The sequence below is a fragment of the Pempheris klunzingeri genome, chromosome 5 (genome assembly GCF_042242105.1).
Source record: "Pempheris klunzingeri isolate RE-2024b chromosome 5, fPemKlu1.hap1, whole genome shotgun sequence".
NCBI lineage: Eukaryota > Metazoa > Chordata > Actinopteri > Acropomatiformes > Pempheridae > Pempheris > Pempheris klunzingeri.
In genome coordinates this window covers 24,312,042-24,384,130 of record NC_092016.1, presented here as the reverse complement: position 1 = coordinate 24,384,130, position 72,089 = coordinate 24,312,042, and the positions used below count along the sequence as shown (strand labels likewise).

The 72,089-nt window shown below is 42.2% G+C and overlaps 3 protein-coding genes across 3 annotated transcripts in view; all 3 read right to left on the bottom strand.

The window, feature by feature from the left end:
- LOC139201851 (C-signal) overlaps positions 1–2,134 on the bottom strand; it is a 4,200-nt gene extending 2,066 nt beyond the window's left edge. Inside the window, exons 1-3 of the mRNA XM_070831282.1 lie at positions 1,964–2,134; positions 1,678–1,729; positions 1,073–1,260 (exon numbers count right to left, since the gene is read on the bottom strand). Of these exons, the coding sequence (XP_070687383.1) occupies positions 1,073–1,260; positions 1,678–1,729; positions 1,964–2,116 (393 nt within the window). The 5' untranslated portion in view covers positions 2,117–2,134. The remainder of the gene's footprint in view (positions 1–1,072; positions 1,261–1,677; positions 1,730–1,963) is intronic.
- Positions 2,135–12,729: 10,595 nt separating this feature from the next.
- calb2a (calbindin 2a) lies at positions 12,730–28,922 on the bottom strand. Its single transcript, XM_070831198.1, has 11 exons — positions 28,829–28,922; positions 24,531–24,607; positions 24,354–24,443; positions 23,190–23,270; positions 20,908–20,964; positions 18,667–18,744; positions 16,173–16,228; positions 16,000–16,039; positions 15,780–15,833; positions 13,206–13,277; positions 12,730–12,846 (listed from the first exon to the last, which is right to left on the bottom strand). The coding sequence occupies exons 1-11, from the start codon at positions 28,920–28,922 to the stop codon at positions 12,730–12,732; spliced, it is 816 nt and encodes a 271-aa protein (XP_070687299.1).
- A 2,766-nt stretch (positions 28,923–31,688) lies between these two features.
- On the bottom strand, positions 31,689–39,979 carry pnp6 (purine nucleoside phosphorylase 6). The gene is made up of 6 exons (XM_070831278.1): positions 39,845–39,979; positions 37,192–37,355; positions 37,004–37,107; positions 34,628–34,803; positions 34,334–34,524; positions 31,689–34,149 (listed from the first exon to the last, which is right to left on the bottom strand). Exons 1-6 carry the CDS (start codon positions 39,877–39,879, stop codon positions 33,953–33,955), a joined length of 867 nt encoding a protein of 288 aa, XP_070687379.1. The 5' UTR covers positions 39,880–39,979; the 3' UTR covers positions 31,689–33,952.
- Between the last annotated feature and the right edge of the window lie 32,110 nt (positions 39,980–72,089).

Below are 72,089 nucleotides of genomic sequence, written 5' to 3'. Positions count from 1 at the left end.
ATGCAGTTCAACAGCGAGCAAACGTCAACCTCCAGAATGGTCTTACATTGAATCAACACCTCTCTGAAACGGTTTCCACAAACACTGAACATTATTACCTCTGTGAGGGACTGCAGGACTGTCATATTAGACCGCATTAGTTTTAGCTTGGTGTACCTAATAAACTGGCCACTGAGTGTATAAGTATCTCATTACAGGTTTGCCTTCATATTGCATTAACTAGTCATTTTGACATTAATGATCTTTTAGCAGATGCAGCATCTTCTCATTACTCCAGAGACTCTCTTTAATTTCTTATATCACTAAACTCTGCATTATGCCGTCAGGCCCTTACAGTATTACTGAATATACTATATGAGTAGTATTTATTTTGTTTTGATGTGTTTGCCTTTAACTTGAATTTGAAAATCAATGGTGATATCTTCAAATTGCTTCCTTCGTCTAACTGAAAACCCAAAAGCCAAAGACAGTTACTGTCCTGCTATAGGGGACAAGAAAGAAGGAAAGTCCACAAATGTGAGAGGCTTCAAACATCAAGTGGCTAAAATGATCAATGGATTATCAAAACTTAATTAACAGTTATTAAACTAATTAACTAATTCTTTTACCTCTAATGTAAAATGTGTGTGAAGCACGTTTCAAAGTCTCAGCCCACAGAAAGCAGTGCAGGTTTCTGCTTCACGTGATTCACTGCTGATTCTCTCCACCTTTACACAATTACAGGCTGCAGGGTGGCCTTGTACTGTAGTTAGAGACTGTCCTTCAGTTGGAGCAAACTGTGTGTCAGCAAGCACCTGCCCTGCTGACATGTTCTTGATCAGTGGCAGAATTTTTACCAGCACAGAGAGCTGCTCTGTAGTCCGCCCTGTACTGAGGCCACCTGAAATCAGACTTTTAATTAATATTTATGAAATGCAGTCTGCCCTGGGGACAAGAGTTACTTTTGTCCATCAAGGTCATTCTTTTGTTTTAGTTTGCAGCTTTCTGGAAATTAACCACTGAAGGGTCCTGCTCCTGTCGACTGAAGAAAACAGAAGTTTGGCTTCAGTAAACAGTAAACAGTAAACATTACCTTAGTGACCATTAGAGGAGCCACGGCATTAGTGTGGAAGTTTTCTATCATTTTCTCTGCGGTAACGGTATGAAAGTCGGCCACCACATTGATCCCTGCGTTGTTGATCAGGCAGTTCAGACCCTCTTCTTGTACCAGTTGACCCACCGCTTCCACAGACTTCTCTATGCTCCCCTGGTCCAACACATCTGGTAGAGAGACACGACAGCACAGTGACTCACAGAAAACGAACAATAATTAATGAGAATGGTTGAAAGTAGAAGCTGAACGTGATCAGGAGGAGCGTGAATTAATAAATAAACCATGTTATGTTTTCAGTGGAACTATTAATATCTCCAGTGTGTACAGGATGCATGCTATTTGAATGTGTTTGGGCTAATGTGGTGTAGTGGTCAGCAGGTGGCTGTGCTGCATGACTGTAGGTTGGTAAAAACAGATCAGTGCTTGTTTGCTGGTTAATGCGTGAAATCAAAATGATCCATTCATACACATCTACAACATCCAGCGCCTACTGATGTGTGGGATTTGGTGTTTATTTACATGTATAAAAAAATCCTATTATGCTAATTTTTATGAGCTGTAACAATAAAGACCACTGTTCTCACCCAAAGTGATTATGTGGATTTGTGGATGTTTCTCTGCCAGTTCCTGAAGTTTCTGTAGATGAAAAAAACCCACATCGTGTCATTGTTCATTGACAAACACGCACTGAGGTAAACATGGCGCCTCTGGGTGTTTAACTTCATGTCATTACTTGAAGCAGGCAGGTCGGTGCTCTGTGTGAGAGGCACTGCAGGTGGTGAGGCTACAGCACAGTTAGCTTACAGGAGCTAGCAGCGGGTGTTAGTGTTGAGGGGTGAGGGTGAGGGTGAGGGTGAGGGGGGGTGTTACCTGAGCCGTCGAGCAGTCTCGGGTCGTGGCGATAATCTTTCCGGGTGAGAAGCCTCCGCTCGCGAGGGTGTGGACTACCTGCAGGCCGAGCCCCCGGTTGGCTCCCGTCACCAGCACCGAGCCGCAGCTTTTGAAAGTCATGGCGCCGCTCATCGCTAATGTCTCCTGTGTCAGACGGCGGGTGAGCCTCTTATCCACATATGTCCCGTGACAGCGCTTTGCTGAGTCTGCAGCTGTGGCGCGACTCCTCCGGCAGGTGGGGGGGCCGCTCCACCTGACCGAAAGGAACCGGAGCCCGCTCACCGGGAAGGTGGCGGTTCAATGGAGGACAAGCTTTGGCGACGGAGGCTGGAAACAGGTGGGAAACTGAAATAGATGCTATGAAATATTAAAGAGACAGTTAGGTGGCAGGAACTGGACTAAACCCGCCACACAAAGCGGTGGAAAAGCTGAGAATTGAAGAGAAGCACGGAGGTGTCCCGGACGTTTCTGGCTCCACACCGCTACTTTCATATTGCCCACAATTCATTGCGCACAAAGTACCTCACACATACTGTTTAAAAGAAGGCTATGACCTCACACAGGTGGGAGAGGGGGAGAACCAGGGCTTACTGACAATATCTGGCCAGATCATAAAACGATATTCACATTTTTTACGTATGTTGTGACATTTGCAAAGCAAAACTGTTCTTAAAGGTCCCATATTTTACAAAATCCACTTTGCAATGTGTTTTCTGACACGAATATGAATACAGACTGCTAAACTCTGAAAAAAATATCATCCTCTCTCTGTGTCTCCTTCTCCATCTTCCGGTAAATGTGTGTGTAAACACGCTGTTTGGATTTTGCTCCCTTTATGATGTCATAAGCTGTTGATCATGTGACCCCCTACTGACTGTCCATGCCCACTGAAAACCTCCTGAATCCATCTTGCTCTCCATCGTTTTTTCTCCCTCCCTAACAGCAGCTCCAGGTAACATGGAGACGAAGGTGAGAGCAAAGCAGCAGATTGTTCTGATCTTCTAAAACAGTATTCAGACAGAGGCTGGAAACAGCTGCTGCAGCCACATCTGTACAAGGAAATAATCTGTTTAATTAAACCCTGTAAACCTGCCCTGGTAGGACCTGTGTATATACATTATATACACATTATACAGTATGTACATTTCATTTCAGCTTGGATATATCAAAATTTTTCGTGAAGGGCGTTATGGGGAGTTGTCTCCAGTTTCATAGTTTGTGCTTATGATTTTCACAAAGTAGAGTAACATGACATGACACAAACAACTGTGTGCCAGCTTAGTTAGCTCTTACAGTATACTCTCAGTTTTATTTAACATCCGTTTAGACATCCTTTTTTCCTATTTATTATATTACTTGTCAAAATGAAAGGGACACTTTCCAAGAAACAAGTGTTGACAATATTAAAGAATTATTCTCCTGATCCATTTGATGTTTCTGATTAGATAGTCTGGCTTTCATGAATACTAATTTTGTGAAGGAGAGAGGGGATCCACTGTTTGCTTTTGCATTCAGTTGGTTTTCAAATATTGAAGCTAAGATGGCGGTGCAGAGATAAGGGTGACAGCACAGCTGATGGAGCTTAGGCAGTCACAGCACACAGATGGTTTCTCTGGCAGCCTCCTGAATCCAGATTTTCTTAAAGCTCCTGGTGTTTGGGAGCAGCAGATACCCCCGGCCTGCTTCAGGTCAGCTAATTTGGAATTTGGCTTCTGTGCCTCCATTTTACAGACACATTACTTTGGCACAGAGAACACAGTGCAAATGATGAGTTGGTACGGGTACAATGTGTGGAGCAGAGCTGTGCTCCTGGAGCTGGTGGGTGTTAACTGGCTCTCCTATGCACACACAACAGTGAGGTATTGTCTCCACAGAACATTCAGTAATCAGTTAATGGCTTAGATTGCAGTTGCTCTGTCCAGTACGCAGTGCAGAGGGACAGTAGACACACTGAATTTGATGTTTCCATTTTGCCATTTCTGCTGCCACTTTAAACATTTGCCCTACTCAACAAAATCCCATTTTGAATACCAGAATATACGGCCCATGTCCACAGCCCATTTACAGTAGTGTTACTTTAAACAGCTGCCTCGGGCTGTATTGACTCTATGACTGACTATAAATTGATGATGAAGTTAATGAGCTCCAAACACTGAAAAATGAAAAACTGAGGACAGCTGTAACATTCCTGAGCTGAGGATATTTACTGAGTTGTGTCGCAGTTACCGTTCTAACTCCACTGCACATGGTGGAACATGACAGGGAAGAAGACAAAGTGACATTTCTAGCAAACGCAGTGGATTTGAATCCCTGCTGACATGTGAAACAGTCAGATAACCTGCCAGTGCTGTTTGTATTCAGGACCATCACGGTTGTCTTTTTCAGTTTGGTGTAAGGCTCTTCATGTTTGCTTTAATATGTAGTAAACAGTCTTAACTGATTGCATAATGCTGAAGAGGAAGATTAAAGGGCACAGTGGAAGTAGTAATATTGTACAATTTAATAGGCAATTTAATCAACCTTAGCTTTTCCTGGTGGCTGTCTGTCACACCTTTTTGTACCAAAAGTCTGGGAAACTTTACTGTCCATAGCAAAGTGATGGAAATTAGTTTTTGACCTGGCTCACAGAGGTGTACATGGAATAAAAACATACATGAAGCAAAAATATGTGCTCTTCTGCTTGAACGATAACCAAGCAAAATGAGCAGATTGAAGATGTAACATTACACACACACACACACACACACTGAGGCTATGTAGCGTTCAACCAAAATTAAACACAGGTCAAGTCACTCAAGGATCGTAATCGGAAAATGGCAGTATTGATCATTTTATACTACTTCCTTTCCCTGTATCTCTTAAGGATCCTCTTTCACATCTTCTTCCTATATTGGCTTGGTGGTATGGAATAAACAATAATGGGCCGTTGGGACTCTGTCCAGAGCCCTATGAAAGGATAAAGCATTATAAAATTCATTGATATTCATGTCAACCAAGGGAAAGGGTATTAGGTTCTGCAACCACTTACATGTTTTAGATTTCCAATTCAGTGACCTCAAACTTGAGCGCCCTAGCGTATGTGGGCAAGCTAATATGACTCTGGATCACTGTCAACATTAAGTATATATTATTATTATCATTAGTTTAATGTCATAAGAAAGGCTCATCATTAAAAAATGCTGTAAATTCAGGAAGAATGAGACGCTGAAAAGAACCCCCTGCCAGTGAAGCATGGCGGTGGCTCAGTGATCTGCAGGGAGCTGCTTTGCTTCTTCTGGCACTGGAAACCTGCAACATTTGGAGGGCAAGATGGATTCAATCAAGTTTGGGCTTCACTGGACCTTCACACAGGACTATGATCCCAAGCATACCTCAAAGTCCACCAAGGCCTGGCTTCAGAAAAAGTCCTGGAAGATACTAGAGTGGTTGTCACAGTTGTTTGACTTGAATCCCACAGAAAATCTCTGGTGGGATTTGAAGAAGGTGGTTGCAGCACACAAACCCAAGAATATTAGAGAGCTGGAGGCTGTTGGCCATAAGATTGTCAGAACCTGGTGTCTGGCTATGCATCATGTTTGCAGCAGGTCATAACAGCAGAAGGGTGCTCTCCTTAGTACTAAAGGTGCTTGTCAAGAAGGGGTTGAGTCATTTTGAGGCTGCAGTAGTCATTAAAAGTGGCATTTTGTGTTGAATTTGGAGAACGCACCTGCACCATTAGTTGTGTTGAGCTATTTAGATTGTTCTTGTGGGAGGTGTGTATTGAACACAGCTGAACGTTTGTAGATTTTGCCAAAACACCTAATTTGCAATGGGGGTTGAATAATTTTTTATTGTATTTTTGGAGAAAAATATATTAAATGACACCGTGAAAGCAATATGACAATGTGATCGGGGTCCCTTGTATGAACTTGGAGAGAACCTGCAGCTCTCCTCAGCTTAAAGAAGCTTTATTTAGGTTTAAACCGCTACCGCTTGATTTCACTCTTTCACTCGGAGTTAACGACGAGCTAGTGAACAAGTAGAACATTTAGCAGCTTAAGAGCCTGATGTTTCCCTCACGAGTTGGTGGAGACCAAAAACAAAGGTAAAACAGAATGAATATTAGACTTACATTTGACAGGAGGCCAGAGACACAACTCCGAATAAATGCTGTTTTTCTGTATCTGCTTGCTAACACAAGTGAAACGGCGATGATATGTTGTGCTTACAGCTTTGCTCAAGTGGCTAAAAAAGTAATTGCAGATTTAAAGCTACAAAAACATAGCATAGCTTATCTTAGGTTTGCACGAAGAATAAAGTCATAACCCACCAAAACCATAGCTTATCACCTTTGCACTTCAGTTTTCGTATGGATAAAGCAACAAGATATAACAACATATAGCATGTTGATTAGTGAGCTTTAGGTGGCTGATTTTTTATACATATACATTTGAACAGAATCACGCTTGCTGTACCCCAGCATTATACAGTCTTATGCTAAGATAAGCATCTCCTATAGCTACAGTTGCATTAAAAAAAAAACAGATATGAGTTATACTGATCTTCTCTTCTCTAATTCCCAGAGAGAACGTGAAAAAATGTATTTCCTAAAATGTAAAGCATGTTCCTTTAGCAGTTTGCATCTGACACATCTATAAAAAAAGCTAACTGTGAGGTGCATCTACATGTAAATGTGTGCATGTATTGCACCATGACTATGCCCCATGCTTGTGAATGTGCGTGCACATGCCCATGTTCAGTGTGTGCACATGCCAAGTTGTGTGGGATACACAAGAATCTAGGTTGGAACATCCATTTTCAATCACTTATTTAATTCACATGAGCTATATTTAAAGAGATCATAAATAAAATACCAGGGTTCCTTTCATCAATGAATAAATCATGGCCGTTATCCTCTTATATTCATATTCTCTTCTCTCCTTTTCTCCTGCACATCAGCTGCCTCCAGTCTTCATCACATTGCTTTATCACACTGGGCTAACTGTATGATTAAGTGTGTTTACATGCATATCAGTATCATTTGGTATTTCTGTCTACTCAGCTTTTCACTTATTGAGTTTGCTCAAGTAAATACTGTTTACAATAAAGTGCTCGCCCCAAATCATGTGGAACTCTGAACACGGTTTAAGATTCAATACTGTTTAATGTTCTGTGAAAAAGAACAGGACAGAAAATAGTGCAAATGAGTAAGAACCATATTAGGAGGAAAAAAAAAATCACTGTCACACACTGCTGATGGAGAAGGCCCTCCATTTCAAGAATTCATGTTCTGTCTGTGCCCTAAATGTAGTTCCCCAAATTAAAAATGCACTATTTTCTGGCTTCTGGCCATCAAGTTGAACAGTTAGCACCCAGTTTCTAGTAATACATGATCACAAGTTGTAAACCGTTCTGGCTACTGGAATAACGTGAATATCAAAAATGGGTGGCAAACAGCTGTTGGTGATTTTGAATTTGTGCCCTTTGGTGCTATTGTCATGTTGTTATCTTATAAAGCTAGGCAACATTCCAAGTCTATTGAACGTTCATGTGCAAATTTGGTGCCCTTACTGTTGATTTCAAGACAGACAGACATATTACAACATATCACAACATGATACCAGCAAATGTAGAGTGCAGACTTCTCAACATTTGTCAAAACATCTTACTCAAAACTAGAAATTTCAACCTGCTGGGGGCACCAAGGGAAACGTCTGGGGGATCAGTAGTCAGTGGGGTTCATCCTCTGGAAACCATGCATGCCTGTACAAAATTTCATGGCAATCCATCCAATAGTTGGTGGGATATTTCAGCCTGGATCACATTGGTGGACCAACCAACTAACATTGTCACGTCATTGTAAAGTCAAGGCACTATTGTGGCTAAAAATATGTGGAAAGTAAGAGGATGAGATGCAAAATGCAACATAATGCACTGCTCAAAAAAATAAAGGGAACACTTAATCATCACAGAATAACACCAGTGACACTCTTTCATTATACAGTTTTAGCACTATTCGCCTCTACTTGACTTGACTCGACTCGGTTTCTGTCATTTTCCATTACAATTGAGTACCACCTTAACGTGGGTGGGGTCGTCGTAGCAAAGCGGCCCGAAACTTCAGTGACGTCATTTGTATGCGACACAAACATAATACAACTAAGGACATCGAGGCGATGGTATACCTGATGCTCGGTCTTTTTGTCAGACTCAAGGTTCAAAGAATCGTTGGACCATGGTGTTGGTTTGTGTGTAGCCATTTACCTCGTTATATAATAAAAACGCACGGTCACTGTTGCCAGGGTTTTAAAAATGGCGGGTTTGATTCTTGTGAACGAGTTGCTATCATGACTCATCCAGTGACGTCACTCCCTGGCCAATCAGTGGCTAGTGTCCTTTTCACTACTGGCCTACAGCCCATTCAGGTTGCTCAGGGAGTCCAGCTCCACCAGGATGGCACATCCATTCGTGCCATGGCAAGAAGGTTTGCTGTGTCTCCCAGCACAGTCTCAAGAGCATGGAGGAGATACCAGGAGACGGGCCGTTACACGAGGACAGCTGGACAGAGCCATAGAAGGGCATCAACCCAGCAGCAGGACCGGTATCTGCTCCTTTGTGGGAGGGGGAACAGGAGGAGCGCTGCTAGAGCCCTACTAAATGACCTCCAGCAGGCTACAGGTGTGCATGTTTCTGACCAAACTGTCAGACACAGACTCCATGAGGGTGGCATGAGGGCCTGACTCCCTCTAGTGGGACCTGTGCTCACAGCCCAGCACTGTGCAGCTTGATTGACATTCGCCAGAGAACACCAGAATTGGCAGGTCCGCCATTGACGCACTGCTCTCCTCACAGATGAGAGCAGGTTCAACCTGAGCACATGTGACAGACGTAAAAGAGTCTGGAGACGCCGTGGTGAACGTTATGCTGCCAGTGATGGTCTGGGCAGGCACATCCTTTGGTGCTAGTCAACGGTACCCTGACTGCTGTTAGGTACCGGGATGAAGGCATTGATACCATTGACTGGCCCTCATGTTCCCCAGACCTGAATCCAATTGAGAACCTCTTGGACGTTATGTATCGGTGCATCAGACATCTCCAAGTAGCACCACAGACTGTCCAAGAGCTCACTGATGCGCTGATCCGGGACTGGGAGGAAATCCTCCAGGACACCATCTGGTGTCTTATCAGGAACATGCCCTGACGATGTCGAGAGTACATAGTGGCACGTGGGGGCCGTACACACTACTGAGTCTGAGTTGAACTTGAATATTTAGTTAATCGAGATCCGATATGTGATTTAAGTTTTCCCATAATTTTTTGGAGCAGTGTATTTCGTAATTCGTTCCCTTTTTCTCTTGATATTGCATTGGCTATAATTATTGATCTTTTTGCCTATTGTCAGTATACCATGTTGTATATGCAACACATTATAAAACAGTGAGCAGCATAGCAAACCATTACCAGTAGTCAAATCTTACATAAAAAACACATTTTTGATTTACTTTTTTGTCAAATAAGTATGTTTTTGTTATTAGAATGTGTAGTTTTTTTGTAATTTTGAGCAGATTTATCGCTAAGGAACAAAGTACATCCTGCATCTGTTTGAGAACAGTCGGATTTTAAATGTAAAATCTGCTCCCAGATGGTAGCAGAAGGCACTGCTTAGTGAGACTGTGTTCAGGGATTGTAGATGCGTCTTGCCTTCTGCGGTGTCTTTAGTTCAGACTCTTCTTGCAGTCTCATGCAGGTTACCACTCGCAGTTGAAGGTCTGCCTATAAGTTTGGAGCAAGTGAGAATTCTTAAAAGTGATCTCCAGCGGTAAGAGAGTACCTTAAGTGGTAAGTGTTCCTTTCCCTGCTGAGGGAGAAGATGCAGAACATATAGACAGTATTGTTGGAGAATCCAGTGTGGCACTGAGGTATCTACAGTTGTGCAATCTTTCAAAGATTGCATCTTCAGCAAAATGTTTAATTAGATGTGCCTCCTCTCCGAAATCTATCAGCTGCCTTTTACTTGTAAAGATGTGGAGTTGTAAGAAATGATTCCCACGCCGATGCACCCGTTCCCTGAAGCATTTTTTCAAAGCACTCTCCCCTGTTACAAAATCTGACGACAACAGCTGAGTCATCTCTATGCTTCACTACAAAACAGTAATTAAAGATCTCACATCGTCCAGAAGATTAGTGCATGGTAGTGCCTAGTTGTTTGAAGGGGAGAAATGTGCCACTGCTTGCTTTCCTCAGGGATGCGGGGACACACCTGTAGTTTGAAGACATTCTCATAAAGCAGCTGCAGGTGTGTGTGGGGACGACATGCTGAGGGAGAGGATATGCACCGGGCACTGAAATAACTGTGTGCAGATTTACGGATGTGTGACAAAACATTGTGTCATGTAATGCATAAGAAAATGTAACAATTCTTAGAGCATTCAAGTGAGCGACTCCTAAATCTGCTATATATGAATTGTGCTTTAAAGTAAGTCATAAAATGCACCTTTACTCAATTAAATGCAATCAGGAGTTATGTGGCTTACCTGCTCCTATGACCATTAGCTTCATGCTAGCTAATGATAGCAAACACAAAAGATATATTTCTGTGTAAATGACATTATTTGCTGACTTTTCTCTACTTTTGTTACATTTAAGCAGCATCTTAGCAGTCAACATTTTGCTCTAAATGTTACTGGTGTCCACTGTGTTCAGCAAAAGTTACACCATCTCACTTTGAACAGCATTAACAGACTTCTCATCAGCTAATTTCTTCTTGCAATTTTATTGATATGAACATTTTTCTTGTACAGCTGAATGTCATATGAAGATTTTAATGCTTCTGATTAATTGATGTGGATTTGCAAAGGCTCCACAGCAAGACTGCGTGCTCGCTGTATTATTCAGATGGCTTTAAAAGCATGTCAACTCAATTACAGTGGTTTTTCGAGAAATATCATGTCCTGTCCCACTATCTCAGGAGTAACATCTCAGCTCAGGGGCAGGGAAAACCTCACACCTTAGATTGTGCTAGAAAAGATGGAGGCTTCTGGTGCGCTGCTGGACTTTCAAGACAAAATTGTTTGGCTGTCAGTTTAGATCATTGCTGAGGTTATGTTTTGTAGTTATATTTATTGCAGGCATTATGCCATAGACCATGCATTGCTGTTTCTATTGATATTTAAAGCTTCTGTGACACACAATGGTTTTCCTTTTGGGGGATGTCAAATCACATTATCTCCCCTTTAGACTTTGTTTTTTTCATTTATGAGTTTCAAAAATGAGGCCTCGGTTTCCCAAGTGTTTCATGATTTGCATTTTAATGTTATTTGAATGCATTTGGGCCTATCAGACTTTTAAACATGATGCTCTTTAATTAAATCCACTTCCCAAGGAGCAACTGGACGACAGGGTATAAACTGCGAATCCACCAGAAACTGGTTTCAAATTGATGTTGACTGGAAGTTTGCGTTGTATTTTATGCAGCAGGTTAGATTTACTTCCACAAGTCAATGAGAGGGAATGTTTTGTTATGCTGCCTCATTTCATTCACAAGAGGGCAGGCAATGCCTCGCACTGCAGACTCAGCAGCATCGCTCTGCTTGTCTCTTCAGTTGTTTTCATTATGCAACTGGGAGAAAGACATCATGCTGCAAATAAAGCTGTCCGAGTCGTAACGGCCATTATTTCTATCATCTTCTTGATGCTAGTGCTCACTAAGCAATACATTGTCAGGGAAAGTTGTATTTGCTGGCGTTAAATTGCTCAACGCAGTTAGCCAACATCATCATCAGGGTCCAGTGTTCTTCTAAACTTACTTTACTACACCTTTAAATTGTACACCGTCTTGTTCTTGTTGTGGTTGCATCCACTGTTTATCCTTTTTATGCCTATGCCAGGGTATTGAAGGCGAGGGAGCAGTTCAAAGCTGGGATGCCTTGATAATATAAACAGGTTGGTCCAGCACAGCAGCCAGTAACCAGGAAATGTAATTTGAGAGAGTGACACAGCACTGCACGGCTTTGAAGTAGAAATATTCAGACTGTAATGCACAAGTAGTGTAGGAGGTAATCTTTTCCATCAAGGCACGACCATCACTGGCAGTTACTCTTTAACAAAATCATGTTCATACAATGTCAAAACTGATTTTTTTCTTAAGACATTTTATTCATACTTTCAATTGACAGTATCAGCCAAAAACAAACATTGAAAATGAAAATCATATCATGGCAATGGAACAAGAGGCATTCAGGACAAACAAAGGTGGAGAAATCAAAATCAGTTCCATCACAGTCTATAAATTAGATTCAAACACAGCTGTCTGCAGTTTTGTTCGACTATATACTGTATCTAATGCAAAGTTGAAAGAGCGAGGGAATGGAGGTCAAGGTTCAGGGGTTATCAACGGGTTTCTGTGGAATAACGGGTTTGGGCTTTTGGTCAGGAGGTGCAAGTCAGGCACAGCATTGGACGGGAAGGTTGGCAGGGATGGTTAGAGAGCTGGGGGGGAGGGCTGAGAGGGTGAAAAGCAGGTCTGGCAGGTCGTGGTTGGGGCAGACAGGTCAGATTGCAGAAAATAAGGGCTATCATTCATTCTGAGGTTGTATCTTTAGGGGAGTTTGAGGAAATGATGGCGGAGGAGGGAGGGATGGGGGGTGGGTGGGTCTGGCACATGCACCTGGTATATGTTCCAGCTCTGGAAGTGGGTGTGGTCTCGGGAGAACAGGGCGGGGCAGGCAGAAAAAAAATGACGATATACAACACGAGAGGAGGAAGAGTCACACAATCGGCTCCCTGCAGAGGACAATTTCCAGCTCGCCGCGGTAGAGCTTCCCTCCGTCGGACAGGCTCATGATGCTCTGCTTGTAGCCCGTCAGGTTCTTCACGTCCACCTCCTGAACAGCAGAGAGGGAGTCAGTAAGGCTGAGAAGAGGCCAACCGGTTACATTAATCAAGAACAAAAAAATGATCTGATTTGTGAGCTGGCCATGAGAGCCAAGCTAAAGGGCCTTAAATATGCACTTGTTACTCTTCATATACTATATAATGCTAAAAGACTGGGATCGCTTAACGTTCCAGCCATAAACGTTAAGCACGAACCATACAGATTGTAGATGTGTTAAGCTAGTTAGTCCTAGTATTATAGTACAGTACTATAAACAAAAATGAAGGTAAAACAATACTTTGCTCTAACATTTGTATGTATGAATAACTACAAAGGGCCTGTAAACCTTCACCAAAGCCCCCCTCTCACCTTCTTGTTTGTCTGGTAAAGGTCTCGTAGCAGGGCGTCCAACTCCTGCTCATCAATGTAGCCATTCCCATCCTGAGAGAAGTTGACAGAAACACACCACGCATATTATTTTCATCTCCAAACATTCAGAAAGGACTGGAAGGGAAGACACGATCACCGGAGTGATCTGGAGACAGCGCACAGACCTCAAAACATAACTAAACTGCAGCCATTTAATCTACAATATGTAGCCGCCTGCAAACTAAGTTTTTTTATTTTCCATCAAAAAGTCTGCATTTCTTTCCAAACAGTGTGCATCAGCTATGTTTAGATTCTGAGCTTCCTGGTTTTTGTGCCCTACCCTGCTGTTCAACTTCATTCAGTATTTCATGGCAGGCATCATGAGCGCACCAGCCAAATGGCCATTCATGAGTGATGATTTAAAAAAGACTTCCCATTGACAACTCTGTAAAGGGGGTTATCTGTAAAGTCAATATGCAGCCACTTAACTAATTAATGAGTTATGTCTCACAGTAGTGTTTAGAGTTTGGGGCCAAAAAATAAGTCCAAATTGTTGGAAATTTTCCCCTGGCAGGAGTCACAAAACCATGTTCTGTTCATCTAGGCTCGGTCTCAAGATGACTTCAGAGCTGAGTGGCTTGCCAGTCTTATTTTTTTTACTTTGGGAGATGCTCTTTGATGTTTACAAAGCCAGAGTGAAGTGCCCCAGATCTTGGGAATAAAGTGTGAATTCTATTTATTTTCTCTTTAAGGATGAAACATCGACGACTATGCAGAGTTATGAGAAAGCGGAGCACCATCAGGTAGCAGTCAGTCTGTGGACGTTGCGTGCCATCTTGCATTTCAGACATTTTTAAGGCCTCGCACAGTTTGGGGCTGTTGCACTGTGAGCCATGTTAGTGTTCAGCTGACCGGACACACTTTGCCCCGCCTGCGATCTTTCAGCACCAGTGACAGCAGATGCCTGTGTTTCAGCTGCGGGGGCTGAGCTCATAACAAAATGATGAAACTAATTACACACATAAATGGTAGCGCTCCATTCGCTGTGAGAGTGTACATGAACGGACCGCAGTGGCTCATCTATAATTGAACGTTTAACCCAGTCCTCTGCATGTGAGATAGAGAGAGTGCTAGCCGTCATACCAGCACGGCTCATCAACATGAACATGCACGCACACCACCGTCATTCTGACTTCCTGCTCTCCAACCATCATGCCATGGATGGCATACTGACTGGAGCCTATGCAGAAATCCAAAAATACAAGTTTGTTATTGATCTTGGAAATACAAGTGTGTCTAAGAAATTTTCTGGGGCTTTCAGCCATGTCACATGGCATTCATCTACTGATTAAAATAGGGTGTAGCTGAATGCTCTGTAAAAATTTCAAGTAAGTGGCCCTTATTTGTCATAGTTTTGTAGTCACGGAATTATAGTGTCAAATAATATTATTGTTAAAGCCAGATACAGAAGATTCAAGTGCCAATTATTCAGTTTCACAGTTCATTTTTCACCTTTAGTAGTTTTTGTTCTGCATTTACATTCTACCTGTTCCTGTTCATGTGCCTATAACAAGCCTCTCACCATCCACTGGGATGTCAGGATGCTCCAAATCCTGTGTGACCAAACGCAGATGTGGTGTCTCAATTCAATAGCGAATATTCTACAATATTCACTATGTAATGTTAATTAACTGTATCATTTTGGTCATAGTCACTGTTACAATACCAATAACACCAAGACCATGGCTCCTAACTTCAAATTTTAAATCTTATCCAGTATCCATTCTGGACTTTGGGACAGTATATTGGTGGTTTATTGTGGACATACTACATTGAAAAAGATCATTGCATTACACGTATTTGCCCACACACCGTGACTATTTAAGACAGCAAATGTGTCATGAAGCGGCTGAATCGCTGCTGCAAAAACAGCATTGGAGAAAAAAGCAGCATCCAGCACAGAGCCACCAGCCGAGCTGTTTATTTCCTCAAACACTGAGTGAGCCTTCTTATAGCTACCTAGATTATAGCCGCTCCATCAGGCTGACAAAAACCAACAAGATACCATAAATATAAAAAAAAAAAAACATTTAGCGGATGCACGACATGCAGCCACCTCCCCGGCAGCTCTGCTCTGTTCCTGTCTGTCTCCCGTCACATCTCTCCCTGTGGTCCCTTCACACCAGCCCACTGCTGACGTGGAAAATGTGGCCATTAGCTGAACCACTGCTCAAACTACCTGAGCTGTTTACAAAGGGACAGGTGTGCCAAGCCAAGCTTCACTCATTTCCCTAGGTAGTGACAGGGAACGCCCCAGGAACAAAACAAGGAATTTGCATATTCATGACTTTAACAAAGGGGAACTCCCTCGAAAACAAACAGTCCTGAGTCATCCAGACAAAAGTCTATTTTTTCTATCTCTGTTGCAATGAGCTAATTTGTAGTGCTAAAGCGTTTCTAAATGTGCTCAAATGTTACTCTCCAGCACTGTAGAAGAAACAAACGTAGTTGTACTCGCAGGTGAACTACTGTGTGAGCTATATGTATTACTGCCTTTAATAAAGTGTCGCTTACCTTGTCATAGTATGTGAAGATGACATTGAACTGCTCAGTGGTCAGCTTGACACCCTGTGAAAACAAGGTTTGACCGTGAGTACAAGGCTACACAGGAGTCACAATAAGACAGTAAATGTTTAAAAATCCCGACCACACTGCATTAAGTATTTTGGTGACATTAATGTGGCCGTTATAACGTAGCCATTTTGTTTGGAGTGAACATTTCTTTGTTCCCTACCTGGAATTTGAGTAAGAAATTCTCCTGAACAGGGAGAAGCCTGTGGGGACAGAAGGATTTCATTAGCAGACACAATAGATGCTAAATTATTTAAAACTATTGATGGTGACTGAACATCAGCAGCCAATGTGTTTCAACAGCGATGAACAGAATCAATTGAAATTGCACATTACCTTGCCATCTCTGACAGGCCCAACTTCCCATCTCCATTCAGATCAAACATCCTGAGCTACAAAGTGGAAGCAGAGCAGAGATTGGAAAGGACAGAGGAGAGAGACTGAAAGGAAAGTTTTTTTTTTATAGGTACAGCTGTCAAGACGAAGGCAAATGTGGTCCCACAAATTTCAATGACTGAGAAACTGAATGGACAGCCATGAAGTTTCTACCTTTATTACAAATCAGCAGCTTTTTTTTTTTTTTTTATAGTTCTAAATGTTTAAGGGAGGACCAGTAAAGGCACTGCCCATAAAACTTGTTCAAGCATTTCAGCCAGTGCAGGCGATGGTGAATTTTTACAGAATAAAGTTCTCTTTTTTAGGGCAGAGTTACATCAGGGAGAAAGAATACAAATATTTTCTTTAACATTGCATTCCCTCACAGAAAACCTAAAGATGGTTTTGTAATATCTGTCCACAATCTTATTAACTCTGCCAGGCATCAGTCTGGAGGGGATCATACGTTAGGTCATACATGTGTGTATCTGTCTGCTGCTAATGTTGAAAAGTACTGGACTGATCAGCCTAATATGTTGGCTGCTGACCTTTCACTCCTCTTAACTGACAGGTACTCGTCATCAACCAATACATCTGTCTATCTCCTGCTCCATTTTACTGTCACTCAAGTACAAGACCCCGAGATACTTGAACTCCCTCGCTTTGGGCAGCAACTCGCTCCCAACCCGGAGAGAGTAATCCGCTGTTGTCTGTCAGAGAACCACTGGCCTCCAATTCGGAGGTGCTTGTTCTCAACCCTGTTGTTTCATGCTCAGCTGCAAACTGCTCCAATGCATGCTAGAGGTCACGGTCTGAGGGCTGCATCATCTGCACAAAGCCGAGACGCAATTCTGAGGTTCCCAAACCGGAAGCTCCCCTCGTCTGTGCCTTGAGATCCTGTTCATGAATATCGCAAACAGAATCGGTGATAAGTTACAGCCTCCACTGAAAGCGTGCTTGACTCTGTGCCAAGAATGCAGACACAGCTCTCACTTTGATTATACAGGGACCTGATGGCTCGTAGCAATGACTCCAGTGCCCTGTACTCCCGCAGTACCCCCCCCCACAGGATTCCCCAAGGGACACGGTCGGCTCCTTGGTGGCAGGACGCCAGGTGTGGATGGGATTCGCCCAGAGATGCTTAAGGCTCTGGACGTTGTTGAGCTGTCTTGGCTGACACACCTTTTCAGTGTTGTGTGAAGGTCGGGGACGGGTGACAGGCCAGTGTGGTGATCCCCATTTTTAAAAAGGCAGGCTCCAATTATCGAGGCATGGCACTGCTCGGTCTCCCCAGGAAAGTCTACTCCAGGGAGCTGGAGAGGGGGCTCCGGCCGGCTGTCAAACCGGAGGGGCAATGTGGATTGGCTAAAACCTCACCTAGTCTGTTGCAGGCCACGTTTTGGCTTTGGTCATGGCTCATAAACTGATATCCACAGAAACATTTTGTCTCATTTTAAACTTGAGCATCTGCAGATTAGCTCCATACCTAATATGCTATAATCCACTTAAACTGCACACGACATGGCATGAATAAATCTGTGTTTCTGAATGAAAGGTATATACAAGAGATGAACAGGTGTGTTGAGTGATAAACTAAATATCTAGCTTTGAGAATTATTAGTTTTTAAAAAAATGTGATTTTAAACATTAATGGTTTCAAATCTTACAGGCTTCATCTTCTACACAAAACTGCCTTTTTGGCTGCAATAACTCATCATTTACCTTTGCTGCAGGTTCTAATTTTCACTGGATGATTCCTTTTCTCTAGCACAGGATATTCCTAGCGTAGTGCACGAGCGTGGCTCACCACAGTAAAAGCTCAATAGCAGCACCTGAATGATATTGGTGCCTGGTGATGACATTATTTAATGAGGATCTGTCAACCTGCTGTATTCCCTCAATTATATCTTTTACCATCTGTGTCTGTGATGTGTAAAGAGGTATAAAGAAACTTTGATGGCCAAGATTATCTATGGGCATGTTGAAGAAGCTGCTTCAGCAAATCAGGTCAGGTCAGCTCTGGGGCCTCCAAGAAGAAGCAGATGTTAGCACAGATGTTGGGCTGTAAACACACAACCTGCAGGACATGATGGGTCACAAGCACTCAGCCGCACAGCGTTGCTGAGATCCTCCAGGCCAGACGGACAATAGACATATACCTTTCACTAAGACCGTATGTGGCTCACAGTGTCATTTGTACGACCAAGACCATGACTTTGTTGTTTTTTTTTTTTAGACTCTGATACAAAATCAATAAATCATTTGTGGAGGTTCCCATTTTTTTCTCTCAGTGTGGACTGGGACATCAAATCTAGAATCTGTGTATTTTAGGTGAAAATCAATGAACATAAAAAGGGTGAGTCTTCTGTAACTGATACTGAGCATAAAGTTTAGCCCAACAGAATAGTGGCATTTTCACTGTGTGTGTGTGTGTGTGAGAGAGAGTGAGTCTTACTATGGTCTGTGTGTACTCCTGCAGCTTCTGGTCATCGTAGTGTCTGTTAGCCTTCTGCAGCAGGTCTGACAGAAAGCCCTGAGGACAGAGACACACAGATAAAAAAAAGATGCAGAAGTAAACCACAGTTTTAACAACAGGAGAAAAAAAGTAATGTTTGTAATGTAAAATATGTGCCTCAAGATTCAATGAGGAAGTGAACACTAAAATAATGAAAGTTGAGGAGAGAAAGGAAAGGAGGAAAGGAGGAGGTGGAAAAAAGAGAGAAATGTAACATCCTAAAATGCAGAGTGCAGGATAGCCATTAGGTGCAGTAAATATAGTACAGTATAGTATAGTACAGTAAATATAGTACAGTATAGTATAGTACAGTAAATATAGTACAGTATAGTATAGTACAGTAAATATAGTACAGTATAGTATAGTACAGTAAATATAGTGCAGTATAGTATAGTACAGTAAATATAGTGCAGTCAAAGTGTAATAAAGTACCTTAAAATAAAAGTTCTGACATATCAATATCACTAATCTATCTAACACGACTATATCGATGTATATACTCAGATACTTTCCACGTCTGCTGACAGTCATCAGCTGAGACACGCGTCATTTTCCTAAAGCTTTCATTAGGCCACGCCTGAGTAACTCATCTGCGCCTGGTCACCTGGAATAAATGTGATACCATAACAACCCCAGCAGCCTACTCTGTATCACTGACCCCATTAATGTTCACCTCTCCAGTGTGGAGCGCTTCCCTTTCATGTGACACAACGTTTCCCAAAAGGTGTTGGAGTGAATAATGTTTGTGCGAATCTGTAAAACCTGAATCCTCACCTGAAGAAAACACTCATTTGGTCATTGGGGAATTTCCTGTGTAGCGGACACTTTATTCACCGATATGGATCACGCTACAATTATGTTGTATATCTGTTGAAGTTTATCTCCCAAATAGAAATCATTTATCTTGGAAAACTGTCTGAAATGAATAATTTTCTGGGGGGACAGCCCTGATAAGGTCTCGCTATGATGTCTGGAGGTTGGCAAGTAATGTCACAGACGGTCTGCTCATAAAATGCCCAATCTCTCTTCAAACTAAAGTGAACAGCTGGAAGCTCTGGCTTAGGCCATATTCAGCGTAGCAGTTTTTTTTTTTATCTCTACTAAGCACTGACTTTGAAGTCATACATTAAAGATGTTTTCAAAGCTGAGAAAATTGATACCACTCTCTTTCACGTATGCTAAATACGCATTAAGTTAGTGCCAGCAAGCAATTAGCTTTGCTTAGCCCAACAAGGGAAAACAGCTAGCTCGGCTCTGTCCAAACTCACCAATTAACTCAATATATCTAGTGGGTTTCATCTTTACATAAGCAGAATGGTAAAAAAAAAAAAAGACTAGTTGTGGTTTTACAGGAAGTTCTATGCTAGTTACTATTTTGTGGCAACAAGACAGAGGATTTTCTGGAGTCTTGTCGTCACCATGAAGTTGGCAGCCGTCTAGTAGAGGTGCTCTGCTTCCAGTCTTCATGCTGATCTAAGATAAGATAATTATCTGCAGGCTCTGGCTTTACATTTAGTGTACAGACACGAGACTGACATTAGTCTTCTAAGTCTTTCCAAACATGTTGAACTAATCTTTTCAGCACAGAGGTGAAGAATCGGTGTGATAATATGGACATAACACACAAAATGTAGATGATTATAATCAGTCTCTTTCTTTCCTTTCTTTTTATTGGTGAAAAACAACAAAACAACTTGGAGGTGACTCAACATAAACATCGAAAAGAATGAAATGTATGGGAAATACATCAGAACGTAAAAAAAACAGAAAAACACGACTATTACAGTAATGTAATGATAAATACAAATATGTAAATAAGACGTAAATGATAACAGTAAAAGAGAGGGAATATGGTTTAGGTAGCTGCGAGCTAATCTGATGTAATCTGATAATTACAGTTTAGGGTAGGTGCTCTGTCAGTGAGCGTGTGTGTGTGTGTGTGTGTGTGTGTGTGTGTGTTTGCATTACAATGTGTGTGTGTGTGGGGGAAAGAAAGAAAAAAGACATAACAAATAAGAATACGTTTGAACGTGTAAGCAGATGAATGAATAACTATGATTTGTAATACTTGTAAATTAGGCACTGGTTATAGCAGACTTAGGGATGCAAAAGTAGATATATTATCAGGAATATATTAACTTTCTTCAGAGTAAATACACATATATACTTTTTACAACATACCTTCAGTTCATTAGCTTCGATATAGCCACTGCGATCTGTATCATATCGCCGCCATGCCTAAAGAAATGAACGGAACAAAAGAAATATTGGATCGAAAGCAGTTTTTCGGCACTGATGCACAAAGCACAAAGACACTCTTCTGTCTAGTGATTTATACCCCCCCCCTCCCTCCCCCACATAAATACTCTGTGATCGAACCACAGCTTGATCTTTAACTGCGCTAAGAGTTTGATTTTCCTTTGGTGCAGAGCAGAAATCGTTCCAGAGGGGACGACCACAAAAGCCCCGGACCGTCACTGTAATCACACAATTTTCAATACAATCCCATTCGCCGGCGTGCAGGGAGGAGGGCAGCGAGAGGCACAGAGAGAAACGAGGGAGGGAGAGAAAGTCATTTTAATGAATGTTTTAATCTAGCAGCTGTCCCTGTCCAAAGAAGGGCTCCTTATCAAAGATGGATGGCCTTCCCCCTTCTCCTTCTCCTCTCCTCCTCCTCCTCCTCCCCCCTCTGCTCCTCCTCCCCTCCTCTGGGCTCTGCGGAGAGGAGCTACAGTGGTGTTATCCATTATATATGACTCTGAAAATAGAAGGTTCTGCTTCCTCATTCTAACCCTTTAAAAACCTCTCCGCCCACCTCCTCCTCCCTGCACCCTTCAACAAAGACTGATTAATCCTCCTCTCTTGTTTTATGTTCTCAAACTCCAGCTCTCAACTTCCCATCGACATTTCATTTACGGCCTCTCGGCTCCTACTTTCTCTTGTTTGCCCTTTGTATCCCTCTCCCTACACACCTTCTCTTTCATTCATCCTCCTCCTCTCATTTCATTATTCCTTTCCAACATGACACCGGAGACAAGGACAGTCTCTTCCCCACATGTAATTGCTTTCTAATTGGCTCCATTCTTTTCACTGCAGCAGAATGTGACATGAAATCTGCCATTTTCTTATTTTGTGGAATAAATGATTTCCTTTTTCCAAATACCTTTCAACACACATCTTGCTCTGCTGATGGCTTTTTGTTACTCCTGCAATCATCCATTATTCATTCTCCACAGTGCACTAAACTTGTTTCTACTGTACTTGGTTTCATTATAAATGGTTTCTTAAACACACAACTTGGCTGTTATCCAGCATCAGAACAGACAGAAAAAACCCTCCACAAGTCTGTGTGTAGCTAACGTCTGCTTGCTCGTCAGCTAAACTCTTTCAGCTGCTCTGCAAACCATCACTGTCACGCTGATAACACATTCGACTTTGACGTTACATAGATGTCATAAGTGTGTCACGTTATAAATGTTAAAATATGTCCGCATAGCCTACTTTAAAATATTTAACAGTCAAGCTTCACTAATGATGTTTAAAATGTTTAAAAGAACAGACTAGACTTTCACCCATATTCTCGTATCCAGCAATGCCACTGGGGGGCACCAACATGTGAAATGTTCCACTTCTACCAATGGCGACTTCAGGATGGAACATGCTTTTTCATGCGAATTTGCCTCAGGATCATATGGAAACATTTGCTTCATCTCTTAATGAATACTTCAGTAAGTCAGCTCTCCTGCAGACCTCTACAGTTACCCTTAACCTGGCATCTTTGGGGACCATTTACAGCCGAAGTTATTAACACTGTCCAGTTATTGAGCATAAAATGCCAGTGCTAACAGTTCACATAAAAATAGCTCATCCTCTCAAGACAAACAAACAACAAAGGAGATCTATAAGTCATTACCATTTCAAACTACTCATACCTCCTTTTAACTTTACTGATGGGATTTACACAGCAGCTGTCTTTCATAGTATCTGCCTCGCTCGCTTACATATGAGCCTTTATTTGTACTCAGCCAATTCTACGGTCGGTGTTCATGATTAACCAAGCGTGGTCGCTCAGTTTGTGATCCTACTACTGAATCTCACCAGAAGAAATGGCAAATGTGCACTGGAGGCATAGAGTGTGCGTATTTCTTTCCAAACTACTCCAGTGTATTTCACCAATTAGTACACCTTCAACCAGCACGAAGAACCAACGCGTGAAATTAGCTGGGAGCTAAGAATGAGCACATGCAGGCTGTCTCCCCTCCACGGCTGACCCACTCTGGTCTATAATGGAGGGTTGGTTAAGGGAGTATGTCCTGACTAATGGCATTTCTTAGTGAACAAGAAGCTTTTGTACGAAAAGTATAACAAAGAACTGATCAAATGAGTCAACAGAGAGCAGCTTAAGCTTTTGCATTAAAAAAATATACCGGCCCATCCACAGACACTCGGAGAAACGCTCTTACCGCCATGAACTCAGCACTGGAGCTGACAAACTGTCTGAAGCAGAGCAAGAAGTTCTCTTCAGTCGGGAGAATCTGGGCCAGCTAGAGAGACAAATGACAGGAAAATGGGAGTGGTGAGAACACAAGATGGTGGGCTTGATAGGATGGGATGGAGACTGGGGAGCTTTTTGCCCGCAAAGCCTCAAATGGGCAACTCAGGCATAAATAATAGAGAGCTACAGCCTAAATTAGAATTATTTTTAAAAAGCATGTTTTGGGATGTTCAGATAAAGCCTTTGTACTGGATTTTCACTCCCAACAATTTAAGCTAAAACTCATTCATAGATGTTCCGTGCTGGCGGTGGATTATTGATAGACTCTCTTTCAAATCATGCTCCCAAAATGGTAAAATCGAGGGAAGGCAATATCCCAAACGGACGCTCCATAGAGGCCATCATAAAGACTGCATTTATGCATCGATCGGGGTATTGAGCGGGCCTCTGTGCTCACTTGTGCAGTACCGCTCTGCGTCTGTGAAATAGCTTAGCTTTTTAGCTTTTTCTCACCCTCCATAGAAATATCAGACCCCTCAAATCTTTTGGTTTTGAGCCACATTTCAGTGAAATCAACATACACCATGAATGCATATCAATGCACGTCACGTTACTGGCTCTGCTGAATGACTTCAATGTTTCAAATATTTGATGGTACTTTTTTTTGATTTTCTTCTCTTCCAGATTTTAATGAGATTTATGAAAGAGGTTTATGAAATGTGGTTATTTACTGTCTTGGTGAGAGTTAGAGATGATCGATACCACTCTCATGTCTTATGTGATAAGTACTGTAGTAAGACACCACCAGGTTGTGGTTTTATTATGTGCCAGATCAATGGGGAAGTCTGTGGGGGAGTCTGACTGAGAAATAGTCGCACATTACAAAACAACAAATTGTTTTTACACTTTAAACTTTTTCTTACACTTATTCACACATTTCTTTTTACTATCTGTTTCCCGTCGTTATGCTAAGCTAAGCTAACATGCTAACTCATGTGGCTATACACATGAGTGGTATCAATCCTCTCATCTAACTCTCTGCATTAAAGTGAATATTTCCATTCCAGACTATTCCTTTAATGAAGACCACAGATTTCCAAGCATATTAGAAGAAGCACCTCCAGGGTCTTACCTCGGACATCTCAATCCGTCCATCTTTGTTCTTGTCAAACTTTTGCATGAACTCCTTCATCTTTTCTCTGAATGTGGGGTTTGTGGGGTCCTAAAAAAACATTTGTACTCAGTATAAGTAAAACCTGAGCGCACAGTATGTGTATCTAGCAGTTTAATCTCCAGTCCCTGAACTCACCACCCCTGCCCCTCTCCGGGCCGTCTCCAACTCCCTGAAGAAGTTCTCCAGCTCCTTCCCCTCGATGTAGCCATTACCTGGAGGACAGACACACAAATAACGACATGTTATCGCAACACAAAGGGCTTTTTTCAGCACTGCTGACATGCAGAAACCCCATCAGCGCGAATGTGGTCGGAGTGTCACAGTGTCAGACAGATCCCAGCATGGCTCGGTATTGATTCAAACATGAGCCTTTTACCAGTAACTGTCTTCCTTCCCCTCTGGCTCAATAGATTAGGCTATTGACTGACACGATGCAAACTGATCACTCCTCAAAGACTGTGTGTTCACAGGGTTGTACGCAAGGAGAGGCTATATATGGAAAATTGCTTTTCTAGGATTTTGAAGGTGATGATCCACAGCAGCTTCTTTTACTCCTCAGAGATCAATACTTCCTTCAGCAGGGGAGTTTGGCAAATGGGACGAATCAATGCGGATAACAGTGTACTGTGACAATTTCTGCATGACTTGATTTTTTTCCAAGAGAATCTAGACTTGTGAAAGTGATGATATTGTGCCGTTGGGAACCGAAGCGTCGTGCTAGCCAAAGAAGATGTCTTAACTTTGTTGTACTGCATGCTGTCAATCATTTTGACAGACCAAGTGCCACTTTTGTCAAACGGTGCCCATCCGGAGATGATGTCATTTTTTTGGATTGTCTCATGACAAATTTAGCTTGGAGACAAAAGAAAGTTGGTTTCATTCTTATCTAATCTTATTTCATCGGGGTTCTGTTGCCCTGACAGTCCCTATTCAGAGGACAAATGAGTATGCTCGCTTCACCCAGGTAGTCTGTGAACCTGTGCCAATATTCTATCAACAAGCATGCTGAATGGCTGGGCAGATGGCTCCAAACGATGTGACTAGCTGCTTCAATAAAACCCTGGAAGGCAGAACTGCCTCATTAAACACTAACAAAGATTATTATGCCATCCTCTTCCTCTCCTCTCCCTCTAACCCACCGTCTCTCTCTGTCATCTTCCATCTAACTCTCTCTCCCCATCCAACCAACATCTTAGCGTCTTTGTTCAATCCATGGAAATTTTTGCATGTGTGTGTGTGTGTGTGTGTGGGCATGCATGCGTTCCTTAGTGAAAACTTGAGAATCCAACCTCTGCTGTTTCAGTAAGTGGGACAGTAAAATGCCTCGCTGCTATTGAGCCTCCCTCCTTTAGGTCTTATTGACATTTAGCACTGGCCAGCTTGATAATTAAACAGGGTAAGATGTGATAAACGACAAAGCAAATGGCACATCATGACAATAAAAGTAGATGCATGAATAGATTATGCCGGAACACTGTCGTACATTCAATAAATGCATCGATAAATCCATACACCCCATTATATTTGTGCATAAGGGAGCATCTGTTTGTGCTGTGTGTTTACTCTCATGGACAATTAGTACTTTCTGTGCCAAGCAGCCTTTAAGCCACAACAATATGACATGCCTCTGTATATGCGCTGCAGCCTAATTACAGTGTGTCCATCTTGCAGTAAAATGTCCTAAATCCTGTCTCAATTAAACACAAACTCCTCAGCTACACTGAATATCAATGATGCTCCATAAGTGTGCTGATGCAAAAAAAGAAATCGCTGCTAGCAGATACATGTTAAGGCTGACTTTAGCTCACATCCACATCACTCAGTTTCACTGTCAAAGAACCCGTTTTATATGTCATAATGAGAGCGCTCCTACCAGCTTACTTTCATATACTTTGGCCTCTCTGCACCAGCACTTAAAGCTTGCACCAACCAGCAAGATAAAAGGTTCACAAAAACCACTTTTGGTCCAAGCACACACTCTTTGGGATACTGCGTCATTATGATCCCGGGAGAGGCTGGTAAAGACGCTTTACTCTCCGTCTAGTTCTGATTCTAAAATTCAACCCCAACACAGGAAAACTCTTAAAGTGGGCAGCTGTGCCACCTAAGTGCATATTTAAAGCCAACTGTATATTAAGTGCATTTGGCATTCAAAGGAGAGTGCAGCCCTGTCTACTCAAATAGTTTGTGTTGAGCTCACAGCTGGGTCAGCTCAGGAGCTGGATTTTGCTTCCTATTGCCAATTTTCAAATCCAGGTTAGTAAAAATCATTGACAGCAAATGTTCTATAATTAGCAAAAGGAACTGCAGTTGTTTCCTCTTTCAGCTTTGAAGTGATTGAATTGAAAAGGCCTGACAGAGACAGCAGAGAAAGATGAGAGGGACACAGAGCGGAGGAACTGCGAGAGGCGCAATCCAGTCGAGACTTGATCCTGGGCCAACAGGGGAATATGTGGTTTCATCATCTCTGGGTGCATCGCCTCCTGTGTATTTTTATCTGCAACTCAGAGATGTTTTCTCAATCTGAGCAAACAAATTAGCTGTCCTTTCTTTCTGCCGAGCCAGAAGACACTCCCAGTAATGAGAGCAGAAATCAAACACTGTAGCCAAATCTGTTGATGCTCACTGGTTGTATTTGATTTGCAAAGTGGCTCGTTGCAAAGCACAATATGTAAAATACGTCGGCAGTAGGACTTAAGCACCTGGGTGGGCGGCACGGCTGATATCCATACGCTCAAACCAGGCCAAAAGATTAAAAACAAAACACAAACAAATTTGTCTGCACGTTGGATCAGCTGCTGAGCCCCCCGCACCCCACCCCGCCCCGCCCGACCCCACCCAACTTCTCATTCCACCTTGAAATCCCCGTGGAGCACACTTGCAGGTGTCAAAACAGATCGCATTAACAATTAAACCCCCGGGAGTGTGTGTGTGTGTGTGTGTGTGTGTGTGTGTGTAAAACAAGTGTGACACACTTGACACATCTGCAGGTGTATTTAGGGCATCTCAAGAAACTTGACTGAACAAACAAGACTGAGGAGCTTCTCTTTAAAAATGGCCAGCTGCAGCCAGGATGGAAACCAGTCTGACCGATTTTGGACTCTTGAGTCCATCCAGTGCTTTTGGGCTTCATCAGCACTTTCATCAGTCCATGGGATGCCCTTAATCCACAGAGGAGTCTGGACTGTGAATGCTTCCATAATTGGACTTATGAAGTTTTTTCACGACAGCATCCTGATGGATGTGTTGAAAATAAAAGGGACCTGTCCCATCGTGTGCACACTGTCACACTGCAGCACAGACACCTGCACACAGAGATGTTTGCAGAGTGAGAATGAAAGACTGAACTAACGAATCTGTACGGAGGCGAACTGGATCGATGAAGGAAGAAAAGACAGCATCAAGACTGAGACTGTGTGTGTGTGTGTGTGTGTGTGTGTGTGTGTGTGTGTGTGTGTGTGTAGGGGTTTAGGAGGAGGGGTGGTGTTGAATTAATTAATACATTTTATGACATCACATAAATATCACATAAATCCATTTTCCTGCTGGGCTACATCCACCTTAAATAAGCCACTTTTTGAGTGGAAACGGAAATCATTGCTTGGAGCATCAGTCAGAGCCAATTACTCAAAGGTAACACCCGATCTGTCAATAGGTTACCGTGACCCACAGAAAACACTCATTAAATTGTGAAGTGATTGTAAAATAACACTTTAATTGCGTGTTTAAATCAAAGGCTTTATTATTGAATGATGACACCGTCCGGAGGTACTTGATGTACCAGGAGAGGACTCCTCTGGGAGGAGGAATAAAGGCTCCCTGCACCCAAACTTCCATTCACTGTCCGTTTTCTATGCACTCAACCCACCATGTAAGACGCACTGAGTAGATGAAAGTCAGGTGTATATAAATATATTGTCTCTTTTAATGGAATAACTTCACTTTTCATTAGAAATGATGCACTTCAATAAAAAAATAAAAAATTACAAACAAAATAAAATCATCCCACGTGATGTCGGGAGTGGTCCGCACCAAAAATTCATTTGAAAAACGTCAAACTTTAGTAATCATTGCAGTAAATCTGTATATCCACAATGTGTGATCTGACATCAGCTCTTTAACCAAGTGAAGGATGAAAATGTGGACAGCAGGACGGTGAAGCAGGCAAAGACCACCAGCACTAACACCCGCACAGTTCAGTCTACAGAACCATGTTACCTTTTGTTTCTCCTCCTAAATCTCATTCAATGTCGCCCAAACTTTTGCTGTGATATCACTGTGGGCTTTTCTAAACTTGAAAATGCTTTTAATTGGAGGAAGGATGCACTCCCCCCCCCCCCATGCATCCCTTCAATCGGCACATAATTCAGTGCTCTTCCATGAATTGTGAGTTTGGAATAACTTTTAGGAAGGAAAAATGAAGGTTTTCCTACCGTCAGCGTCAAAATGTTTCCAAATGTCGAGGAACTGGGACGCGGTGACCTCGGCCAGGTGCAGGTGAGGAGGCTGCTGTGCTTTGTTTGCCATGATGCTCTCGGAGGATGCTGCTGCAGGTCAGACGTCAGGAAAATCCGCTCCTAACTTTTCTGTGTCTCTTGTTCAAACACACCCCACACTGTCGCCCCGGCGCGCCGCCCGCCGCTTTTTAACCCCGGCGCAGGAGCGACAGCACCGCTGCACCGCCGCTGGGGGCGCACTGCCAACCACAACATCCATCTGAGTCAGCGCCACTCTGCGTGTGTGTGTGTGTGTGTGTGTGTGTGTGTGTGTGTGTGTGTGTGCTGCCAAGCTTGATGTAGTTGTGTGATTGGACGTCTTGGGCACTGCAGTGGACAGACTGATGTGTGTGTGTGTGTGTGTGTGTGTGAGGGAAAGATGAGAGAGATGCAGATAGTGTGTTTTGTTGTTGCATCATCGTGCTTTACAGTAGACCCCAAGTGAGTGTGTTTGATCCGGTGCATGTGAATTCCCACATGTCTGCATGTGAAATGCATGACTTATGTGTGTGTGTGTGTGTGTGTGTGTGTGTGGCAGCAGACAGCAGTGTGTTCCTTCCTACATCTGTGTGTGTATCTAAGCGTGCAGCTCCCCGAGCCTGTCTGCCAGTGTGTGAGGCTTCACAGACTTAATTAGAACTCACACACTAATCACATTCCCCACACTGCCTTCAGGCAGCAGTGATTAGCCCACATAATAAATGTAAATTCTGTAAAAAAAAAAAAAAAAAGAAAGAAGGAAGGGAAAAAAAAGAGAGAGGAGGGGGAGAAGAGGAGGGGAAGTTTTTCATTAATGGCCAGTCTACTGTGAAGAGGGGCAGGCCGAGCCACACATCCTATTAGGGGAAAATGTACTCATATATATTTCTTCTACTCATTTACTGCAAGAGGTGATAATATTCAGGATGAAGTAATAAGGACTGTAATGAGCAGGAGGGCAAGTATCCCTGGAAGCATTTTCCTGATGTTTGATGAAATCTGCAAAGACAGCTTTTCACACATTAAGAATATTAATAACGTTTTTCTATTGACTCACACATGTTTTCGAAATCCCGTGAAGAGAACTGGGTGAGTTTTAAAAGATCTAGCCCATCACATTTCAGTTATCATAGCACAGCAATGTGACTAATCACACATGTGCACTTTTGGCCACAGTATAACATGTCAGAATGCCTGCAGTGGAAAGGGCCTATTGAGGCATCTTTGTCATTAAGGCTGTGTCAAAGCCTAGATCATCTTATTCAGCTCCATTCAATGAGCACACGTGAAGCTTGTGTTATTTGCACGGGCATGGTGGTACCAAACCTGGACATAAAGTGTAACAGTAAATATTAGAGTTGTTGGTAGCTGTTTCCGTGTGCCCCCAGCCTTTTTTGCAAAGCTAAGCTAAGTGGCTTTGGGCTACAACTCCATACTTTCCTAAGAGACGTCAGAGTGTTGTGTTCTCACTCTTGGAGAGAAAGTGAATATGCGTATTTCCCAAAATGTTGAGCCATTCCTTTTAGAGGTCATCGAGGTGGATGCTGTTGAAACCTGATGTTGTGCAAATAATAAGTGAGTGAATAAGTGGAGGTGTCCTGTTTTGTCATCATATCGCAGCTATGGTATCTGCACAGCTTATGCTGGGTCTTATGGGTTATAAATCAAGGTTACCCCAGTTGAAGCTGTGGGGAAATAATTAAGAGGATCCCTAAAAACCAAGTTGGCATCATCACGCCTATTCATGCATCGTTGAACTTGACCTGTCGTGTCTCCTCTGAGGTGGGGCAGTAATTTTCCAGATCCACCCGGTGCGCTGGTACAGTGCTGACAAGCTGCTGGCAGCCAACTCATTTTGGAGGAAGCGTGTGAAAGTCAGCAGAGACATCTCCTCACTCTTTTTTTTATGCTTGTAAAAGTCACATTCACTTACAGGAGCGCTGCTGCCCCATAGACTGTATGAGCTCAGGTACATGACAGTGCATGAGAACGACTTGTGTGTGTGTGTGTGTGTGTGTGTGTGTGTGTGTGTGTGTGTGTGTGTGTGTGTGTGTGTGTGACAGAGGAAAAGACTGTGTGTGTAATAGTGTTTAAGAGTGTAAACTCAGCAGAGCTGTCCCACTCTATTTCCTTAGCTTCTCTTTTCACCCTATAATAATCAATAGTGGGCTCTGGGCTCAGTTGGCAAGGTGACAATAGATAGATCAACATTACATTACAGATGAGGCCTGTCGCCAGCCTGCGGGGACTGCCGACTCAAACACACTTCATTCTCCCTCCTCATTCTCTTTACTCACTCTGTCTGTCTTTATCTGTGTGTCCTGCCTACCCATTCCCTCCATTCAAAGCAGAGAGCCTGCAATTTGCATCCCACATGCTTGTATTTGCAGACGTCTCACTCTTTGCTGTGAGGCTGAGCTGCGAGGCATCAGTGTGACTGTGTGTAAATGCAGTCCAGACCAGCGTAGGTGTTGTGTTTGTGTTGTCGGGCTGCCTGGCTCATTTGTATTAATATTTCAGCTCCACCGTGGGCCGCACCTCTGCATGCTGTATGCAGATGAATTATGTAAAGAAAGGAGCGAGGCACGGAACAGCCACTTCATCTCAATCTCATGACGTCTTCATCTGTACGAGGTGTGTTTAAAGTGAAGGATTGAGAGAGTGATGCTGAAGACGGAGAGACAGCGTTTCTCCTTGAAAACATCCATTCTGATTGATCCTGGGGCGTAACCACTCAGTACACACACACACACACACTCACACACACACACCCAAACGTGTGCACTCATCTATGACAGAAAATGTCAGCATCCAAATGTCATCTGCACATTTTTATTTCACAGCAGCAACATTTGCATGGAAATAAATATTTGCAAGTCAATAGAGAAATAGTGGGTTTACCTTGGAAGTGAATTAGTTTGTAACCTGAGACTCAGTTACAGTACATATGATTAAAACTGGGCACACAACACTCAGTCTAGTACATACAAACATGTGGAAGACCTCACAAACCTGAGAGCAGAAGACTAATTCAGAAACAAAATGCCCAGATTTGACATTTTGATGATGGCAGGCTTCATTCTGAGTGAAATTCCACCTCAAGACTCGATGTTAAGCCTGATACAAATGGTCTGAGAGGTGGACTGCTGATCAAGGATTTCTCTGGCATTTCCATCTCTAATGGATGAGGCTGTTAAGGGAACCTGGCAGGAGGGACCAGATCAGTGCGGCGAAGATTGAAAACTGCAGGTCCAGGTATTAGATCCCTCCCTGATATTACAGTGTTGTGGCCTCTTGGTGTACAAACAAAAAGGATCCCAATGCAATCCACATGAGAAAAACCCTCATACATCACTGCTGCTTGAGGAGGTCAGCCTTTGACTTTGGATATTTCTTTCAGATTGTATTGTGCTTTTTATAGTAATTCATTAGATATCTATATATAAATCCACCGATATTTGAGACCACTAAAACTAACACCTCAGGCTTTTTTCAGATACTGATTCAGTTAAAACTTTATTTACTTTTTTAAAGTAGAATTTCATGCATACTTCAAATATAAAAAACTCTGATTTGCTCACAGTGCAATGTAAATATACCCACTTTGATTTCTAGATAAATCAAATCAAATAATTTATTGTACATCGTTAATGACAAGCAATCACAAAATAAAGTTGGTCCCAATGACCCTGCTTGATAACAAGAATGACTGTTATATTCTCTCCTATTAACAGCTATCATTATGTGGATTAACTTTTAATTCCCTGCTGGAGAAGCTCTGCGCCAACATGTCAAGGCATACTAAAAGTGCACAGTGTCTCCTGAATGCATCCTAAGATAGTAGATGATGCGTTCATAGGACGGTGGCAGTTGAGTACATTGCTTTCGTTAAAGGCAAATGAGACATATAGCATCATGATAATAACTCTAGGAGCAGCAGGCTGGATTGACAGGTATAACCGTATATCTAAAGGTTCCATGTGTGCGTTACTTGTAGTTTAGCAGCCAGTAGCATTAACTCACCATAAAACTGATTCATTCAAACAAACAGGCTGAGCCATCAGAGAGGTCCCAGTGTTTTTGTAAGCTGCTACCACTACGGTCCTCACAGGAAGTACAGGGAGGACCCAAACCACCCACGCAGCGCTAATGTGGGATAGAATTACGTATCGTGGGGGTTGTACAACAGCCACCGCTGTATTGCTATTACTATTATTGATCCATGATCTGGGATATATGAGAACACGGTCATTTTAAATAAGGGAATGATATACTGTAAACACAAGTTATGATCCTAGCCATTGTAATACCCTGGATTTAGGTTCAACCACACAACAAGAGTCAGTGTTTCTCACATTTTAGACACACACACCACATTATTCATTGTAAAACAAAATGACAAAAAAAAAAGACAAATATTTTACTTTCACAACATCTCCTCGGGCTGGCTTTCAGATCTCATAAAGGAGCAACTTAGACACTTTTGGAGTGAGCTCCAGGGTGTGTCAGTGCACCGTGACTTCACCGCCGGGTGTGTTTACAGGTGCTTACTTAACCAAACCAACCACAGGCAGCAGTGATACTAGCCGTGGTCTGTTGGTGAAACACACTCGATGTTTAGTCAGCCTACTCCTGAAGTTTTGGTAAGCCCTTATTAATTATAGTACTTTTCCAAAAGATGTGGACAGTTCTAGTCAATAACAAAAACAACCAAATCAAAATGAATAAAGCCAATTCTTGCCTTCTATTAAAACTCTTTCCATTTCAAAAATATATATAAATATATATACTATAAGGACTTGATCCAGGCTAACATTTCCTAGTTTGTGAGAGCACTGAATCACCAACTACATATCTTCACTGTGCACATTCATCAAATGCTCTGAACATTTCCAGCTATCACACGTGACATTCTCAATAATTCTCTGCCTGGAACCTACCTCACTCACTCCCCCAGTTTACCCACACCAACATGACCAGCTCACCATCTGCACGCCCCTGATTAGTTATGATTATCTATGATTAACCAGCAATAATTAAATTGTGGTTGGATTTTTTTTTGTCAGCTGATTCCAGGCGATGCTAGATCTTGGTGATGAGGTGGCTGACGAGCCTCTGGATGTCCTGGGTTCGGTGCTTGGTGGTCCTCAGCACCTCCTCGTGGTTCGCCTTCTCCTCGCTGTCATAATCTGTCACGACCTTGTTGGTGATGAGGGACAGACCCAAGACCCGCAAGCCACAGTGACGAGCCACCACCACCTCTGGCACCGTGCTCATGCCTGGACAGAGAGAAGAAGGCTGTTTCAGGTGCATTGACATGACTTAACCATAAGTATTTACTAGTATTTATGACATCAGATCATGACATAAATGTCACGTTCACAGCTCCTGCTCTAGATGCACTGCAGAGAGGCTTTCCCACAACCGAAACCCGTTAAGTGAGCACGAGGGAGCCGGACTAACCCACGGCGTCAACGCCCAACGTCCGCAGGAGTCTGCTCTCTGCAATGGTCTCGTATGTCGGTCCAGCCAACATGCAGTAAACCCCTTCCTGCAGGAAGCTGTCGCAGCCCTGCTCCTCTGCCGCTTGCTTGGCCAGAGCCCTCAGCTCACGGTCATACGCATCCGACATGCAAGGGAAACGCACTCCAAACCTGCAGAGACATTAAATGAATGAATGGGATGTAGTAATACTCCACAGATGCTGCCATTGCGCACGTTCAAGTTCACAGTCCTGCCTTGGTGTTTGCGCTGTACCTGTCGTCATTGTGCCCACACAGCGGGCTCTGCCCTGCAAAGCCAGGCATGTTGATGTGATCCTTAATGAGCATGATGTCGCCCACGCTGTAGCTGCCATTGATTCCCCCCGCTGCGTTTGTCACAATCAAAGTTTCCACACCCAGCAGAAAGAAGACTCGCACCGGGTACGTCACCTGTAGCGACAAACATGCTCTACGTAAGAGACGGACGCTGTCGTTCCTTTATTGCTTTGATGTATACCAGATTATTACAAATGGGAGTTACAAGATGGGGAGCAACAGGGGAGAAAATGTATTGCAAGAGAAGCAAATATGTTAAAAAGGGAAAGCTTCTGCATGCACTGATGTCAGACTCCAGGATTTTTATGTCCTTGTTGAACTGTGCATGTCTGAAACAGTTGTGGCGCTGTACTAAAGTTTACCGGCAGCTGATGGCCTGTAATTGACTGTTTCACAGCAGTCACATTTGGAAATTGCTTTTCCTGCATCACATTTCTCCATAGCTTGAATTGCCTGCAAAAGTATTTTGCTAGTTTGTGCAGAAATGTTTTCAAGTACCTTGGTTTTCTTGATAAGGTCGGTGCTGTCATTTGCAGCATTGGCCTGTTTGACATAAGTTTTGCATATTATAACGGTGGACCGTGTTGTAAATTGACTTGTGGCCTCGTTAGGGTTGAAATGCATGAATAGCAAGCTATGCCTGTAATAGCAGAACTGTCAGTAGTTAAACTGTAATCGGCACTTGTTAATGATGTGTTGACTTTCTTGAATTATTTGCCAAAAGACCTTTGTGTGGCGACACATATTTGCCAGTGTGAAGCTAGTTTTCAGGTATTAATGATTATTCATGTCACCTGAAAGAGAAAAAATGTTCAAGTAAACAGACTTTAAAGAGACCAAGGTTAAGAGTGAATGCCAGCTAGCATCGCAGTGAGATGGTGCTATCCCCAGTGCCACGCCAATAATAAAAAAAACATTCTCGGCTCATCTGATCTTCTGCTCAGCTTAAAATTTTGTTCAGTTTGCCAAGAAAGGAACAGGAACCATAAAACAGAACAAAGTCCAGCGCATTTTCGCAGAAAAGCATATTTGTAATACATCTCTAGTTGGCTTTACTTCAGTTTATGGTGATTCAACTACAGGCATTTGATAGCGTATATTGCTGTGTAAAATCCTAAGTGGATAGGAGAGAGTCATAATGCATCTGGCTTTCTATTACTGTATGTATTAAACTGGATTTTATGATTCACTGGGGTCATATGGATCATTTTATGTGGAGATGGCACATCACAGCTGGTAATAAAATAAAAGCAGGATATGGTGTCTCCACAGGCCAAAGTCCCACATGGGCACTATGACCCACTGGCTGGTTTGCTTACTGTGATCATGATTCTGCACTCGATTGCCAGCTGACGTTGTGAGCTATAATGAAGTCTGTCATAATCACAAGAACGGACACCAAGTTTACACAGGTTGATATCGTAAAATCACAAAAGCTGTTGAGCCATTTAAAGTTACATTTACATTTTCAAAGCCAAAATATTGTATCTATCTGTCTCACAAGTAGTTTGATATGAGAACTAGTTGTGAATACTATATTCACAATTATCATTGAGCCAACGTTATTGTGGGAACTTAAAATAAAGAGACGTGGCACAAAATGAATCCTGTGTCTTATAAAGAGCCTCCCTCCGTGACAAGAATGACAACGCAAGTGTTTGCTCATGTCCGTGGTTTAAAGATTAGGACTACGCTGACAGAAGCTGTGAATGTTTTTCTCAAAGTGATCGACAAAGTCACAGTTTAAACTGTCAGCTTTGGTTCAGTTATCCCGTAGTATAGGATATCATTCACATCAGCAAGGTTTGGAAGTACAGCGGCAAGTTGGCTTGTGACAGAAACTGAGACAGAAAGCTGCTCACAAGGCAACTTAGAGTGGTGACAAATTGATATGTCTGCATCGCTGCACCATCCGGTGTTCACACGGATATCATTCAAACTTCATTTGAATGAATGAATGAATTAATGTCATTCCAGCATAACAAATAGCAACGCAGACTAAATGTAATTCTGAAATCAGACACATTATAATGTTTTTTAGCCCTGCTAGCAGCATGGCTTTATGGATGGAAGTGTCAGTCGGTCTGTTGGTCCAACAATTTGGTCCAGACTGAAATATGTCAACAACTACTGGATGGATTGCCATGAAATTTGGTGTTTATATCCAAAGATCTCTGGACTTTTTTGGCACCAGCAGCTCAACATTTTCACTTATCCTGTGAAATATCAGCAGATCTACTGAATGGGTTAGCCACAGACATTCATTATGTTTCCCAGATGAAGCATTTCATATACTTTACATACTGAAACTTACTATGTCCATGTTGTAGCCCTCGTAGAAGTGGAATCTCCCCTGCATGCAGACGCACTCACGGCCCTGCAGCTTCCCGAACACCAGCTGACCGGCATGGCCCTGCACTGCCCGACACAGATACAGCTGCTGTGAGCAGCTGCTAGCATGCGTATGTGCAGTGTCCTAACAATTATAAAAAGACATCTTACCAGTGCTGATGGGAAAATGTGGAATATCCTTATAGGGGAACGCAGTCTTGTCACTCAGCAGGTCAGCCAGACCCCCCAAGCCTGAACCGCAGATGATGGCCACTTTAGGACGCTGCTTTGTGCTGGCCAGCAGCCAGTCTGCTGTCTCCTTATACTTGTCATAACTGTATTTGAACGCAATGAAAAGAATATTGATTAATGGTGAATATTACTAAACCATAGCTCTGGCAGTGATAAATCAGCCGCATATCTCTATGATAATTATTGCCATAACCATCCTCATCATCATTATCATGAAGGAATAAACACCATAAATACTGATCAGCATCGTCTCGTGTTTGTGACAGGGAGTCATCGCTGTTTGTGGAGAGCGAACAGGAATATAAACTAAATCACAGCTGACGTGAGGGAAACTTACACCAGTGCTTTCACTTTCAACAGCAGCATGAGTAAGATAGACAGTGTGAAGGAGATGTGTGCGCCAAAGTACTGATTACATATTCTTGGGCGTGTTAAAGAGCAAAACGGGGCAATAAACGCATTGAAATAACCACAATAAACAATATATTGCATTGAGAAAGCTATGTGAAGGTATGTTAATGAAGAGCAAGCAGCCTCTCCCCACCACCAGAATGAATGCCTATTCTGCATTACACTAGTTTCAGCTGCTTGCTTTTCTGAAGAGGAACTGAAAAACAGGAAAAGTTAGTTCACTTCAGTTTGGGTTTCTGCGTTCTTTAAATGTTTGTGTGGATAAACATAACCACCACATACTGGAAAGTTCACCTGCAGCATGAGGACCAACCAACTCTCTGAGTATCACACCAAGCCTCGGTCATTGTCTTAGCAATATCATAACATCGTTGATGTTATATAGAGCCTATGGAAAGGAATGTTATGTAAAAATAAGAATAAATAATACATCTTACAAGGCACTTGGGCTTTTACTTCGCCACTGTAAATGTACCAGCCAAATCGTTATTCAGGGATACGGACTTGATTGGAAATGCTTCGAGGTACTACATTATACAAAGTCTGCAACAGCCTGTAATTCTGGTTATAAATGTGGTTGTAAAGCTTGTTAATGTTCCCTCTATGCCTCAAGCTTTGTTATTAAAACACAATGACAGCTCAGGCTGCAGCCTTAACCAGACCAATCTGCAGCCGGAGAGAGAGAGCCTGGTGATTTTGAGCCCGTTTTAGAGCTGCCAACTGCATCAGACTAACCTTGGCTGTTCAATCTTCCCACATTTCCCTTTTGTTTTTCCCGATATGATTAAGGCTGAAAAAAAAGAGCTGGGAAATCTTTTATTACAGTGGGTGTGTGTGTGTGTGATCAAAGCGATGAACCCTACAAGCGATCCATTTATTCTACGGCACAGACAACGGTGACACGGTTGTTGAATGGTTGTCATTAGCAGGTTGCACGAGTTGGCCTTCAAACACGACCACGCTCAGGCGGACATACAGGTGTCTGCGTTAGCTACAAGTGTTCTGTTCGTGTGTGTGATTCATGAACACATTCGCTGGATTGGTTCCAGCAGAAGGTGGCAGCAGGTCAGGCCATTTAACCTGCCAAAGCAATGAGTCATAAATCCAACAGAACCCAAAGATGGAGACATCAGTAGGGGAGTGTAATGGGTGTGCCGGGCATAAAAAAAAATGATGTGTCACTGAGTACAATGGATCAAATGTTGACTTCATAAATGACAACCATGATCACCCAAAAAGGTTTATCATGCTTTTCCTGCAGCCATTTGATGGACTAGACTGAACAAAGTGAAACTTTGTTACATAATATTCAAATGTATTGTGTGCAAAGGGAACAGTCCTGAAACTGTCATAACCAACACATACGAATATGGAAATATAGTAGTTATACTTCACGAGTTGTGCTTTTTTATAGTATATTATTAATCATTATCATTATTTTAAATGCCAAAAGCTATTTTGTGTCTTTCTTAGTCTGTCTTTCGGTGCTCATGCCTATTTGTTCATTTAAATATGTATTTATTTATGGATATGAGGAACCATATGTGGTTTTTCTGTTTCTACCGTTTCCTTTTCTTCGATAAAATGACGAACCCTGTATCAAACCGTGCTTGATGACCGTGCAGATCGGCCTTGTGAACGCGGCAGACAGAGCCGACCCTCTCTGCCTCTGGCGGACCGGCCAGCTGCGCCCGGAGCTGTCCGAGGTGCTGCCGGAGCGGCGCGGCGCGGAGGCTCCGGGCTGTCGGTGTGTCTGCGGCACATTTCCAGCAGGACACAGACACAGGCGAGGCTGACGGTCTGCGCTGCTGATCAGACGCGAGGCTCTCGGTGAACTACACATGCAAGACCGGTAGATTATACCCTGGAGCTCGCGATATATTTACGACCTACGGACCACCTGTAACGCGCTGACGTCAGAGTGCGAGGTGTCATCGGCCACTAATCCTCAGGATAAAGCGTTCAAGTGACTGTTACCTTGGCTTCAGCACACGAGCCTCAAACAGCCCACTGCAAGCCAAGATCAGGCCCCCAAACTTCACCGATAACGCAGGCGTCACGCAGAGCAGCCCACTGGGTACCCTTCACATCAGCGGGCTCCGGGCGCAACAACAGCGGTGAGGTGATCTCACGGAGCCTCCAGCAGCTTTCCCGGTCTTACCTGCTCTGGCTGGAGGAGGAGGACGTCGCTTCCATGACTGATGATGCTGAGCCGCTGTTTGTGCTGTGTCGGGCAGGCGCTTCCAGGGCTGAGTCCGCGGCGGTGAGGCGGATGGAGGAGCTTCTGCCGCGGCGGACGGAGCGGCGGAGATCATGCTGCGTGCTGACGTCACGGCGTACAGGGCGAAGGGGCGGGGCCTAGGCGGACCGCCGGGCCCTTTGAAAAAGAGCAAATCCAATTTTCCAGCAGGGTGGGCTGCTCACTGATCCGTTGTTCAGTGAGAGAGACAAGGCTGGGAACTTAGGGAGGAACGATGGCAATAATACGATTAACAACAAGTTTCTGATGAACTTTAATAAATAAAGACCAAAATGACCTCACGCCTCGAGTCACAGAGTTTGGTTCAACACACCTCAAATCCAGGAATCCCTGCATGGTATATATGCCAGACCTGAAAGATGTTGTATGAATAGTTTCTCCTCTCTCTCTCTCTCTCTCTGTCACACACACACACACCTGCTGCACAATTCAAAGAAGTGACTCATGGACTAAAAGGACAGAAAGAAAATGAAGAGAATGTACAAAAAGCTGTAGCTACATTTAGGCCTTTAAGTCAAGAGAACTTTAAATGTCTACCATAACCAGAGCTGTAGAGCAAAGCGTAGTCAAACTGGATTTGATTTTAACAACATTTTGAATTAACATGCTTAATTCAAATCCTTGTGAAGTGAATCTGTATGTCTGACAATCTGCTATATGCAAAACAAAGACATTGGCTATTTTACAGTATGAGCTGCCTCCAGTTTTTTAGACTCGGTATATTAAAATCTGTCGAGCTTTAGCTCAGCAAGAACTGAACACATGATAATGAATGTTTGAAAGAACGTTTGGAGCTGAATGTGACCAATGATAGCCTAGATAGCCAGAAAATTTGAATTTCCTTACTCTTTCGTTCACTTACAGTCAGCACTGGGACAAAATATATAAGAAGAGTGGATCAGATGTTTCAGTCACTGACAATGCACAAAAAGAAAAAAGAAAAAGACGTTTTCAAATGGGGGCCTCTGGGAAAATTATTCATCAGTGGTGATCGGGGTCAGAGTGTCGTTAATTGGAAAGAAAAGGATTAGAACCTCCTGTAAGACATCAGTCCAAGTATGGATGTCAAGAACACAGTCAGTCAAGACGGATAAATAGGTGGATTTGTGAAGTTGTAGATTAAATTAGAAATTCCTGCCCTGTCATCATGTTCACTGGGCTTTTAAATCCCCATTTTGCAGCCCCCCTTGTCCTTATAATGACCCTCTTAAGCACACACACACACACACACACACACACACACAGAGACACAATGCTCAACAGTGATTGGTTTTGTGCGTGTGCATGTGTGTAAAAGACAGTCAGAGTGGGACATGTGCAATTGATAAATACATATTTATGATAAATATAGAGAATATAAAGTAAATATAAGGTGGGACACATCACCCAACATCCTAACCCTTTTCAGTACGCACACCCATCCGTGCCAATCTGACCGCCAAACCCCCAGAAAACAGCTGCCAACTTTATGCATAACAGCATGAAGGAATTGTCAGGAGAGGACTGAGAGTCGGACAGAGACGAGGACTAAGCACCTCCAAGGAGTGTGTGTGTTTGAGGGAGAGACAGAGACGGGGGAGGAGAAGCAGGAAGGAGGACTATTACACATGATGTTTCTGTAAGTTATTAATAACTCAGGCTACAGGCAACGCTGCCATGTCTGTTCTTTAACCATCCACCTGAACCTGTGGTAATCTTTCATTGGTCTGTTAGCCAGTCAGAAAACAGGTTTCTTGGTGGTCAATGTGTTGCAATGACAATGTACCAAAACAAAGAGGGGTTGTACCCGAGAGCATGACAATCTGCCATTTATTCACATAGTAGGGGTGTGGTATACTGCAAAGTTTGGTATCGATCCGTTACCAAGTAAATACAGGGCCAGTAATGCCGATACCGATGGGGAATAGAGAATCACCTAAATATAGGAACACTAATGTTCCTTTGACAGTTCACACAAAAGGGTTATTATATTCTGACATATTCATATTTCAGGTTTGAGGTACATATCTTTATACAGGTATATATTTTTCAGTTCCGGTAAAATAATTCATTTAGATTTATTTCAACTGGCTGAATATGTTACATGACTGTCTGAATAGTCTATATTTTACAACTACGATGACCAATTACACTTTGAAAAATAACTAATGCTGGAGATAACTAAATCTGCTTTCACTTCTATAAATCAGCTACCTGGATATTCTTGACCAAGCTGAAAGGCCTCTGCCAGTGACCTCAGTCTCTGTGCCGGGGGGTCTGGTTCTGGTTTGGATCCCCCTCCTCCTCCCTCCGTTTACCCTGCCGCTCGGAGTTCTCCTTTGACTGTGTTTTTATGTGTTTATATACACAGTAAAACTGCCATAGCAGCTTGTAGTATTTTTGTCTGCAGCTGTAAAATAACTCACTACCATGGACCACTGATATGGAGTGACAATAACATTTTTTTTTGTCAGTGCACCAAGGCAAGAGGTTTACCTCTCTCTACTCTAACATTAAGTGATGTAAGAGGTAAGGTTTTAGTTAGGTCGTTCATATTTTGCTAACGTTGATATACAGCGAAATGAAATTGCAAATATTGTTTCATTGCTTCTCCATTAGTTTTTATTTTGTATCCCTATTTCTATTTAATTTTTATCAATTTGCTGGGTTCACTTTCTATTTTATTGATTCACCTTCATATTTCATAAGCACATGGTGAGACTGCTTATTGCTGCTGGAGATAGGCAAGTAAGAACATTCTTCAAGTACTGTATCAGTAAGACACAGCCTGCAAGTCTTGTGTTACATGAACTCAAAGCACATACTAGAGGCTGGTCCAGCACCATCAGTGACAACAGCCTACAGCCAAAGATAAAAGTTTGCTACTGGCACCTGCTGCTGCTGACTTTCATCTTCATGAAAATGAAACCCTGGGGAGTCCTCTATAATGTTTGAGTCTCAATAAATACATCAAAACATACGATTGATTCTGACAACCAGTCTCCTCACCACAAAAGATGTCCAGACCACAAGGATATAAAGGAGGAGACATAAAACTGCCTCTGTAAAATGTTCCCGATGTGACTTATACTGTTCTTATACTGAACCTCTGGAGCACTTGTGCTGTATACACACACTTCAGCTCCAGTTGCCTCTCTTAGTTTAACAGTAGGCCCAGCCAGATGTGAAATATATCTAAATAAAACCATTGAATATGGTAGACTCATTAGAAGGGTGGATGAGACCAGAAACTTGTCATTGTTTCATCATTAATCTGCTGCATACAGAGCATGAGCTGTCTGCTGAGGTCATTTACCGTCTACCAAAGCTGCTTCCCCTTAGTCAGCAGGCACTAATTACTGGGCAGAGGGCAACCAATGTTACTCAATGCTCTGTACTTCTAGAGTCACAATTTAACAGGGGGCTTGGAGCAAAAACGGCCTCAAAAGTTCATGAAATGCCTATTAAATTAATAAATGCACCCTCATCACTCATCTCTGCATCTCATCCTGTTCACATTTTTTGTTGACTTGTCAAATATGCAAACATGAATCTGAGTAACCTCCACTGTGGGCCTCTGCAGGTGGTCAACATGACCTTTTTAGTTCATGCTGAAGGCCACAAAGTAGTGCAGTATTATTGTCACTATGTGTATCTTGGATTTTGAAGCTTTCTCTGTTTTTTATAATTTTTTTATGGATGAATTCATGATGTGGTGACTGGTCTTAAATGTCTACTGCCATGTTGTTCAGGTAAAACATTCTGTAACTGTGTCAGTTTGCTTTTCCTCCAGGGCCTGCTCCTCAATAGAAGCTAATGAGTTCAATCTAAAGATTAATGGGCAACATATTGATCAGGCTTCAGAGGTAAATTATCCTGGCATCATTTCAGACTCCCACCTAAAATTTGAAAAAACATGTTAAAATGGTGAGCAAGGCAGCAAAAGCAAACTTACATACATTCATATCTTACCTGTAGAACTCAGACTGGATCCTGACTGACTGGGAACTGAGGAGTCTCGTAATCATGAGTGACCTGGTGCTTCTTGTTGTTTTAATCTGTTTTATTGTACTGCAGTCGTCTTGAAACGGACCACACTGTGTGATGCTCCCATACAGGGGGCAAAGCATGCCTCTATGGGAAGGACAAAACATCAAGATACACATTATACATATTAAACATCAGACAATTGGAGGACAGCTCTTTAGAGAGCAGTTTGCCCACAATGAAAAAAAGAAAAGAAGGTCTCCAACAATCTATCATCAGGTCAAAGAGAGGCTGTGGTTAAGACAGATTTTACCTTTTGTCCTTTAATCCTGGTTGTGTGTGTGCCAGTTGCCCTCAGGAGGAGATGGGATCAGGTACTTTTCCAGCCCTACTCACCTCAGCTGCTCTTCCAGAACTCCACTCCTTCTCAGACCTACCAGTTATGTCTATGCCCTCTCAACAATGACAAGGTATGTGAGTGAGTTTGTGAGAAAAACAGCTGTGAAGTGGAACGAGAGAAACGCCCCAACTCTTGGACATCTTTGACCATAGCAGCGGTTTAAAGCATATATATGTGTGTGTGTGTGTGTGTGTGTGTGTGTGTGTGTGTGTGTGTGTGTGTGTGTGTGTGCGTGTGTCATGGGGTGAGGGTTGTGTGTAAGGAAAGCAGATTGGTTGGAAAAGGTCATGGGGGATCGGAGGAGATTTATCACTTTAATTTGTACAGGACACCATCAAGTAATAATGAATAAATCATCACTTGTGTGTGTGTGTCATACTTTTTTTCATGGTTTGTGCGACATGTGACGCTGGAGCTGACTGACTTAGACTATTTCCAGACCGCCCAAAGGATGCAGGTAGCAAGGTTGCACAAGTAGGCTAAAAGTTCGCCATTCTGCGACTATAAAGTCTTGAGGTTAAAGTTTGTATTCTGGCAAAGTGAAACTTAAAGTAGTCATGGTGCAGCAAAATGTTCCCTGCCAGTGTTTTCCTACTATATATGGTCAGTATTACTGCATTGATATGTATGTTGCATTTTACTTCTTAACATGTAGATACTGATGGATAGCTTAATCCACAGCATTGCATCATGGTCTGTAAGATCATCACATGTCTGCAGCATCGCTGTCCTGTGAGAACCACACATCTGTAAAAAGTCAATATACATGTTAAGAAGCCTGCTCTGTTTTCAGCTTTGTGATGATGCTTTTAAATAGTTTATTTTCCTTAACCCTATAACCTCCTCACCAAGAAAAAAGCAATGAAAAAATGTATTCTTTATATATTTTATTTCCTTGGGGCACTAATTACAAAAATCAATGTTTGGCCTCTACCAAACGGTTGAGATGTCGTAAGTAAAACATGTTTTCAATAAGATATAATGAGTCAAAATGTGCTCTACCATATGGTTGAGCAGAAGGTTGGAAAGAGGAGAATTGTCATAACCCATAAAGTTTTCTTTACCTTTTACCTTTCATAGGGTTAAAAATGTGTATGTTTAGATATATTTAGCATATCACAGGTGTAATAAATTGTTTCTTATTAAACTCTGTGTTTCACTCTGCTCCCTAATTACTTTGTGTGCTCCAAATTTTTTCATGTAGGAGTACATGTACTCCTTGGGAAAACAGTTAGCGTAGAGCCATGAGTGAGTGTTTGCTTCTCTCGCTGTGCCTTTCACCCCACAGGAGAACGAGCCACCAAAGACAGTGTGACTGCTCCGTAGAGTGATGACACACAGAGGGATAGTCAGGAAGCACCAAGAAGTATCACTGTAACCTGCACTCAAGAGGCTGATATAGGATTTAGATTCGATGACTGGATGAAGCTGTAATCAGACCTGTGGGGAAGCAGAGGACGGGATGCCAGTAAGAATGTCAAATCAGAGGGTTAGCACTAAGTAAGTAAACAGTCCCCGAAGAGAATGATACAGAAATAATGAAAAGATGATATGAAATCCGTGACAAAACGAACATTAAAATGGATGCACTTAGTTTGCATTCAATGGCAGAGTCAGAAGGTTAAGGGTCAAGGGTCAGGCATGAGGTCACTACTGCATGTGTGGGTGAAAGGGAGACCTGAGAAGCATTATAACATTATATTAAAGGTAACACAATCCCTCATGTGTGTTTGCCGAGGTCACCACACTTAAATGTTTTTGTCTCTCCTCTCCTCTCCTCTGCTCAGATTCCATCTTAATGAGCTGAGTACAATGCTAAGTTAAAAAATGGACTTTTTGAACTCACTAAACATTTTATTTCATGTGATGCCAATGCTTGATAGATGCTTGTTCTAATAATCTGCTGCTTTCCAAAATTGTGTTTTTGAGGTAAATCTGCTCGTTTGTGATTGTCTTGCTGACAGTGTTTTTTGAGTGATTCCTGGACTCTGCCCACAGTTATAACACACTGTAGTGTAATACTCAGTGGTCACATGTTTTTTTAGGTTAGCCTCAGTTGGATGCACAATTAGCCAGACTCCTTAACATCAAAGGAAAAAAGAGGAAGCTTTTGACTTTCCCTGCTGATACACAAGGGGATCAATTAGAGGTAAGAGGAGAAAGTTGCTGGAAAACATCAGTGCTTCAGTTGGAAGAGATGATTTAACTGGAGCTCAGTCTGTTGAAAATGTCTTTTTTTTATTTATTTTTTTTGCTTTAGCTCGCTCCGTTTTGAATATATGAATTTCATTTATCGGATTATGTAATAAAACATTCAGTGTTGATTTAAAAACAAGGTTTCGATGCAGAACGCCAGCTACACTACAGAACATGACTGGCCAGGTTGATTAACCAAGGGGATGATTCAATCAGAGGCACATCGGCCTTACTCCTGGCCTGGCCACGCAAAAGCCTCCTCTAAAGCTGATTTCAGCTATAGACAGAAAAAAGGACTTGAGTTCACTCTTGTTAGCTATGCATCACCTGGGTGGATATTCCATGGTGCACTGCTCCCACTTTTGTTGTGAAGCACTGTGTTAGTTTGAGTATGTGAGGGGACATTCAGTAGCACGCTGGCACGACAAGCATTCTGCTATCAGCATTAGTCCTGAAACTCTACCACAATCTCTCTTTCTCTTTATGAAAAAAAAAACCCTGCCTGTTTATGATTGGATAATGGTGGATAAGAGCCGAACTGTTCTGGCTCTGGATTGATATTCATTCATTTTGAGTTTATCATTTAATTTATTGCGAAGCCATTCCCCAGGGCGGAGAGAGACCTGATGAAATATTCATGTGGAGCTCTTTAATGATGATTGTCTTGAGTAAAAAACTTCTTTTTTTTTTTTTTTTACCTGTGTGCGTGACCCTGAAGTAGTGCTGTGTGGCTGCGTAAACAGGCAGGTCTGCTGAAGGAGTGGCAACGGTAGTGGCGCTCAGCAGCATTAAGCTTTTATACTGGAAGGGCCAGGCCAGGTCCAGAACACCACTTACAGCCCATCAAGAGACTATCATTTTTAATTTAGCACCTTTCCCTGTCTCCCCCATGCTCATGTATGTTTCAGGTCAGCATGCTGCAAAAGGCTTTACTCTGCTGAGGGGCCGCTGGAGTCTCCAGCATATGCTGGCTGACGTAGCCTGTGAGCGTAAGAGTGTTTCGTGTCAATTTGCATGTCCAGCATAGTATTCAAAGCAGGTACACACTCTATATTTATTTCCCATTGTCAGTCAAAAGCCAGTGCAGCAATGAAAAATAATAGTTTGCTCAGCTTTTTTTGTTTTTAATCATGGGGTGTTACACAATCCTCGTTCTGTCTTAAAAGTGAGCAGAGCGTCTGTGCTGCTACAGTAATCCTCCCTCCCTCCATCACACACACACACACACACACACACACACACACACACACACACACACCCCTCTCCTCTGTCACTGCTGCTGATTTAAATGAAAAGACAGACAGCTCTAAGGGAGCGCTGAGACATCTGCTTTAACAGGGCTATAGCTCCGAGGGGACTTCAGCTCAGCAGCCTTTTACAAAAGCAGCACACACACACACACACACACACACACACACACAAAGGAAGCAGCTGCACATAAGCGAACACACGTAGCCAAAACATTAAAGGAATCATGTGTGTCCGCACACGTACTAGAGAGCTGCTGTTTGTGCCGTAATCAAAGGTAACTGAGGGGTTGGGAAGATCTCTCCCTGTGCACACAGAGAGATGACAGGAAGAGAGAGCTAGTGGGGGGGGGGGATTGGTCAGTGGACAGTGATGATGAAAGCTTAGCAATAAGCTGCAGCTCTCCCTGCCTGCCAACTGCTGTCATAGCATCCGGATGCTGGGAGAGATAATTGCTTTTCTCTCTGCATTCCCCAATTCTTCTTTCTCTTCCCCTCATTTCCTTCTATCAGTCATCCTCTGTGCTCTATATTCTTTATTCTCTCTCGCTCTCCACCCGATAATATCTCACAGCTTCTCGCCTTTCCAGCAGAGTGAAAGCAAAGACTTGGTCTTCCTGTGGAACTGTGCCAGGCTTTTTTTTTTTGTATTTCTTCCCTCTGCTTCTGGGTACATGATGGAAATCGAATTGATAATTGGCGTCTCGGAAGCAAATGCGAATTCCTTGAATTCTAACACGTGTTTTTACGCGTGGTCATTGTATAGATTTACCCAGGCCTCATTCTTCAGTCTGCTTTGGTGTGGGTTCTTATGGAGTTTAGTATCTTTACCAACCCCCCCCTTAATGACACAGATAATATCGTGTAGCTGATTTGCAAACTATTATTTCAATAATCGTTAGTTCATAATTAGCTTGTGGGTGATTAAAGGAGGTAGAGCAAGTGTGTGTGTGTCTGTGTCTCTGTGTGTGTCTGTGTGTGTGTCCATGAGAATGATTGGACTCATGTGTGAGTGGACTGGACTCAATGTGTGTGTGAATGGGTGAATGTGAGTGCCGTGTAAGAGCTCTGTGTGGTCGTAAGATTACAAAGGCTACGCAAGTGTGGTCCATTTACCATTCTACATTTCGGTTAATGGCTGTTGGTCATCATCACACTAGTTCTACACATGCTTCACCTATTTGGAAAAGAAAGTAATAGCAGCAGAAGTTACAGCTAGAACCTTATGTTGTGTCCAAAAGAGTTCCCTGTGTGTGTTGAGTTGGACTCACGGTGGGCATGTAACCTCTGCAGGTATACAAATACATGAAATGTCAGGATGCGCAGTGTGTTTTTACTGGCTAAAGCTCCAGCCCTACTGATTTGAATGTAAAAAAAAAAAAAAACTTCCACATTTACATAAGCCCTTGTTCTTGATGGCTTTATACAAAACCTTGTTTTGCATCTTATTTTTGCTGCTGGTTATTGTTGCTCTTTCTGTCACTGTTGGATGTGTGCACACTGTGATGGTGGCACCTCGTTACTGCTGCAGAGACTCAATAAGAGTCCTTTTATCCATTAAGGACTTCCTAATGGATAACAGCGTCTCTTGTGGTTTGTGGTTTTAAAATTCATACTTTAAAATCATATTGTGTTGTGCTGGGGAATCATATTTACTTGAAGTCTACTCTTTTATAATTTACACCTTTCATTTATTCCAGTGTGATGTATTTAACATTACTCTAGGATATTTTCAGAGCCGTTTCAAACTTTCTGCGAGGCTCCTTTTAGTCCACGTCAAGTCTTTCAAAGTAGACATCTCACTGTGTCCTTGACTCAGGACTTTGTTGTGTTGATCAGCACCCTGTAAGTTCAATATCTCAGTGTGCAAGTTTCTCTGCCCAAGTAGCGTTAGGGCAGTTCTTTAACTGAGACCTTCCTTGTTAAATAAGCAGTAAAAAGAGTTAGTATGTGTAGTTAACAAACATGAGGCAAAGAGAAAGGACAGAACTCTCATGGCGATTGGTGGTAGACTTCTCAGACTGAGACTTTCACAGCTGAGTTGTCTCACAAAGTCCCACTTCTGCTCTGTTAAAATGTGCAGGTTAATGGGTCCCGCTTTGGAATGAATCAACTAAATCAGCAAACACTTCAACCCCCCCTGTTCAAATCTCATGCATGCTACAGGGGGGATGATATTACCATGAATGTGTCTACAGTTGTTTTGGAGAGGGTGGGTAAGCGGGGGCTTGTTTCCTCACAATATGCTTCTGCTTTTAATGTTCAAGCTTCAATATTCATGGAAAGCCCAAAAACAAGGTGCATTCAGTGGCTCATTTTTATACAAACTATGTGGTTTTTCTAGCCAGGGTCCAGACTGAATTGCTGCCAACATCAGAGATGTTCTGTATGATTTCCTGCATGGGTAAATGTTTGAAGAAATGTAGAAATAGATAAATAGAGGCTTATCAGGCTAAAGACATGTGTCTTTACAGTATTACATAGATTGCTTGATGTTGTCTGTGCTGCTCCAGTATAAATATAAAGACTATAATAAATGTATGCACTTTAAAAAATTATACGTGTCCCTTGTCAAAACTGTATCTGTTTCCACGATGATAGTTATTGTGCAAATATATTATTAACAGTAGGTCAGACTAGTTTTTAGTGATTACTTGTTTCAGTAGCTTGTCCGAGGATACTTAAGCAGGCTGAAGGTTGGAAACAGGATTCTTAGGTTGAAGGACACGTCTCAGGACGGCAATAAGAATGTGTTGTGGATTCCCTGGAAAAGATCAGATCTCTGATTAGATCTGTCACAAGGAGTTAAGATTTGTTGTTTTCATGGAAATCCTGTCTGACTCCTCAATGACAGGAGGTCTCAGACCGGCCTTTTTCTGCCAGACACCTTCAGCTAGGCTGACCTGTCCTGACACCACCTCCCCTTTTTTTCTCTGCTCAACAGAGGGAGAGAGGGGACAGATTAAAAAAACAGAAGGAGAGGACAGGAGAGAGAGAAAGTAAGGGAGAGAGAGAGAGACCAAAACAGACTCTTGGGCCATCACAACACAAACTTTGAGAGGGCATTTGAGAGAAATAGTCAGCGGTCCACACACACACACACACACACACACACACACAGGTAATAGAGGAACAGAGGGTGTTAGAGGAGGTGAAAGACTTGAGAAAGGTGACAGAAGCCTTTAACTGTGCATTTACATTGTGTGTGAATGTCTGCTCTAAAATAATGAATCTTAGAGAAAAAGAATGAAAAAACATGTTCTGCTTGTTTTTACATGACAGCACAGTCCAACACCGTGTTAAAGTCCAGCGAGGCCAAACTGTACCAACAAACCTGCGATTCAGTTTATTATTACAAGCTTAGCCTCAGCTGTGTTGAGCGCTAATTAGCAAAGGTTAACATGCTAACAGATCATCTAAACTTAGATCATAAACATAAATGAAACCTGCTAAATATCAGTGTGTTGGCATCGTCAGTGTGAACATGCTAATGTTAGCATTTATATCATGTATTTCTACTCTGAATGGGACCATCGTTTACTTAATGAGCATCATGCTTTGTTGAAGGAGACTTGGAATTGGTGACCGAGACGATAAATTCATTAGGACAACATTTACTGAGGTATTAAGTGAGAAGTGGGGTCATTCTCTCATAGACTTCCATACATTCATACTTGCCCCCTGCTGGCCATTAGGAAGACTGCAGGTTTAACACCTAAGCATGGGCTTCACTTTTCAGCTGCACCCACTTCTGTTACGCAGTCATATTAGTTTCATATCTTTAGATAATGATGGTAGAGTTTTGAAAAAACAATCTAAAATTGTTGTTTATTCAACATTTATGTTTTTAAGCAGCCACATAAAATCAAATACGAGTAGGGAAGCAAGATAGAATCATGACTAGTCATTTAAGATCCACTCAAAACTACAAGATGTGAAGCACTGTCCATCTCTACTGGATCTAGAGCCAGTATATGAGGTGGTAGGGCTGATCGGGGCCAGAGGACTTAAATAGTGTACACACATGATGAGTGTCCTAAGTTAGAGTGAGGATACATTTGGTGGTGAGTTTGGATAAAAGCTGAATTATGACTTTCTGCAGGTTTGGTTGAAGGTTAAACTTTGAATGTGTATTAAGGCTTACATTCACTGCATGTTTATAGTGACACTAAGCACAAGGTTTCTTGAACCAAAACCTTCTTAGAACCAGAAGATAACTCTTTTCTTTTGTTTGTTCTTCAACAATTGAGATTGATCGTTCTAACAACATCAAGCAGCCTGTACACTCCTGCTGTAAATCAATAGCTTTGGCTTTCTCATAAAAGGTTTTCTTTCCCTCAGTGGGTTGGTGCAGACAGATGTTAGACAGACAAGTCTGGGTAGCAAACTTTGTCTGTGTCTTTGTTTATTGTCAGAGGACAGATGCTTCTATCAACTATGTCTCTTTTATGTTCCACTTCTCCTCCAGTGTGTGATATCCACACCAGACCTGCACCAACTGTTGAAATCTGTCAGAATGCATTAAGAACTGGATGATTCTTTGTTGTTCGATCTCATTTTCATACTCAATACTGCAGCCACGAGGCCCCAAAACATTCATCTCATCCCAGTGGAAGTAAAAGGTTGTTAGGAAATTTGCGTGTGGCTGTCATGTGTGTCTTCTGAGCCGGAGGCCAGATTTACATTAATTTCCATGTTGTCTGAGACAGGTGACGACCTGAGCAGCCTAGGTCAATGACTGCCAGACTGTAGACTGCTCTACCCTGATTCCTCACTTTTCTTTAGAAGCTTACTAAGCAAAACTGGAGGAGAAACTTGTCCTTTAATAAGTTCACAGAGAGGGCATGCAATGGTAGCCCAGTGGTTGCACTGCATCCCTCATGACTGCACGGTCGCAAGAATCATCGGTTTGTTTCCACTGTCACTGTCCCTTAACAATAATGGCAAAGACTATCCAAAAAAACTTTACGAACAGGAGTAGAAAGAGGTCTCAGTGAAGCAAGTATTTAGACATTTTGTACTTTAGATTCAGCACTTTGAATTACAAGCACAAAAGCAACCTTTCTCTGTGTCCTTGGTTAAGCTAAGGTGAACAGTTGTGTCCCTTCACTTTATTACTAAAACTATGAATCTGAACCAAGTAAACAGCTTTTTTGTGGCAAATTCTCTCTTCTTCATCCAAGTTTGGGTGCAAACTTGCTTGGACATTATAAAACAGAAAAATAACCATTTCAGCAATACAGTGGGTGAATGCCTGTAGAAAATAATTCAATGTCCACACAATAAATGTACCCCCTTTGTGGTGCTAATAATGTAGTGAAACTGTCAGGTTGTGGTATGATCCTGTTACTGTGTTGTAACAACAGATCAGTGACAACAGATGTAAGTGTGGACGCTCCAGCACTTAAGTTACATTTGGTGTTTACATCATTCTCATTGGATATCTGTTCTTGTAGATAAAACTAAACTAGAATTAATGCAGCACATGAATATTACTTGATGATTGATGGTGGGGGGGACAAGAAAAACATGACGAAAGTGTGGAATCAGTGGATCCTTGTTTTTGTCCAGGTGTTGCTGTCCAACAAAGGACTGATCGATGCCCCTTTCAGACTGTCAAGCCCCGACACCACGTTTGGCCGCTGTTTCACCTTTAGTCCAGAGGAAGGTGTTGTTCCCGCGGGGGCCTCCCAGATTGTGAAGGTCACCTTCCACAGTCCCATCCTGGGAACTTTCTCTGAGGACTTGCTGCTAACTGTCACAGGACAGCCTGAGCCACTTATTTTGACCTTCAGGTGAAGTTAGAGAATATAGGAACTGTTGCCTCACAGCAAGAGGTTTCCAGGTTTCTCTGTGTGGAGTTTACATGTTCTCCCCGTGCTTGCATGGGTTCTCTTAGTCCAAAACCCATGCAGGTTAATTGGTGACTGTAACTTGCAGGCAGGTGTGAGTGTGAGCATGAATGGTTGTCTGTCTGTCTCTATGTGTGATCAGTCCAGCATGTACCCTGCCTTTCCCCCAGAGTCAGCTGGGATTTTGGTCTGAAAATTTTAAATGGGCCTTATTGAAGAAAGCTGGCCTTTGAAGTTATTACCTTTATCTTTAAATAAAACCTCAAAGTCATTTGGTATTTAATTTGACTTTCCTCAGTATAACATTGCTTCAAAATCATCAGTGGCACAATTTATTCCCCTGTGGGTCAATTTATCCTCTTTCTAGGCGCCATTTAGCCAAGAGACCACTTTTTTTGGAAAGTCATATTTTGTCATATTTAAAGTGTTTATTTTTCCTTTTATCCTAAATGATGATTCCCAGGGGTGCATCACATCCTGAAATATACAGTCAGGTCCGTAAATATTTGGACATTGACACACTTTTCAGCATTTCGGTTCTGTACACCACCACAATGGATTTGAAACAAAACAATCAAGATGTGCTTTAATTTGAGGGTATTTACATCCAAAATCGGGTGAACGGTGTGGGAATTACAACACATTTTAAATGTGCCCTCCACCTTTTTAAGGGACCAAAGGTGATTAGACAAACCAACGTAATCATGAATCAAATTGCCACTTTTAATATTTGGTTGCAAATCCTTTGCAGTCAATGACAGCCTGAAGTCTCGAACCCATAGACATCACCAGACGCTGGGTTTCGTCCCTGGTGATGCTCTGCCGGGCCTCTACTGCAGCTGCCTTCACTTCCTGCTTGTTCTTGGGGCATTTTCCCTTCAGCTTTGTCTTCAGCAAGTGAAATGCATGCTCAATTGGATTCAGGTCAAGTGACTGACTTGGCCATTGCAGAACATTCCACTTCTTTGCCCTAAAAAAAAAGTATGCTTCGGGTCATTGTCCATCTGCACCGTGTGTACGAATGTACCAAACAGTTGATTTGGCCACACCTAATGTTTTTGCCGTCTCTCTGATGGCTTTGTCTTGACTTTTCAGCCTAATGATGGCCTGCTTCGCTGATAGTGACAGCTCTTTGGACTTCATATTGAGAGTGGACCTCACCAGATTCCAAATACCAAATACCACACTTGAAATGAACTCTAGACCAGTGATTCTCAACTGGTGGGTCGCGACCCAAAAGTGGGGAAAAAAAATCCTGTGCTTTTATTCTGAAGGAGATTTTTTAATGCCGTCTATTCACCCTCCTGAACAGAAGGTGGCGATAACGCCCTGTGATGCTAACTGACACCCGCCATTTCACAGTATAGAAGAAGACCCGCAAAGTTTGGATTCATGCTAATTGAGCAAAACACAAGTAAGACCTCATGAGATCTGGATTTTCTGACATTGAGGACAGAGGAGGACAAAAACCTCAGTGAGGTGTTCCAGCTGAGGATGAAGTGAGTGCTGCTTCATTTTCTTCAAATCACAATGTTTTTCAGTATCTGCTGAGAAGGTAATCAGAGGAAAAGTTAGTTTTGTGTACTTGAATCTTTTTGAATTGCACTTTTTGTTTAATTTGAGTCTTTTTCAAAATACTTCTCAGCAGTTTCACTATTTTATTTCATGTTTGTGCATGAAAGCACTGTTGAGTGTGTTAAAACAGGCTGAGGTGGTAACAGCCTCAGAATCAGTGGCTTATGAAGTGCTACTGGTTGAATATTATTAATACTGTTCAGTGTGGATCCACTGATGCAGGTTATCACAGCTACACTTACATTAATATTCTTGAAACCTTGTGACTTGTCCCTAAGATGCACTTGTTGGTTTTAATTAAAATGCAGCTAATTGAGTGTCTCTCTAGCAGCGCCCCCTGCTGGTCGTTTTGGTTTATCATTAAACTCGTTTTATTTTGTGTTACTGTGATATTCTGGACTATCTCAGGTTCACACTGCACCATCTTTTCATTAAATACATATGAGAGGTTGAACATTTTCCTCGATTTGGGTCGCGGCGTGTCACTAAGGGGTGATGGTGGGTCCAGAAGCCAGACCAGTCGAGCTGTAGACCTTTTATCTGCTTCTTGTGAATGACATAATGAGGCAGTAACACACACCTTGCCACGGAACAGCTGAGCAGCCAACTGTCCAATTACTTTTGGTCCCTTAAAAAGATGGAGGGCACATATAAAATGTGTTGTAATTCCTACACTGCAGTCAACCCCACTCCTGCCACACAAACAAGCTCAAACATGCTCAAACATCGGCTGAAGTTGATTTTGTGATGTCTGAGAAGTTATTTTATGAGTTTGACTTTGTCCATTAGGGCTCAGAACAGATTATTGGGTCACTGGGCCTGCATTTTCCTCTCCTGTGCCTTAGCACTGCTTGATGTTTTCCATTTTGAAATAAATGCTTCATGAAAAATAAATGACTGAATGAAGATGAATAACCCCCCCACCCCGTCCTAGTCAGATGGAATATCATCTCCTCTCCTAAAATTAATGTTAAATATGAAAGTTCTGACATAAGGCTTGCTATAACCATGCCACGATATGTCTTAAAACAGCAGAGGTTCATCTTGCCTTTTACAAACTCTCCAATCACCCCCTCTCTTAGAGCAAAGTGTCTTTTTTTTCTGACACTTAGCTCTGCTGCACCTCTGGCTATTGCTCATGCTTTGACAAGCTGTGAATTTGGCCCATTAAACTTCCATACAGGTGGAGTACGAGTTAAATATTCAGCGCCTAATTTGCATAATAATACATTTGAATGTCACCTGCACCATCACTCAGAACAGGGCAGTGGTATCTGACTTCCTCACAGCAATCACTGTCATTGCAAATGTATGAATCATCCATCCATCCATTATCTACACCGCTTAACCGCCAGGGTCGCGGGGGAGCTGGAGCCAACCCCAGCTGACTTTGGACGAGAGGCGGGGTCCACCCTGGACCCAACCACAGGGCCGGCACATAGAGACAGACAACTACGCTCACACTCACACCCTACGGGCAATTTACAGTCACCAATTTAACATGACGTGTATGTCTTTGGATTGTGGGAGGAAGCTGGAGAACCTGGAGAGAACCCACGCAAGCACGGGGAGAACATGCAAACTCCACACCGCTCTTGCTGTGAGGCAACAGTGCTAACCACCAACAATAAACTGCAGTTTGGTAAGTCACAATGCAACATCTCTTGAGATGAATAAAGCCTCAGATCTTCTCCTCCCTCTGTCTGCCTCTCCGACTATTTCTCTTTGTTAACAGGTGTCTTCGTGTTGTGGCACAGACTCCAGTGCTGGACTTTCATTGGTGTTTCCTTTATCAACCCTACGAGCAGAATCTGCAGCTAATCAACAGCAGCCCTGTGACTGTGTGTGACTGTGTGTGTGTGTGTGTGTGTGTGTGTGTGTGTGTGTGTGTGTGTGTGTGTGTGTGTGTGTGTGTGTGTGTGTGTGTGTGTGTGTGTGTGTGTGTGTGTGTGTGTGTGTGTGTGTGTGTGTGTGTGGCAGAGTCTCACAGAATAGTGAGATGAACGATCATAAAACCTGTCAAGGCCGACGCATTCATATTTAAGACAGCAACCTCATTTCCAGCTCAGTACAGCAAACTCTATGTGGTAGAGGTGACAGCAGGACTTAAAGAACGAGGAGCTGCCCTCGGCCTTGTTTTGCTGAACTTTGAGTTGCATTTTTGCATGGAAGGAAAAACTGTGGATTTTGACTCCCATCACTGAAAGCCCACTGGGAAGGGAGGTTTTAGTGGCTAATATGAACAGAAGGAATCACTAAGAGAGGTTTTCCCCCTTAAGTCCTTAATTTTTTGGAAACAAACTTCAATGCTATATCAGTACTGTCGTTACTGGCTGTTGTTTTTTTCTTTTTTGAAAAAAATACAGTTAAAGAAGTTTTAATTTTTTGAACTCTTCAATATCATATGTTCCAGGTTCTTACAGAGATGATAAAAACACTTTACCAGCTTACCAGTTAAAAAAATACGAATGGAACAGTTTTAGATGCCAACTACAATAAGGTAAACCATTGGACACTACAACTGCACCACTAGCTAATATATACAAATGAAACAGTTCTGACCGACATTACTAGAACCTTGCAGGTGTCAAACCAGTCACCCATTCCAGCTCCCTTCACTGCTCACATGGTACAAACATACACTCAATACAAACAAACAAAACAAAGACTTCTGATATACATTAAAACTGAGAGGAACAAGGTAACTTTACATGCCCTGAGATCTAGTGGTAGGATGTTACATTCTAGGGCCATGAAGTAATGAACTGTGTCTAGTAGTGGATTTAATGGACTGAATGCACACCTATCTGGCCATCTACCCGTTCAGTGGCTAGATTTCTTGTGCAAACCCTCTGTCTGTATTCGTCTGCTCCTTTGACTAATTAATTCTCAGTCTAATTCAATATGTAATTAATGAGTTAAGAGGTTCAATGGTTTGTTAGCTCTAGAAATAATGAGTTGTCTGTTCAATTTACCCCAGAAGAATAAGTGATTTTCCTCAGTCTGCGCTCCCTTTATGAACCAGTCAGATGGTGACATTTTGTCAATTCAGGGTGATAGATGGGTGTGATCTGGGAAACTGATTCAATGCTGCTCAACTGTCTTGCTTCATCTGGTGTTTGTATCAATCAATAGCAACAGTGTCCAAGCACTGCAGTTCACACATGAACATATTTATATTTGCACAGTGAATCCTTTACCCGATGTTCTGACTCCTTTTTTCGTCTCTGTTGTCCAAATATGATCAGAGACACAGAGCTAGAAATAGAAACTGCATAACGACACACATACACAAAAATATCATTTCTGCACTCTGTTAAAAGGAAATTAGTTAGAAAATTCAGACCAGCAATGAGGAAATGTGAGGCGCATAAAGTTCACATGACAACACATTGATTTTATCGTGCTGTATAATGTTTGACAGGGGAATTGGCTGTAATAGTCACTTCAGCAGCAGTGCAGGATTTATGCACAGATTTGGACTCTAAGCCCTTCTGACTTGTGCTGCATTCAGAAGCGATCAATGCTAATCAAGCTGTGGGATGCAGCAGGTTTGATGTGATTATTGAGATTCCAGTCGTCTTTCTCTTGTCTCAGGGGAGTCGACCCCCTGCTCTCTCTTCTTTTTTGACTCCACCCACCCCTTTACCGAGATCACCCCAGTATCGACCCACACTAAGTTTGCTTTTGCCGTCTCTTTTACCCAAAATACAAAATGCCTGAGAAAGTGATCTATGACTCCTAAAGTCACTGGTCAGTTGTTGCCTGTTGTGTGAGCCATTGTTTCTTCAAATGCCTCCGTCTCTGCAGGACTTCTCTGTAAGGAAGCCGGTGTGGCCAGAGACATCGAGCAAAATCTTTATATTTGATTTATCCAACATTATTTTAGTGCAGTCTCTGCTTCACTAAGGCAACCAAATGTCAATTGCAGTATCGGAGTAAAGACATTCCTCTCCTTTTGATCAAAAATCAACTGTGTCGTCCTGTGGGCATTGAAAGCCTCACTGCATCTGTAGGAATCACGTTCTCAAAATTCCAATTAAAAGTTTATGTTCCAGCCATTCATCAACAAAGATGCTGTATGGAGCATTGATTGTGATGATGCCGACCACTGCTTGGTCAGACTTATATCCAGTACAGTGAGCACAGCGAAGGGCTTTGTTGAAGGACTGGATATGAACACTAGATTTACTTTTGTTTTCTCATTCCGTTTTTTCTGACTTTTTTCAAATAAATAAAGAGCTGGCTGGAAAATAGACTGAATATTGAGTTTGTCTTGCAGCTCTCCCTTTTTTTTTTCTGCTCACATCAAAGGGAGTGTAGATGTGAGACAATAGCGTTATTGCATATATTCAAACATATTTGTTATATATCTGTATATCATTTCTCTATTCATTATTATAACCATAGCAGGGAGATATTTTGTCTTACTCATGTCAGGCAGGGAGCCACTGCTCTATTTATACCTGTAGAACCTCATGCTGAAGTAAAATGTTATCATGCCGCTATGTGATACAGACATCTATCTATCCAGGCCCATTCATAGAATAATAGAGAAATAGGCCTCAAGTGCATCAACACAGCTCGTCGAAGGCTGTAACTGTTAGCATGTCACTCTACAGATGCAAAGGCAGGTAATCCTGTGGCAGCAAACACTTCAGCTCAAAAAGGAACCACAGAGCCAGCTGGAGCTCAGGGTAGAGGCACACCTGACAGACACACTTCTCTTCCACGCCAGGCTGGAAATATGCATCCAGGACGGTCTAACACACACTGTCCCTCTGTCTGCCACAGGCACTGGCACCACAATCGTCAGTGACGGGCTTTTTGGTCCCAAGCTTGAGCTGGGCACATACTTCAGGTAGAACTAACAACGTTACTGTCATGAGTCCAAATTTGACTTGATAATAATGATATAGCGATGGAGAAGGGATAATATAGTGACTTCCCTGAGGTGAGACAGTTTGCTTGCAGGTCCACAAGTGAATAAAATCAAGCGCTGAATGTTCAGGAAAAGAGCATGAGCAGTACTCCCTCTGGGGCATTTTTATCTAAAACTACATACCTATTTTTAGCATATAGTTCTATACAGAAACTTGTCCATACGATGTTATTAGATTGCTAAGTAGGTATATCATCAGTCAGATGCCTTTCGGGGATGATGTGGCAGGAATCTAAATAATTTAAAGGACTGTAAATCTTAGTGAATGCTGTTTTAATTTTGATCAGATATCACTATCTAAAAAAAGGAAACAGTGAGCCATCATTTCAGATTCCTGCTCCTCAAACATGTCTTTTTCTTGTTTCATTAATAGAGTATACAGTGGGGCAAAAAAGTATTTAGTCAGCCACCAATTGTGCAAGTTCTCCCACTTAAAAAGATGAGAGAGGCCTGTAATTTTCATCATAGGTACACTTCAACTATGAGAGACAGAATGGGGGGAAAGAATCCAGGAAATCACATTGTAGGATTTTTAATGAATGAATTGGTAAATTCCTCTGTAAAATAAGTATTTGGTCACCTACAAACAAGCAAGATTTCTGGCTCTCACAGACCTGTAACTTCTTCTTTAAGAGGCTCCTCTGTCCTCCACTCGTTACCTGTATTAATGGCACCTGTTTGAACTCGTTATCAGTATAAAAGACACCTGTCCACAACCTCAAACAGTCACACTCCAAACTCCACTATGGCCAAGACCAAAGAGCTGTCAAAGGACACCAGAAACAAAATTGTAGACCTGCACCAGGCTGGGAAGACTGAATCTGCAATAGGTAAGCAGCTTGGTGTGAAGAAATCAACTGTGGGAGCAATTATTAGAAAATGGAAGACATACAAGACCACTGATAATCTCCCTCGATCTGGGGCTCCACGCAAGATCTCACCCCATGGGGTCAAAATGATCACAAGAACGGTGAGCAAAAGTCCCAGAACCACACGGGGGGACCTAGTGAATGACCTGCAGAGAGCTGGGACCAAAGTAACAAAGGCTACCATCAGTAACACACTACGCCACCAGGGACTCAAATCCTGCAGTGCCAGACGTGTCCCCCTGCTTAAGCCAGTACATGTCCAGGCCCGTCTGAAGTTTGCTAGAGAGCATTTGGATGATCCAGAAGAGGATTGGGAGAATGTCATATGGTCAGATGAAACCAAAATAGAACTTTTTGGTAAAAACTCAACTTGTCATGTTTGGAGGAGAAAGAATGCTGAGTTGCGTCCAAAGAACACCATACCTACTGTGAAGCATGGGGGTGGAAACATCATGCTTTGGGGCTATTTTTCCGCAAAGGGACCAGGACGACTGATCCGTGTAAAGGAAAGAATGAATGGGGCCATGTATTGTGAGATTTTGAGTGAAAACCTCCTTCCATCAGCAAGGGCATTGAAGATGAAACGTGGCTGGGTCTTTCAGCATGACAATGATCCCAAACACACCGCCCGGGCAACGAAGGAGTGGCTTCGTAAGAAGCATTTCAAGGTCCTGGAGTGGCCTAGCCAGTCTCCAGATCTCAACCCCATAGAATATCTTTGGAGGGAGTTGAAAGTCCGTGTTGCCCAGCGACAGCCCCAAAACATCACTGCTCTAGAGGAGATGTGCATGGAGGAATGGGCCAAAATACCAGCAACAGTGTGTGAAAACCTTGTGAAGACTTACCGAAAACGTTTGACCTCTGTCATTGCCAACAAAGGGTATATAACAAAGTATTGAGATGAACTTTTGTTATTGACCAAATACTTATTTTCCACTATAATTTGCAAATAAATTCTTTAAAAATCAGACAATGTGATTTTCTGGATTTTTTTTTTTCTCATTTTGTCTCTCATAGTTGAGGTATACCTATGATGAAAATTACAGGCCTCTCTCATCTTTTTAAGTGGGAGAACTTGCACAATTGGTGGCTGACTAAATACTTTTTTGCCCCACTGTATATATATGAGTGTGTAGCGTGTGTGATGTCCGTATATGAGAAGCTGGTCCTGATGAATGTGACACGTCTGTATCCATGGAGCTGTCTGTTGTGTGAGGCCCCCAGCACCCAGAGCTCAGCCACCACTAAGGTACACATCTCTCCCTTTTAGCTAACTTTTTTTTATTGCTATTTGTTTTTCATTTTAAGTTTCAGGAGGAAGAAACCTACTGATTTCGGTGGCACTTCTGTCATTTAAACATATGGTGCTGTTTGTCAAAGTAATCTCTAACTGAGGATTTCATTATTGTTTTCTGGAAATCTGTAGTGTCTTTACTTAAAGTTGGTATCTAGTTTTATGCATTAAATAACCTGTCAGTGAGGGGGATATGTGTTTCCTATGCTGTTTAATCTGTGTTAGTGGGGCCACCATTTGTAGCTGTAGCTGTATGATTATAAATAATTATATATATTGTTATTATTTTATATTTGATCTTGTTCTATTCTAAATTTGATTACCTGCATATACAGTATGTTATATGTGTGTGTAGCATGAAGGGACTACGACTCATTTCATTGAGCAACACTGTGTTGTAAAATGACAAATGAACCTTGAACCTTTTTTTTTGGGAGGGGAGAGGGTGGGAGGAGGAGGTGAAATGCTGTTCCCAGTTTTTGAAGCAGGTAGTCAATTTTCTTTTTACACATTGCACCTTTAAAGTTGTGATTAAGAGTTTGAGTACACATGATCAGTTGCTTTCTTTCTTTAAATGATAAAATTTAAACATTACCTTCATGCAGGTCATGCAGGAAAAAGTGAGTGAGTGAGTGAGTATACAGAAAATGTGTCCATGTACATAAGTCAGGCAAGTACTGTCCTCATTCTAAATTGTACATCGACACAGCCTGAATGTACAGTGAGCTTGTGAACTCATCCGTAGGCTTTTTATCATGAATCGCACCTGCCTCTCTTTCCTATGTCTCTGTCCTTTTTCTACCTCATTCAAATTCCCTTGCTGTTACAGACTCTCATATCTGAAGAACTAGCTTTAAATTATCAATGGAAAGTACAACTGAGTAACACGTGTGAAGGGAACTGTTTTCTGGTGTGCAGGTGCCAAACTTCAGCTTCATAACCGGTGTGTTGCCCAAAGGCCGTGGCAGATATACACTACTCACAAAAAGTTAGGGATATTCGACTTTCAGGTGAAATATATGGAAAATGTAAAAAGTGAATGCTACAGTGATATTATATGATGAAAGTAGGACATTTAAGTAGAAGCATGCAATGGTAATTTCTTCATCTTAAACAATTTATTGAAAGAAAATCTACCAACAGTGGTAGGTATACCACAACAAAACATTTTCAGTGCCTCAATAAATTGGGATGTGGCCAAAGGACGTCCACTCCTCTCCTTTCTGTGACTCTTCCAGTCTCTGTATCACTGTTCCAACCTCCTGATGACACTCTGTGACCCTCTAAGCTCAGTGAACACCTCCGTCTGAGGACTTCCTGTCTGAAGCCTCCAGTGTTGAGGTGCTGCTGATCAACTGTTAGGTGTCGTCTTGGTCTCATGATGTCAGAATGTGAACAGCAGGATGAGGAGGACTGTTTAAATACCAATTCTAACTGAAGCAGGAAATGTATTGGTGGATTCATGGATCAAACCTGTTGTGAATGTTGCTGTTAAGCTTCTTGTTAGAGAACAGCAGCTGGTGCAGAAAGTACTGAAACACTGAACAGTTGGACATGTGCATTCAAAGGTTTAGAGAAGGTCACATTAAGTTCACCTGGAAAGGTTAGAATGTATTTTAGGTTCATCCTGAAATTTCACCTGAAAGCCGAATATCCCTAACTTTTAGTGAGTAGTGTATGTTACATAATGGAATCCAGAGAAAAGTCCCTGTGGCCGCCTCCTGTTCTCCGTCATTGACACATCATTGCTAATTCAGTGTTTCAGCTCTTGATTCACATTCCACCGTGACTGCTACGTGTTGCACAGCTGTAACTCGATTAGCATTGAGTTACTATCACTGCCACCCTCGATTAGCCCGGTGAGCGTCGTGTGATAAGTGCTGCCGAGTGATATCCGAAGAGAGAAGGCATCACTTTGAGCATGAACAGTCGATATAAACGCTGACTACTGATTGATCTGTTTTGCGCGTTTAAAGAGTCAGAAACAAAATGTCGAGGTGGCAACAAGATAATCGACATTAATATTATTCCTCACGTCCAGAAATAAGATCACCGATGGACAGTTGATGTTTTGGGTCCTGATACCAAGTTCAGAGGAATTCTGTGTTATTCTGTCTGTAGTGGATGTGTGTGTGTGCTCATTAGTAGAACTGATCACAGTGAATGTGTGGAGTCAGATACTCTCTCTGTTCCTTACCTTCCAAATGAGACTCGGCGTCATTGTCATTTGCTTGTTTTTGAACTTGATGTTTCAAGACTTGCACTCAGGGGCATCACTTATTATAACCTCATTTTCCACTTTTATATATACCAACAATACCTTTGTTTTCGTTTTATCATCTCAACTCTGACTTCCATTCTGAGAGGTGATTAAAATGCAGGATTGGAATCCAAATTGAAATGGTTTTCAAGCCCCAAGCAGGAATGAAGGCAGAGAGTAGCAGGATATGTTGATAAGCCCGGGTCCCACGGCAGAATTACAACAAACATTTCTGCATTTTCTAAACTGTGGGAAGGTTTCTTAAAGGGATTGTGAACTTGTGCTTTGGGAGCCATCAGATTAAAAAAAAAGAAAACATGAAGTAATGATTTTTCATCAAGCATGCAAGACCCGATTCTCAAACAGTGGAAAAAGGGGGATTAAGTAACAGTGATGCTTTGTGAAATTTCTTGCATAATGCTTTTCTTTTTAACACGTGGTCATTTTTCTGAGCACCACAGTTCAGCTAATATGAAAGTGGTTCCCAACCTGTCTTTTTCTTTCCTTTCTTGGCTGTTTTTTTTGTTTTTTTTTCTCCCAGCTGCTAATGATCACTTACTAGAGACACCCCTCGGAACCTGAACCTGCATGCAGAGCTGCCTTTTCCCAGCATGCACTTTTCCTCCACCACTATGTGCCCTGGCAAATCTCCACGACAAACTGCTCCAGACCGCCTGTGATTTTCAGCTGGGCATTCTGAAGCATTTCACCAGGTATTTTTACACTGAAAAACATCAAATCAGTTCCCATTTATACTTTACAGCACGCGCCACACCGGATACACTGTGAAGGATAGCAAGTGGTGCACAGTAACTAGTGGACCCTGGGTAGATACCAGCTGGACAGAATAAAGGGAGTGATGCGAAGCAAGCGGAGGCAATGCTTTTCCAAACAGCATCAGTGAATCACTGTAAGAGGAGATCATTAGAACTGAGTGCCTCCATAAGACCGTTGATTGAGCTTAATGTGAAAATGATTTTCAGAAGATATTTGCACACAATACGATTTGGTGAAGCGCATTAGTAGTGTACATGTAATGACTGAGTGGGTGAAATATTTCTTCCCTCCATCCGATAAGAGATCAGATAACCTCATACATTAAAACTGAACCACCTTAAAGACGAGAACAACAGTGTTACATTTGCTAGACGGTGCCTGGTCTCTACAGTATTAATCACATTGATACATCCCATAGCTAAAAAATAGTGCCAACAGATAGTTTTCTAATGTCTTTTAAAGGGATGAATAGAAAACAGGCTTATCGTGCATTTTTAGCTCGGAGCGCCTTTTGCTGAAAAGTCCTGTCAACAAAAACATGCTGTTCTGAAGCCAGAAAGCCGATAGCATCGCTGCTTGTACGTTACATATTTCCTCCTTACAGAAAACATCACTCATAATCTGTGTGTGGAGATCTCAGCCATATATTAAAACTGACCACTGGGAAGAGTTAGCAGCAGCAGCTTTACGTTTAACCCTCTGAACTGGAAGCCAAATCCATTATAGATTCTGTGGAAAGACAAATCTACTGATTGTGCACTTAACGTTTCATTGTGCTTCTCTCAAGCCGCAACTTTGGCTTCCCTCCCTTGAAATGGTTTGTGAATACTATACTAGTCTGTCTGTCCATGGCCTTGAACCAACTAACTGCTGTAGCTCCACAAGATTTATCACCTTCTATCATCCCTTTCCCTTCCCCCTCTTTCATCTATTGGTATTCTTCCTTTTCGCTCCCCTCCTTGTCCTCATCTTAGGGTTTTACATTACCTCTTTCTTTCTCTCGTCTTGCTCTCCTGCCTCTGCTGCCTGTGCTTCTGCTCTCTTCCAAATCTTTCTCCTTCTTCTATTCTCTCTGTTCACCCTTTTACTCTTAGACTGTGACCTCTCTTAACAATCTCTCACAGGCCATCCTGCTAATTAAATGGAGACCTCATTCTGTGCACACACACACTCTCTTTAAAGTCTCCATTTCTCCCACTCAGAATCTGCTCTATCTAGCCATGTTCAGCTAATTACCTCCCTATCAGTAATTACACTACAGCCCTTGGAGAGGGTATTACAATAGAGCTATAGTAACTCTTTTCTATCCATCTATCCCACTGATGGACATTTGAATACAGTAACTTCTCCATCTTTAGGACTCTATATCAGCAAGAGATAACATGGGAAGTTCAAGCTTATTCTAGCTTTTTTTGATAGCTGTTGCCAGTTGTAATGATGGACTAGACGACCGGACAACTGGATGACTGACTGACCAGTCACAACAAATAACTTTGGGTGCTTTAGAGGATGTTGATTTCGATGCAATGACGAGATAAAGATTCTTGAGCAGCTTTTCACAGTCAAACGTTCAGTCTTTTAAATGTGGAATGTTACAGAAGACTCTGAAGCAGCCTTGACTTTCCTGTTCGTGAATGGCATTGTGAGCTGGCTGCTTTGTGTTGACTCTTGCAAAAAGAACCCAATTAACCGTAGACCTTAATGCCTGAGAATAATGCATATTTGTTTGAAAGCATCTGGGCACAAGAATGGAAACATTATTGAGTAGAATTGCCTCTGCTCTGAAACTGACTAACCAAAGACGAGAAGTACATTTACTCTCTCAGTTGTGAACAACTGAGAGCCTCCCATTGTCTCTCTGTCACACACACAGACACACACTCACACTCACTCACAAACCGGAACCTCAGTCGCTGTTTGTCTGAAGCGGAATCATTTTTTCAGGATCAAACTCTCTCTCATGCCTGATCCCCATCGCTCATTCTTTCCCGTTAGTATGGAAGTGAGATGTTTGTGGGTCAGTAGTATTTGATGTGTAGATTTTTCAGTGAGACTGAACTTAAGAAAACAGTCAAACCAGGCACACCCACAGTGTGCATGAAGGAAAGAGATGGACGAGAGAGAGAGAGACAGAGAGAGAGACAGATGTGAGAGAGAGAGACAGATGTGAGAGTGTCGGAGTTGGGCTATTTCTGCTTTGAGCTTTGTGCAAAGTCATCATCTGCTGTCTCACCATCTGTTCCTCTGTCTGCACCAGTGGGTTTTAAACTCTTTCTTAGAGAACCCAAGTTTTAAAAAGCTTCTTTTTTTCCCCCACAGATTGACAAATAGTTATTGTGGGATCTTACAAACTCTCAGAATGCAGCCTATTTTGTGACTACATTGACCTATAGTATTTATCCATCCTCACACTGCTGGGCGTTCTCATTAGAGATGTTCCCAAGGCCGGCCATCAGGCCAGCTTGTCCCCCACACACACACACACTGACCATACAACAGTGCCCCCTGCTGGTCACTACCCTCCGCTCACTATGAGCAGACACACCAGGACTGCAGCATTCTTGGGAAGTCTGACATATGTATGTGCAGACCAGAACGCTGCCCCACATGTATGCACACCCCGACGCTCAGGCAGAGACACACACACACACACACTATGGCAATAACGTAGCCAGTGTTTGGTGATTTAACGTAGAACTTGTCCAGCCCAGCTTTGAGATGGCTTCACTCACTAAATCTCTTTCATTCTCTTCCATGTTTATTCAGCACTTCACTGCAATCTATCCTGACCTGTTTCCTGCTGCTTGCCTATTAAAATTCCTCTTAATTATAGAACACTCTGTTTAATTAACTTGATGGATGCACCCAGTCTGATCCCACAGGGAAGGAGAGAGTAGAACACAGAGAGAAAATGAGAGTTTTTCTTTTCCTCGTGGGTATTACAGTATGTGTTGATGATGTATTGGCTATACATTAGATGCTTATGTAATTAGTTGTTGGTTACATGTTCGGCGCACAGTGTTGCCCCATGCACATCTCAAGGGTTTCAATTGTCTATTTTCATGAAGCTAAAACATTTATATTTCTCTCCTCATCTCATTGTTAGAGGGGAAACTAGAGGAATCTAGATATTCAACTCCAGGAGCGTTTTATTATGTCCAAAGATGGAGATGCTGGGTGTGTAAGAGCTAGGCAAACGCTCACATGGAAACAAATCACAGCTTCAGCTGACGTTTCCAGTTTGTCAGCGGTCATTTCCTGTCTTTATGCTGTAATACTATTATTTGTACATGATAAAACCTCTGAGGAGATATTGTTGTCAGCATGCAGAGTATCTTTCTATTTTGCATTGCATATTTTCTATTTCTGCATTGATACAAGTATATTGACTTTCATCATTAATATATCTACTCTATCAATACATTCGCCTCTAGTCTGAACATTGTAGAAAGATATCAACACCGTTGTCTGAACAACAATCAAGGAAAACAGACGTATTCAGTCTAAACATAATAACGCACACCACTACTGTGGACTCTAAATGAGAAATATTCTGAAATATTAGAGCTTAAAAGAAAAGTTTTGGAAAAGAATTATTTGCTGTCTTGCCAAGAGTTAGAAGCTGGATCCAGGAGATGGTTAGACTAACTGAGCATAAAGTCTAGACGCTGGGGAAACTCTGCCCAAAGTAGACAAAAAAAGAATCCGCCAATCAGAACCTCAAGATTTCACTAATCAATATGTTATGACAAGTTGTGGTTCATTCTACTGTCGGTGGGGCTGAATATTGGAGCACTAGCAGTGACTTCCTGAGGTTGACCTGTTCTGTCACAGTGACCTCAAGGCTGCAGGAGAGTGACACATTTGTTTGTGAGTGTGGAGGATGTGTTTGCTGCATTTGTTTACTGGTTGTTTGGTTCATGATTATTTGCTTTTGCATAGTGTCACGTTTCTCCACTTATTATTACAGAAGCTAATGCAGAGGGACACATTGTGGGATAAGTGCTTTGTATGTCATTAGGATGCACATTATGTGAAGACCGTTGAGAGTCGCTGCAAAGCTATTTGAATCCCTTTTGTACACACTAAAAAGACATTAAGTTTGAATGTCACTGCGTAGTTTTTCACTTTGGTCTTTCAGTATGCAAGCCACACAGACCAGTTATCATTGATATTCAAAACAAGGACATATTGATTTTTGATTTAGTTGAAATGAGTGATTCAGCAGAACATTTCTCCGACCTTCCTGTCTGTTCAGCACTATTCTGTCTTGCTTTCTTTTCTCTCTCGCTCTCTCTCTCCCCCCTACACCCTTACTCACGGTGTCAAAGATTAGATTTGCCCATATTATCTGCTGTAGGACGCACTGACACATCCCCCTTTGTACACACAGAAACAACCAACTTGGAGCCGTTCCAGATGTTTGTATTATGTTTCTTGTTTGTCTGTCTGTCTCTGCCTTGCTCTCCTTTTTAACACTCAAATCATGATTCCCTTCTGCTCATAGTGATAATTTCTTCTCCATTATCTTCTTTCTCATTATATTGTCATGATGGTTATTACCATAAATCATGATGTGCAACCAGAGGTCAACATCATACATGATATACTAGAAATCTGTTTTTCACTGCATCAAATAGAAATAGAACCTACTCTGTCTAAAATATACTAGGTGGAGTAGTTTTACCAAACTTTTCTGTTTACCTAAAGCTAATTGATGAACTTAAATGAAAATAAAACTGCTCACAGTTTTAAACGCAGTGTTGCTTCCCTCCTCCTTATTCAAATGCTTCAAAGTTAGCATCATACACCCCCAAAAGGAGGATGAGGAAGCAGGGGGACAGAGGAAGGCCTCCGGAAGAGCAGCTAGATGCATGGCAGCATGAGGAATAGTAGTCTGTGCATTGGAGCAAATATTTTAAAACCGTCTCAATAAACAAAAAGTGCATATCATGTAATGTAATAGTTGACTGATATACGTGAGGAAATGACCAGAGATCAGTCAGCTCCAGAACAGAGCTGTTCTTCAAGAGCTGAATTTAGCCCCTTTAGGTGATCCATGTTTTTGCTGCTTTGCCTTCGTTCAGCAAAACAGCAAACGAGCCCAAATCCTTGACTGAAGGACAGGTCTCCCTAAGAATCACATCTCCATTCTAATCAATACTGACACACACACACAACTCTTTATTTCTGCGCTGGTGTAACGCTGTGATTCCCTTGCAGCAGACGGGCGCTACAGTGATGTGGTGCAGCAGGCCAGAGCAGCCGTGGAGGCACACAGAGTCAGAGAGGAGCTGACGAATGGAGCTACCACTGGTGGAGGAGCAGAGGCCAACTGCTGCCTCACTGATAACAGAAACACTGAGGTTATGCAATGAAAACTTTGTCCGTCCAAACTTTTAGTTTTAAGGATTAAGAAAAAAAGAAACCCTAAACTGTGGTCATGCAGGTTACTAGTAAGCTTATTGTATGTGCTGTAGTGAAACATATAGAATACACAGGAATTAAAAGGCTCTGGACTAAAACCAGTTTAACATAACATAAAATGACATTGACATTTTTGTTCTAATCATTAGTATATATTTAGAAATGATGCATTCCATTGTGGTCAGCATATATAATGTACACATTAGTGCCAAATGTGTTTTCCTTCCATGTGGGTAAGTCAGTGTCTCTACATCTCAGCTGATTAGTAAGCAGCCTGTTCTGCAGGGTTTCCCTGCTTCTCATCAGTGTATTGATTTTCCAGGGAGTAGTCCAGAACCTTTGAATTACAATGGAAATAACAGTTTTCTGCTGATCCCACCAGTATTTACTTATGCTTCTGTGTGTTTCCCATCCCTGGCATTTCCTCAAACCACACAAATGAAAATGCAAACATTCTTTACCTTTCTAAACCTGACCAATTGGCAACACCTCAGTGACTTTCTATCTGTTGCTGTTTTTATTAAGGTGTAGAATTAAGGGAATAGAGCCATAAAATGTTTTTGCTTAATTAGCCATTATTTATACATAATTTCTAAAATATCTCTAAATGCATTTTAAATGTGATGATAACTAATGTGACCAGTCAGAATCAATAAAATCTAGAAATATCACTATTATTATAAACATTTTATTAGTGAAACTACTTCAGATCAATAATGATGACATCGTGAAGCCATTTTATCACACAGTAGCTTCCCTGATACATAAGACAGATATGTGCAATTCATTTTTGTCCGGTGAAAACATAAAGATAACAAAGATACCTCAAATTTCATTTGGCAAATCAATAAAATCTATTTTATTTATGTAGCCTGAAATCACAAATCATTACTGGGCTTTACAGTCTGTACATTTGACCCCAATTACCCTTAGACCCTCAGTCTGGATCAGAAAAAACAGACAAAGACAATCAGAAGATGTCATATTCAACCTGGGCTGAACGCTAATGTGCATTCTGACTAGTAGGCTGAAGACTGAAGTCTGTTTGTGTAGTGTTTGAACATTTGTATTCCACACAGATAACGTCTCATTAGATATTGAAAACTAAAATATTACTCTCCTCAATGCAATAGTTGATACACCCCCTCTCCCTTTTTCTTTTCTCTCTTTTGCCCGCTGCTCTAGCATGAAGAGCTGCTTCACATGGAGATGGAGAGAGCACTGGTCACAGAGAATGCTCTCGCTGTGACCGACAGCCTGCTGGAGCTCAGAGACGCATCAGATTCCTCTGGAAAGTGGCACAAACTTAGCAAGTATGCACACACACACACACACACACAC

Coding starts and splice junctions, on each gene's coding strand:
- calb2a (XM_070831198.1), bottom strand. CDS start 28,922: ATGGCAAACAAAGCACAGCAGCCTCCTCACCTGCACCTGGCCGAGGTC. Junction 23,271..24,353: donor GACGGATTGAGATGTCCGAG/GTAAGACCCTGG, acceptor TTGTCTCTCTAG/CTGGCCCAGATTCTCCCGAC. Junction 20,965..23,189: donor CCAGTGCTGAGTTCATGGCG/GTAAGAGCGTTT, acceptor TCATTTCTTTAG/GCATGGCGGCGATATGATAC.
- pnp6 (XM_070831278.1), bottom strand. CDS start 39,879: ATGGAAGCGACGTCCTCCTCCTCCAGCCAGAGCAG. Junction 34,804..37,003: donor AGGGCTACAACATGGACATA/GTAAGTTTCAGT, acceptor TTGTCGCTACAG/GTGACGTACCCGGTGCGAGT. Junction 34,525..34,627: donor TGTGGGCACAATGACGACAG/GTACAGCGCAAA, acceptor ATGTCTCTGCAG/GTTTGGAGTGCGTTTCCCTT.